The 65783-nt window shown below is 43.5% G+C and overlaps 1 protein-coding gene across 1 annotated transcript; it reads right to left on the bottom strand.

The window, feature by feature from the left end:
- Positions 1-32752: 32752 nt before the first annotated feature.
- Positions 32753-49461, bottom strand: LOC121863668 (uncharacterized protein DDB_G0290685-like). Its single transcript, XM_042362419.1, has 3 exons — positions 49315-49461; positions 47367-47571; positions 32753-33237 (listed from the first exon to the last, which is right to left on the bottom strand). The coding sequence occupies exons 1-3, from the start codon at positions 49459-49461 to the stop codon at positions 32753-32755; spliced, it is 837 nt and encodes a 278-aa protein (XP_042218353.1).
- Between the last annotated feature and the right edge of the window lie 16322 nt (positions 49462-65783).

A 65783-nucleotide genomic window follows, 5' to 3' on the forward strand; every position in this document is an offset into this window, starting at 1 on the left:
CTGTGGGAGGTGGGGAGGTGGAGGTGGAGGCAGAAGGGTGAGGGTGAGTAGGGAGAAATGGGAGGTACATCACATCCCTCCTACTCTATAAAAAAAATGGTTGTTATTTATTCCAGTTTAAGTTAGGGAGATGAATGACCAGTGGGGAGAGCTTGTATCCTTTTATCAGGTGGCAATATTTATAGTGGAGGTATAATTGTGCCTATCTGCTGTTTTATCAGGTGGCAATATTTATAGTGGAGGTATAATTGTGCCTATCTGCTGTTGGCTCCCTTGGTAACAGTGAACTAGAGGGAGGGGGGTGAGGGAGGGAGGGAGGGAGGGAAGAAAGGGTGAGAGAAGGAAGAGTGAGTAGGAGGGGTAGGGTGGAAGGGAGTGAGGAACGGAAGGGTGGAAAGTGATGAAGGAGGGAAGGAAGGGTGGGAGGGAGGGAGGATAGGTGAGGAAGGAAGGGAAGGAAGGAAGGAAGGGTGAGAGAAGGAAGAGGAGGGGAGGGGTAGGGGTGGGAAGGGAGGAGAGAAGGAATGGTGGAAGGAGGAGGAAGGGAAGGTGGAAAGTGGATAAAGTGAAGGAAGGAAGGGTGGGAGGGAGGATAGGTGAGGAAGGAAGGAAGGGTGGGAGTGAGTGAGAGAAGGAGGTAGCAAGGGAGAGAGAATGAAGAGAGATGGAAGAAATGAGGACAGGGAAAGGGAAAGAAAGGAAAGAGAAGGATTAAGGGAGAGGGTGATAAGAGGAGGATAAAGACAGAAAAACAGGCGAAAAAGAAGAGAATGGACAAAATAGAATCAGGAGAGAAAGAAAAAGAAAGAGAGAGAGAGAGAGAGAGAGAGAGAGAGAGAAAACAGAAAAGAAAATCAGATGAGGGAATGAATAAAACAAATCAACCAAAAAAAGACAGAAATACAGAGATAATACAGAGATAATACAAAAATAAAAAGAGAAACAACAAAAACTAAAGAGTAAAATAGAGAAATAAAAATAAAATAAAAATAAAAGAAATACGGCTAAAATAAAATGAAAAAAAAAGAGTAAGGGGAGTAAATTGAGAGAGAGAGAGAGAGAGAGAGAGAGAGAGAGAGAGAGAGAGAGAGAGAGAGAGAGAGAGAGAAACACGACTCGCTGTAAAATAAGTTAATATGTATTTCCCCTCCACAGATCAGAATGAACTAAGCTGTTAAATGACTCTCATATATCTAACAATTTTTTTTACAACAGAGAAAAAAGAAAGATTGAGTTTATAGCAATTTTATTTGTAGTCTAATTCCAAAATACATAAGAGGTGGTTTTTTTTTATGAATGAGTTTAGTTTGTGTGTATTTTTTAGTTATTATTATTATTATTATTGTTATTATTAGTTTTAGTTTTCATATTGTTTAGTCATTATAATGTTGACCCTTATTATTACTCCCTCTCTCTCCCCACCTCTCCCCACGTTCCCTCCTCTCGCAACGTTCCTCCCTCCCCCACCTACCCTCCTGCCACTTTTTCTCCCTGCCCTTCCTCTTCCCTCCTCCCACCTCCTCACCCCTACCCCTGCCCTCCTCCTCCCCCCCTCCCTCTGCTCCTCAACTTCCCCAAAACACAAAAATTTTCTTGCAATCGTGAGGAAAACAATTGAATTTCTCTCCCTCGTCCCCAGGCCTCTGTCACGTCCATCAGAGGAGCCTCCTGTCCAGCTGTCCATTCTCCCAGTTGTCCTTAGGGAGGCTACCGCTTGTCCCTCTCCTCATCCTCTTCTTCCTCTGATTCCTCTTCGTCTGCTTCCGCTTCGTTTGATTCTTCTTCGTTTTCTTCATCATAGGCTTTTTCTTCTTCTTTGTCCTCGTCTTTTTACTCCTTCTCCCCTTTTTCTTTTTCCTCCTCTTCGTCTTATTCCTCTTCGTCTGCTTCCCCCATCGTCATCCTTAACCTACCCCTCTTCCTACCTCTTGTCCAACTGTCCTTAGAGAGGCGACCGCTTGTCCTCCTCCTCCTCTTCCTCGTCTTCACCCTCTTCATTTTCTTCTTGCTTCCCCCCTTCGTTTCCTCCTTCTCCTCTTCCTCCTCACAATCGTTTCTCCATCTATACCATTACGTCACGGACTCAACCAAAGTAACACACCTGGTCTAAGTAACACACCTGGTCTAAGTAACACACTTGGTCTAAATAACACACCTGGTCTGCGTAACACACCTGGTCTACGTAACACACCTGGTCTACTTAACACACCTGGTCTAAGTAACACACCAGGAAGTAACAAACCTGGTCTAAGTAACACACCTGGTCTAAGTAACACACTTGGTCTAAATAACACACCTGGTCTCAGTAACACCCCTGGTCTACGTAACAGGTACCAACACTTATAAGATGAGTCAATTTTAAGATAATTTTTCGTTGTTCTTGGATTAAAAATTGACCTTTGAGTTTAAGGTAATATTTATATCATAAAGGCTGAAGGTTAATTACTGTTACAGGTATTTCTTTCAGGTAAGATAATGAAAACCAGGTAAAACGTTCTTAATTTCGACTACCTCCTTCCTGTCCACCAAGGGAAAGAGGTGGAAGAGGGTGTGGAAGGGTCGTGGGATGGGGGAATGGAAGGGAGATAGGTAAGGGGAGGGGGTGTTGGTGGAGGGGAAGGTATAGTGGAAAGGTGTGGGGGGCGTGATGGAAGAGGGGTGGAAGGGAGTGAACTAAGAAAGGATGGAACTGAAAGGAAGGCAAGTTGGAGAGGAGTGGTAGGAGGATAAATGGGGGGAAGGAGAGAGGAAATGGAGAGGAGGAAGGAAGGAAAGAAGGAAGGAAGGAAGGTGGGGGAGAGGAGAAGTACAGTAAGGTGGCGGCGGTGGTCAGCTAACTTCCCCCCTTGTAGCGTCGTTTTCTCCCCCGCCCGGAGGCCCCCAGAGGAACCAGCGGCCATCAGTCGGCTGTCTCGGTCCACTCTAGCCTCGTCAGTTTCCATTCCTTTTGTCTTAAATTCCAAAGCGTCTTGGGAGCTGCCCACCTCCACCAAGACGCCCGGGCTGATTGGTCTAGCACTCCACCTCCACTCTTCCTTTTCCCCTCTGTCTGCAAATAAATTTTTCCTCCTCCTATATTTTCCCCCACGTGTAACTCTCTGCTTCCAGTAACTCAACGAGAAATACATCGACAGTATGAGAACAGTATAAAAGTTCACAAAATCTTACACTGTACAAGAGACCTGAACACTTTGATGGTATATAAATAAGAAGAGTTTGTCCTAATAGGTCTGGCAGCATTTCAGGGGCGGAGTGGATACAGTACACTGTTGACTAGGTCTGAGGTACTGCTGTCAACCATCTTCATTTCCTCGACATCCATCAGAAAGGTCAGACACGAGGCTTACTAAAACATCTAAATAATAACAGACGCAGGTGAGTGTGAACCAGAGGTGTGGCCTCACTTGTATGGCCTCACAGTGTGGCCTCATGGTGTGGCCTTACTGTGGCTTCAGTGTGGTCGCACACACACACATCTATAATTAAGGCTACGCGTCCCTTGACACTTCTCGATCTTCTGGACGCTCAGTATTGACGATTATGGGAGCCACAGTGGTGTATCAGTGGCGTATAAACTGGCGTATTTAGTGGCATGCACAGTGGCGCATACAGTGGCACACACACAGTGGCATATACACAGTGGCGTTTTCCCAGGAGGACATGAAATGAATGACCTTTGACGATTCCACTGGCACCTCTCTCTCTCTCTCTCTCTCTCATGATTAATGTCTTTCTCCGTCAACATCTAAATAACTTACTAAATATCACACACACACACACACACACACACACACACACACACACACACACACACACACACACACACACACACACACACACACACACACACACACACACACTATCGCAAAATTGGTGAATCGATATTGATGAAACATGATGGGGTTGTGGAGGGTATGGGGGAGGGTGGAGGGGGGTGGGGGAGGGGAGGGGGGGAAGGGTGGAGGGGGGAAATGGAAGGTGAGAGAGGGAGGGAGAGGGAGGGAGGTTGGGGATAGAAGGGGAGAGAAGGAAGGGGGAGAGGGAGAGATGGGGATGGGGTTGAATGTTGACCAAGAAACAAAAATGTTCGCCATTATTGCAGCTCAAAGTCGAAGTTCTGGACAATGGAGACTGTATACACTGAGGAGTTACCAAGTACTATTATATTGATTACTATTACTAGCACTACTATTACGGTGGCTATTACGACTATTTCACCTATTTTGTTCACCATTTTTACAACTATTACTACTAGTACGGCTACTCCTACTGATGTTACTATTATTACTACACCCATCACTACTACTACCACTACCACTACCAGAATAACTATGCTTATATCTACCATACACTACCTTATTCTTTACCATACATTCCCACCTTCAAACAGTTACTCATATTTCCTGCCATCAAAATCCCTCTTGTTGTTGTTCAGGCAGTGTACTTTAAGACAACACCTCGCTAACAAGACCAGAAATGACAGCAACGAACGAGGAACAAGAGCGAGACAACAGCACAGTAGAGAGAGAGAAAGCTTCGGTAGGGTAAGGAGGTCGCTAGTTCGTCACAAGAGTCTAACCGACCTGAGATGTAAACAAAGAAGGGTGAGGGGCTATGTTTACAGTGGGAGTGTGGCGCCCTCACCATCACACACGGAGACAGGAGCCTTTATTGTGGTGTGGAGACGATTGATGTGGTGCTTTACCGTACACGTGAGACTGACTGTGTAAGTACCTGTGGTTTCTGAAGCAGGTTAATGAGGCAGGGACCACTCGTTTACCTCTTGTGTGTGGCTAATTAAAAAGGCCACGAAGACGATTTTTTTTTTCAGTGGGGGTTTTATTGTCTAATATTTGTCTTAAGCAATAATATAAGGTTAGGTTAGGTTAGGTTAGGCAGGGCAGTAGTTTTGACCAATAAAAACTAAGGGTCAATATTACAAAGGCTGAATTTCTCACACACATTTATGTTAAAAGAGAAACGCTTATCTTTGACAATAAAACAATAAAATAAAGTTTCATTTTACTGTGGATAAGAAATAAATAAAGTTTTAAGACAGTTTTATCTAAACTCATTGATCGTGAAAAAAAATCCTACACTACAATAGTTAGAAAAATGAATAAACTTAGAAATTATCTTGGGGATGCACATAGAAATTTGTTCTAAACTGGAAATACGAGAATTTTTCAAACTGGCTCACGTAACCAATCAGATAAGACAAGAAATCTAGAGGAAGTACAACCAGGTACTGATAGATCTTGGGAAAGTACACAACCACGGACACACACACACACACACACACACACACTAGCCGTGCCAGGCGCATATTCTCGGTACATTGCAGGTTTACGATCACTGAAGAATTATGTTACCTGAGGCCCTCTACCCAGGTATCAGTTTGATTACCTCGTGTCATTTACCATTCAAAATGTTAATTATCCCAACAAATACACCTTTTTTGGTTGATAAAAATACTAATATGGATAAGAAAGGTGATATAATAGGATAAAGATAAAGGAGACATAGGAAGGAAGATAGGATAGAAAATATAAAAAATAAAATCGTTCAGTTATCCAACATGAGCACTACCAGGGGCCCTCAGAACACCCTCGTGCATAATACTCCCAAGACAGACTTCTGGTGTTCGAGACCTTCCATATCTTAACAGTTCCATGTTCGCCCTCCTGGAGTTATGTAAATCCACAAGTGTCCCGAACCACAAGGGACCATTGGGGTATTTCTCCCTGAATGGAACTCTCCGTCTTCCTCGCGGTTCCTCTAAGGTCGACGAGAGACTGTGCTGGAATGCTGTCAGATAAGTCACGCTAGGAAGGCTTCCAGAACCCACCGGGACGTTCCAGGGGGTCGGCAGCTGTCATCGCCGCTGTTGGTCGTGGTTTATGACGCGTCCAGGGCCGTGGTTTGAGGGGCTGCTGCAGGACTGACTGCTAGAGTGGGCGTTGGTCTCTAGAAGAATGCTGGTCTGGTGGAGTGGTAGAGGAGTGGGGGGGTGAGTGGGGGAGGAGCGGGGGGAGCGGAGGGGGTGAGGGGGGGAGGGTGCGTGGAGGGGAGGGTGTATGGGGAGGTCCGGAAGGCTGGTTGACTGCTGCAAGGAATCACTCTGAGACTTAACTGCTAACTAGGATTTAGACTTTAGGCAGTTCAACAGCTGGAAGGAAATTTCGTAGTCTTGAGCACACGAAGAAACGCCTAAGAGACACAATTTGGCTCAAGAACGGTAACAAAAAAAAAATCTGGTGGTAAATTGGTCCCCTAAGACTGATAATCTACTGAAAAATACCCCAAGTCAGGTTAGATGCCCATGGTTGCCTGCTGGGGAGCTGTAGAGCAACGATAAAGCTACCAAGAAGCCAGCTGGGCCAGGTAGGTGTGGGAGGAGTTGATGTCACCGAGTACTGGAAGGTGATGGGGGAGGCTGGTGTGTAAATGGTGTTTTTGTTCGAGAAATAAGAACAGACGATAGGAGTATCTAGTAGAGAGTTGCTATAGTTAAATTTGTGTCTGGGATGTTAAGGAAATGTTGGAAATTCAGTGTGGGGTAAAAATAGAAAAAGACTGGGAGGCTGTTGGTCAAGACAGATATTGTACTGCTGGAGTCCTACCTGTAGCCGGACGGAGCCCGTCCTAAAGCCGGACGGAGCCCGTCCTGAACTGTTCAGAAGGTAGCGTTCAAAAGTAGTTAGACGGCAGAAAATGATGATACATACGGAAGTAATACAACAATGATCCGAACTGATGATGGAACAGGTAAACTGTGGGAGACAAGTGTGTGTGTTAAGGGTTTGTCTGAAGACACATACATGGGGGTACTACCTCTGGTTGGTTGTGTTCAGGAGACCCTGAACCTCAGAGAAGTCAATGAGAATCGTTCACGAAAAATTGGGATAATTTTCTCTCAACTAAGAAGATATTATGTTCTCTTACAACCCCCCTTTTATTTTTACACACACACACACACTAATATATATATATATATATATATATATATATATATATATATATATATATATATATATATATATATATATATATATATATATATATATATATTTGTCTTTAGTACCAAAATACAGCGCCAACTGACAGTCGTGGTTAGAAACTGAACAACAAGTTCTACGTCACACCACCTCACCATCCCGTGGCGCTGTTAACCATCCCATCTCTCGTCTCCTCACTGCCGCCTGCCGTCGGCCGAGCTCCGGGGGTGTCTCATCACGTCAAATTAATAATTCAACAGTTCGTACCCGGGCGAGGCTCGTCCGTGGGTTGTCATGTGACCAGGAGCCATACATAATGGGTGCGGCGAGATAGACAGTTTTTGACGCGACGCCTCGTTCATATCTCACGAGGCTGGGGATGGCGACCACTCACCCCCTCCTGCTGCTGCTGCTGCTGGGGATAGTGGTGGTGGTGGTGGGGGTGGGGATAGTGGTGGTGGTGGGGATAGTGGTGTGGGGGTGGGGACAGCAGTGGTGGGGGTGGGGGACAGTAGTGTGGGGGTGGGGACAGTAGTGGTGGTGGGGACAGTGGTGGTGGTGGTGGGGACAGTGGTGGTGGTGATAGTGGTGGTGGGGATAGTGGTGGTGGTGGGGATAGTGGTGGTGGTGGTGGGATAGTGGTGGTGGTGATGTGGTGGTGTTGTGATAGTGGTGGTGGGTAGTGGTGGTGGGGATAGTGGTGTTGGTGGTGGGGATAGTGGTGGTGGTGGGGATAGTGGTGGTGGTGGGGATAGTGGTTGTAGGTGGTGATAGTGGTGGTGATAGTGTGATAGTGGTGGTGGTGGTGTGGTGAGGATAGAGGAGGATAGTGGTGGTAGGTGAGGATAGTGGTGGTATGGTGAGGATAGTGGTGGTAGTGGTGAGGATAGTGGTGGTAGTGGTGAGGATAGTGGTGGTAGGTGGGAGGATAGGGGTGGTGGTAGGATAGGTGGTGGTAGTAGGATAGTGGTGAGTGTGGTAGTGGTGGAGGATAGTGATGGTAGTGGTGAGGATAGTGGTGGTGGTGGTGGGGAGGATAGTGGTGGGTAGTGGTGGGATGGTAGGATGGTATAGGAGGATAGTGGTGAGGATAGTGGTGGTAGTGGTGAGGATAGTGGTGTGGTGGTGAGGATAGGTAGTGGTGGGGATAGTGGTAGTGGTGAGGATAGTGGTGGTAGAGGAGACTACACCTCACTACACTGCATCTAGTGTTTAGTCACTTAGTATGTGTTTTTTTTCGGGTTTAACGAAACTATTTTAATTTTATTTTTCTACTTTTTTGGGTAAAGTTTGTATTTTTTTTCTTGCTTTTTTATACTCGAGTTCTCTTGTTTCCTTACACTTTTATGAGAGAGAGAGAGAGAGAGAGAGAGAGAGAGAGAGAGAGAGAGAGAGAGAGAGACCAGAACCATGGCCAACAAGTGCAGGTAAGGGGCCAGGAGTGGCCAACAAGTGCAGGTAAGGGGCCAGGAGTCTCTTTACACCTTTACGTGGCCGCCTCAGGTAAAACTGGGGTTGGCGTGGAGGACTGAACTATTTCCCCTCACCGCCGCCGGCAGCAGCACCCAGGACCCACCCTCAGATAAATTGGAGAGAAAGGCTTGGTGCGTCTTGACCACGATCCTCTATGCTGCACACGTATGGCACCGTCCGCCCAGCCACATCCCTGACACAGCCCTGACACAGACACACACACACACACACAGACACACACACAGACACACACACACACAGACACACACACACACTTCCTCTTTCAAAACACCAAATTCAGTTTCTTTCCACAGTATAATGGTCACCAATGCCAATGAAAAAACACACACACACATTAAGACCCTCTAACATTTCTTGTACTATTTTTTATACGGTCACTCTAAAGATTTACAGTGGTGTGTGTGTGTGTGTGGGTGTGTGTGTGTGTGTGTGTCTGGTCGGCCACGGTGAGAGCACTACTATACCAAGGAAGATCAAAGCCGAAGCCTGAGTCATCGCCCTGCATGGTTGGATGGGATCGGAATCTTTCTTATTAAGTTTGGATCCCTTCTACGTGGTGTCAGCGGACGTCGTTTTGCTTCCTTGTGTCTATGTCGAACTTTTATTTATTTATTTTATTTTTTTTTATTTTTGGGGGGTTATTTTTCTGTAAATTTTTTGACTGATGGTTATTAGTGAGTGTCGATTTCTGAAGGGGTGGTGGATGGTGGGGGTGAGGGTAGGGGTTAGTTGGGGTGGTGGTCGGGGTAGAAGTTATGAGGGTGGTGGTGGGGGTGGGGTGAGGGTAGAGGGGTTGGTTGGGGTGGTGGTGGGGTGAGAAGGGGGTTAGTTGGGGTGGTGGTCGGGGTAGTAGTTGATGAGGGTGGTGGTGGGGGTGGGGGTAGGGGTTGGTTGGGGTGGTGGTAGTGGTAATTATTATTATTTTTTAATTTTGCTGCTTACAACGGCTACTTTATTGTGCACCCCATACTCATCCTGTGAGCGGTAGCGCAAAAGGATTACAGAGGAGAGTTTACAAAGGGTCTGTAGTAACCCTCGTGGTCAGGATATTATGGCATTGAATATTACAGAGTATTTCAAATATATTCTTTGTTTAGTTCTATACATAAAGAGTAACTTATTCGCAACTGTGCGGGTACAGGAGTGTGAGGCACATTTGCGTGAGAGGTATTCAAGCACATCGTGTGTTTGGTTCTATACATGGGAACTGATATAGCTACTAAGTGCAAAAAAGTGGATACAATATTAATATGTCGGCTGATGGTGGTTAGTAGGGGTGAGGGTAATGGTAGGTGGTAGGGGTGAGGGTAATGGTGGGTGGTAGGGGTGAGGGTAATGGTAGGTGGTAGGGGTGAGGGTGATGGTGATTGGTAGTGGTGGAAGTGGTGAGCACGTTGGAAATTCTTTCTTTGAGGTGTTCGCGTCTTTGCTCTTCTTGTTGATCTCTCTCTCTCTCTCTCTCTCTCTCTCTCTCTCTCTCTCTCTCTCTCTCTCTCTCTTTCATGGGTGAAGATGGAAAAGACTTCTAGCTTCTCGGAATGTTATCCCGGATAGGCTTTACATGGGTTAGTTTTACCTCCGCGGGATAGCAAATAGCAGTACTTTAAAATCCACCATTTCACGATTGACTCTACGAACAATAATAAACGTATACTGTATATGAATATCCTATCCTATAACTAACCCATATACATACACAAATTAATCTCTAATCTACCTCCTTATATACATACAACTGCTCTACATAATATACAAACACTCATTTCATAGCCACCTTCATAACACGTAAATACTTCATCACTTTGTTTACAACGACGGTGGAAACCTCTAGCGGCGAGTGTGTGAACCTTCTCGCTGGCCCCACACGGGAACACTTTTAATTAGTTGTCAGTGAGAGAGTAAAGCCAATTGGAGCCGTAACAATATTGAATGGTTTCTGATCATTAAGAAACCCTCAAACAGTACATTTTATACGCCTAACACTCAACTGAATCTCAAGAATGGTGTTTGATGTGACCTGAAATTGAGACGGAGACTGAAATACTGACTGAATACTGTGGTCCTTAATCCAATGGTCACCTTTCCTGATTTGACTGATGGATGTTGTCTTATCGATCTTGAGGGATGTGAGACTAATTATTCTTTGTTTTATAGGAATAATTTGTACTGTGGAAATAATAATGAAGGAAATATGGTAGAATAGAAATCATAAACAGGTGTTGATTTTAATTAGTTTTACCTGCTTCCGTTACTTACAAGTCCCAGGTGAGATACTGACTTGACTGACACATTGACTAATTGATAAACTGACTGATTGACACCTAACCTTTGTCCTTAGAAATTATCGATCTATAAGTTTTCGAGGTGAGAGAACAGAAAAGAATCTCTCTCTCTCTCTCTCTCTCTCTCTCTCTCTCTCTCTCTCTCATCGTGTCATCACTTATCAATTATTGTTCATCATTGTTCCTTTATTGGTGATGCTGAGTGTGCGTCCTGCCGTGTCTGTGTGTGTGTGTGTGTGTGTGTGTGTGTGTGCGTCCTGCCGTGTGTGTGTCTATTGGTATGCCGAGAGGGAGAGACAAGAGGGAAGGGGGGGGATGTGTCAGGGAATTCACTGATTACTGAATTGGGTGACATTTACGTGGTGGACAAGGGAATAGTGGCTAACTGACATGAACCTCCCTCCCTGTCCCCCTCCCTCCCTTCCCTACCTCTCCCTCCCTTTGTTTTTTCCTCCCTATCACTAAAGCACCCTAATTCTTAAGCATTCTGGACCATACAAACAACAAACACCAAAAACCCTATTTAAAAAAAAACACTACCATAAAACACGAACAAAATAAACTGATAAAAAAACCACTAATAAACAAAATAAAAATCCAACACGACATCTTGGTATATATAAAAGGACATTGGGGTTTTTTATCTTCTTCTTCTTCCTCGGGTCTTCCTCTTCATCATCCTCCTCCTCCTCCTCCTCCACCCCAGCATCACGTTCGCTGAATAGACTAAAACCAGACAAGAAATAGCCTCCCGTCCGAGCCTCCTAAGACGCTACCAGCTTTGGAAATTAGGCTGGGAGGGGGGATAGATACCAGAGACCCTGCGACAAAGGCAATAATATCACCTTCCCACGTCTCTCAATTTCCCTGTCCCATCCCCCATCTCCTTCCATCACCTCCCCCCCCATCTCTTCCCGTCACCCCCATCTCCTTCCATCACCTCCCCCCATCTCTTCCTGTCACCCCCCATCTCTTCCCATCACCCTCCCACCCAAAAAAAAATCATACGTTAAAAGATAAGAGAAAAGGTTTAGAGATAAGATAAAACTTTGACATAAGATAAGATAAGATAAACAAACTAGTGAATAATTACTAAACTAATAAACCCATTAACAGCTCCATTAAATACCTCCCATTAGATTCCATTAAACCATAACCCATAAAACACCATAGCCAGCTCAATTAAATAACCCCATTAGATCCTCCCATTAAACTGTAAACTCATCCCCATTAAAGACATCTGAGAGCTCCATTAGCCTACCCATTACATAACATTGTGACATCATCATTCATCCACCCCATTGAAATACCTATGTAAACCTCCCCCCCTCCCATTCCCTCCTCTTCCCATGTCATTATCCCCATTAACTCCCATTATTCCTTTGGTTCTGGGTTCCTCCTTCGTTGTGTGGTTCGTCCTCCGTCATGTAGTTCCTCCTCCGTCGTGTAGTTCCTCCTCCGTCGTGTAGTTCCTCCTCCGTCGTATAGTTCCTCCTCCATTGTGTAGTTCCTCCTCCGTCGAATAGTTCCTCCTCCGTCGTGTAGTTCCTCCTCGGTCGTGTAGTTCCTCCTCGGTCGTGTAGTTCCTCCTTCGTAGTGTAGGTCCTCCTTGGTCGTGTAGTTCCTCCTCCATCGTGTAGGTCCTCAGTCTCCGCCTTCTAACCCTCATTCGTGAGTTACAAATAACTCCTTGTGTGTGTGTGTGTGTGTGTGTGTGTGTAAGATTTCCAGCCATTTTGTGAAGTATTCCAGTTTTGAAATTCGTTCTTTTTTATGTCATCTCTCGTAATTAATTCCATCTGTGTTGTCGATAAAGGCTAGAGGTGATGAATTTATCAAGATCTTCTCGTTGGTTGGTGTACGCAATCAACACGCCTCTTCCTCCTCGTCCTCCTCCTCTTCTTCCTTCCTCTTTCTCCGCTTCTTCTTTTTTCCAACTCCTCCTCTTCCTCTTCTTCTTCGTCCTCTTTCTCCTCTCTCCTCCTCCTCCTTTTCTTATTCTTTACTCTTTTCCTCCGCCTCCTGTTCTTCCTCTTTCTCCTCTTCTTCTTCTTCCCCCTTCTTCCTTCTTCTTCGTCCTCTTCTCTCTCCCCCCCTCCTCCTCTCCCTGTCCTTTCTCCTCCTCTTTCTCCTCCTCTTCTCCCTTCTCTCCTCTTCTTCTCTAGACATTCAGTAAGTCGTTCGTGCAATATTTGAGGTCGTTCATGTTCCGGGACTGCCAACTCTGCCGTCTTTAGGACCCCTCCATTAAAAATCCATTTCCAGGGCGTCATGGAAGAGGCGAGCGTTTTTACATCAGTCACGCCGGGTAGGACAAAGAGACGAGCTCCCTGCATTTCTCTCAGAGTTTTGTTCAGTTGGCAAATTCTATAGAAGGTGTTTTTATTAGTTTTATCAATATTTGGTACTTTTTTCTTTATTATTAGACTTTCCTAATGTTTTCGTCTGTATTTGGAATATAAAGTTTACATAATTGGAGATTTTCTGAATGATAGATAGAAATTAACGATGATTTTGACAACTGAGGAGAAACTGAACGAAAGATTTGGAAACTTTAAGAATGGTTCAGATCACACGTGTCGGCGATCCTTGTCCAAAGAGGAGCGTTATCAAATATGGAATAAATTCCCTTATATTTACCAAGAATCCTTCCAGCATCCAGCAAGAGGTAATCCATCACATAACGACCCAATAAATAACGCAACACTGGAGAAATTCTTACCCCCTTATCCCTCCCCCCCCCCTCACGAGTAGTCCAGAGAGATGTAAACAACAAGGCGAGAGTGTTCGAGGTGGAGGGGTGATAAGGGGGATAAGGAGGGGGATAAGGAGGGGGTAAGGAGGGGAGGGGGGTAAGGAGGGGAGGGGGGTAAGGAGGGAGAGAGACTACGGAAATATTACCATAAGGATGACATGATCGTTGAGCATTACTTTAGCCGGCCTGTCACGTCTCTGTTATGATGGACTGCCTGGCCTGACCCCCTCCCCTCCTTGATGCATGTATATTATCGATCATTCTTACCCCTCCTATGGTTGTCTATCTGTCTGTTTGTTTGTCTATCATGTGTTTAAATTTTCAAGACAATATTTCATATCGTATTTTTTTTTCTTTATATTGATAGGAAAATTCTTGTAATATTTTAGTGTTTCGTAGATAAGTACTTCAATACTAACTAGACACACACACACACACACACACACACACACACACACACACACACTATTCTAATCTACCTCCAAAAAATAACTCCACCTTAATCACAAAACTCTATAGTCTTCTCATGAGTAATAGTTTCTTTTTTCCCTCCATGATGACTTAGTGAGGTAATAAACATCTTATTTATAGAGTAGCTGTTACACCTGGACAGCTATCAAGGCAGCGACACCTGATAACCTGTCATTAGAGAAGGGAAAAAGTGTCTGTTTTTCCCTGACTTTGTTGTGATCGTCGTTAACAGACAGTGTAATGGATCTATACCTGACACAGTCTTAGTGGATGTTTGGGTGGTGTGATGGCCTGGGCTAATGGGGCACGCACGCACGCACGCACACATGCACGCACGCACACATGCACGCACAGTCCGGTTAAGTGGTGGTGCAGAAGTTACGCTTTAATGGTACACAGGCGAGACGCTTTATAATGGTACATCGACGCCAAAATATTTTTTTTTAAATAATGTAACTCGGCTATATAAATATTGACACGTGAAATAAAGCAAAATAAAGCCCTCAGAATTATCCTAGGATGTCCCATGAGCACTAAAGTACTTAATATGAGGAAAGAACTAGGTATACCCAGTGTTAAAGATAGAATAATTGAAGTCAACCTCATGATAGCCCTGAGGCTTTTGCGTGGTGATCCTGATAACATTGTTTCCTTAAAATTGCTAGAATATAAGAGTCATGAAACTGGTGACTACAACAAACTGAGAGGAACATCACACAGACCATCTACACTGACGGCTCTCTTAACACTGTCTGTGGGAGGGCTGGAAGTGCTGTCTTAGTGACTCAGCCTAACGGTAATACAATTATAGAAAAGATAATTAATAACTGGGAGCCCACTCTACAGCCTCACAGCCTTGAAACTTGTTGAAGACACTGCCACTGACAGTCTCATCCTCACTGACTCCTTATCCTCACTATTTACTCAGATTACCACACACACACATGTCTCTGAAGCTAAACACAAATGTACCTCAGTAAACATGACAAGAGTTGATGCTTCAGCTAAACTCGCGTCAAACAAAGACTCTGTTGAATATACAGTAACCTAAGCCTCAAACAGTAACCTAAAAACTGTAATTAGGAAAGAAGTTACTAATTTACTTGAAGCAGAGAGAGACACTAGTCATAATAATATATACACGGGGTACCACCTCTGGCAGTGTTCAGCAGACCCGTCCCCTCAGAGAAGACAACATGGATCATCCGGGTAAATTTGGATCATTTTCCCTGAACTGACCTCTTCTACGATCAAGGTATATTTTTGTCTAATTACCAATAAATGTATCCAGCAACAATAAAACTAATTACCTGATTATTTTCACCTGTAATTGTAATCATTTTACCTTTTATTCCTCACTAACACATCAGTAGTCTCTCTCTCGTGACTCTGAGCTACATGTATCAGCAGTACTAATAGTCATACAGTTATTAAAGAAAGATTAAGAGAACCGATCAAACCTTCAATCACTTCAACTCTTCCTCGTTAAAGCGATTGGATCTGACGTAATATAAAATAAATTAATAATAATAATTAGTATTTGCAATGGTGGAACAGACTTTAGGTGGACCAGCATCCGGCCAAGGTGGTGGAATAACTCTTTACTTAATGAATGTTAAGAATCAAGAGAGTAACTCCTGTCCCAACGCCTAGCCCAACACCTGTCCCAACACCTGTACCAACACCTGCCCCAACACCTGTCCCAACACCTGTACCATAACACAGAGAAATAATACATAAACGACAATAAAAATATACAAACCAACGTTGAGAAGTGAGGTTGTTGAAAGGACATTGAGAGACTAAGTACAGGGGAGGAATATGATTTAAAAAGTATTGATGAGGTGAATATTTACTGTAAGTAGAAAAAAGTATATAATAATGTCAATATAACAAGAACAATCTACATGGTTAATAATTACAGGTGCACAGGGACTTTTTGATCACCCGATACAAAATTTACTACACATTATCTACACAGTGTTGGTCTCTGTACAACAACAAAACGACCTCAACCTCGTAAAGTTCGCAGTATAGTTCCGGGTCACCTGAACGAGCACCTGTCCACCCTCTCCCAAAGTGGCGGAAGAGATAACAAAAAAAACCTATTATTTGTATCATTATCTTTCTATATCATTTATTATAATCTTCTACTGATCTTATTTCTCTCATGTCAGTTTCTTCTACTTTATTGTAGTTTTCTGTTCTATTAATATTTACACTCAAGGAAGAAATTTATAAAAGACGCCCTTAAGTTATGAGTACATAAGGAGGAAAATTGTTCTAAGATTGTATACAGTAACAGTTGACTAATATTTTTAGACACAAATGAAGGATTTCCATTATTTTTGGGGGGTAATATTTTTGAAAGTTTAATTTGTATCGATTTTTTTGTCTTTTTTTTACAAACTACAAGCAATCTTTATGTATTATTGTGTTTTATTATGGGTAAATATACACACACACACACACACACACACACACACACACACACACACACACACACACACACACACACACACACACACGAGTATAATGCACGACAGAACACACCAAATGACCCAGATCCTGAAATTAAAAAAATGCAAACAAGTTGAGTTAAGTGAAGATAATGAAACAGTCATTTTACCTGTCAAACTACTTTACGACCATTGACTGTATCATTACAACGAGCTCTTTAACTTATCTAAATGTAAAAAGCGCGAGTTAACTCCCTACCACATGTTACTTAACGATTAACTATTAAAAACAAAACTTATAAGTATTAATAAGTATGAATAATTACGATAATTTTAACCGTTTCAGAAGAAGTGATCTTAGTTTCCACGTCATAATTATATAATTTAACATTGATGGCTGATATGGATTTGTTTTTTCTCGTCATGTTAAGATAATTTCTATCATAGTTCATAAACAAATCGTCTCTATGGTATAAAAAGCGGTATAATAATAGTCTACTTCACCGTCTGTAAGAAACTGAGCTATAGAGTAATGGTCCTGACGTATATCAAGTGACCACAAAAGAGATCATAAACGCTAGAATCGACCACATAAACACGGACAGATTCAAATCCCTTTTACACGGATCCAACCATGTTAATTTCACGCACAAAACAAAAGAGCATTATCCACCAACACTTATAAGGGATTGTACCCACTTATCGTCTCCACAGTGTCATGGAACATATAAATATACGATTAATTTATGAGAGAAAAACACCTACTGTACATATATTCACGGATCTGAAACAAATAATAAAAAAAAAACGAATCGAATCCACACGTATCAAGGAGCCACTAAATCATCCCTGTCTTTTTTTTTCTTCCTTTTTTATGATTCATGAAACAAACGAACAAGAGGAGTGAGGACCTCGAACGCCTTCCTGTTAAGCCGCGAGATTCCCCGATCAGATAAGCTGAAACACTACAATACATCATCCGCAGCGCATCGTAAATTCGGCAGGTATCACTGTCATCAGGCGTTATAAGTCCGGCAGACTCCGGTTATCGGCGGACACAACTCCCGGCCGGTATCGGTGCCTGTGCTGCGGGCTTACTCAACCGTGGTGAAATATCTTTCCTCATCTCGTAAACTAAGTGACGCAGGAAGCCCCAGCTAACACTAGATTATACGCTGCATTGTGATACTACCGCCAGTGTGTGTGTGTGTGTGTGTGTGTGTGTGTGTGTGTGTGTGTGTGTGTGTGTGTGTGTGTGTGTGTGTGTGTGTGTGTGTGTGTGTGTGTGGGTGTGTGTGTGTGTGTGTGTGTGTGTGTGTGTGTGGTGTGTGTGTGTGTGTGTGTGTGTGTGTGTGTGTGGGTGTGTGTGTGTGTGTGTGTGTGTGTGTGTGTGTGTGTGTGTGTGTGGTGTGTGTGTGTGTGTGTGTGTGTGTGTGTGTGTGTGTGTGTGTGTGTGTGTGTGTGTGTGTGTGGGTGTGTGTGTGTGTGTGTGAATAAGGAAGAGATGGGTATAAAAAACTTTAGCCACTACCATACCCAAACACAGGTGAACTATTCCCTGCCCAGCCCACTACCTCGGCAGTCCCTGTGTATATCTCCACCCATGCTGTCCCTCCCCCTGCCTCTGCGGTGCACACACACACACACACACACACACACACACACACCCACACACACACACACCCACACCCACACCTGTATTAATTGGTGTGAGACAAACCTACCTGATTACCTACTTCCTTCCATTTTTATCTACGTATCAATCTACACTATTATTCTACCTACTTATTACCTAGTAACCGTCTTATCTACCCATCCACCTCCCTACGCATCTACCTACCTACATCAATCCTTATCTATCTATCCCATGATGTTCTGGTTCCCGTCTATATAGAGGAAAATCCGTTATATCGAAGGTCCGTTAGATGTGAAACCTTCATCTAACGGATTACATAGAGAGAATTCCGTTATATGGAGGTTTTACCGTGTTTTTTGAGATGCCGGAGGTACGATCACATGTTTTAATGGCAATCAGACAATATTGCTCTCGGTAAAAAAAAATAATATACGGTATTCAGAAACATATAATTGTGCTTAGAAATACACTAAATGGGTTTGAATGGAGGTTGTGGTGTTTTCTTATCATGTTAAAACGCTTAGAAGTAGTAGAGATGTGTGTTAGAAGTAGTAGATATGAGGTCTTGGTATGTGTGTGTGTGTGTGTGTGTGTGTGTGTGTGTGTGTGTGTGTGTAATTCTTGGTGCAATATACGTCACCAGTTCCCATTTTCTATGCGGTGTTTACAAGAGAAGCGGATGATAAGGATAACTTTAATAAAACTGTATCGCGATGTCTAGTTTCCGTTCGATGTGCTTATCATCCACCATTACCTCCTCATCCATATCATCCATACTACGTCCTCATCCAATCATCCACTACTACCTCCTCATCCAATCATCCATACTACGTCCTCATCCATATCACGTCCTCATCCAATCATTCACTACTACTTCCTCATCCAATCATCCACGTCCTCATCTTCATCATCCACTACTTTCTTCCCACCCCATCGAGTCACCCATCATCCACACTACCTCCCCACCTCAGCAAGTCACCCATCATCCACACTACCTCCCCATCCCATCATCCACACTACCTCCCCATCCCATCATCCACCCAGTCTACCCATCCCAATATTCCAGCTCAGCCATCATCCATCATCGTACAGGTAAGTGATACAGAGTTCATCCGCCTGAGGCCTCGAGTCAATCAGGTGTGTCACAGTCTCAAGTGCTGTAATAAGCTGACCAGGTGAGCTAATGACCTGAGAGTTATTGTCGTAAAATGGTACTTTAACAGGTAAGAGTGTTGGGATGGTGGTAGTGAGTAATGGTGGTAGCTGGGGGGTGGTGGTGGCTGGGGTGATAGTAGTGGTAGGTGGTGGTAGGCGGGGTGGGGATGATAGCTGGGGCGGTTGGAATGGTGGTTGTGAGTAGTGATGATGGTTGTGAATGGTGATAATGGTGGTGGTGGTAGCTGGGAAATGGTGGTTGGGAGAGTTGGTTGTAAATGCTGATGATGGTGGTATGGTGGTTGTGGCGAGTGTACGTACACACACACACACACACACACACTGCAGCAGCCCTTATTAACGGCAGGTAAGTACCTTCTCTCGGCAGACATAATTTATAACCCTATAATCTCTCAGCTTGGTCACCTGTCCTGGTCACCTGCCCTGGTCATTTCTCATTCCAGTTCATTTCATAATCTACCGAACATCATTCACAGGTACACAACACAGCACAGGCACAGTCCCCTTCACTAGTGCGTTTACAGGGGCTCGTCAGGTTTTGTGCAGTGTGGCAGCCCTGTGTTTGTTTACATTCCACAGAAGGGAAACTCGCAACAGTAAACATACTATGGAATCAAAGTAAAACAATATTAAAACAAATATATCAAAGATAATGATTTGTGGAATGTTTATATGACGAGCCCCTGTAAACGCACAAGTGAAGGGTACATAATATAAGAACAGGTATACAATGAGAGGTACAGTTGGCTCAAGAAGATCCCGTACCCTCTGTGGTGACCTCTACGTACAGTACACTATGTCAGCGTCACATTACTTGAGTAAACTTATGAACGAATGCGTAACAAAAGCACTGATTAGTAGAAAAAGATCCCTGGACATAATTTCACTTGGCAAATATGTCTTTCGTTGTAACTCTTCGCCATTATATCCCGCAAGGTGGCAGCAGCGGCGCTTTGGGCTCTATAATTTCCATCATGTGAGCTGTGAGCGCTGCCTTACCTACTCCTGCCTCAATGTTTAGTTTAACCTTATGATTATTTATGCCTATTAAAGTGACTTTTTTATTTATTTTTATCTTTTACCATTTTGTCTTTCTTGGTGTGTGTATGTGTGTGTGTGTGTGTGTGTGTGTGTGTGTGTGTGGGTATTAGTTTAGATGGGCGTTTGTTCCCCCCTCCCTCCCTCTCTCTCTTTCTCTCTCCTTCACATAACTCTCTCTCCCTCCCACCATTACATGAAGTCATTTAAAAACCTATTTGTTTCACCCTTGCTATTACATCAGAGATATTAGACACATATAGACACAGACAGACAGACAGAGATGAATGGATCTATAGTTAGGTATTAGGCAGCTATCAAACAGGGAGGTACTACCGCCTGGGAAGATATTGGAAGCATAATGTGTTGTCTAATGGTAGACCCTGCTGCCATATGGCATCACGAAAATTGTGACCAAGTCCCAGGTTGATGATCTGACTTTCTGCCTCATTTACACACAATTGCAGGGTCTCAATTGTTTCTCTTACCATTGACAACATAACGTATACATTGTTTCTCACTCTTGATTTGTTGAATTTTTTGCATATCTGTATTTATTTTTTATTAAACTTTATTTTTTTTACCCCCACCCCGATGTGGTTCAGTGACCTGTGCCCCGGTGGACTAATCCCCTTAAAAATGAAGAAATAAACAGACAGACGGACAGACAGACAGACACAAACACACACACTTTACGAAGGCACCCAACACCCTCATACCTGTGGCTAAACTGACAACATTTCAACTACATATAACACGCAAGGAAAGAGTCACCTCCCCCCCCCTCACCACCACCCAGTTTATCGCCTCTGTGGACGGTGTTGTGAGGGTAATTACTCTTAGTGTGAACGACATCCTAACAGTCTTAAGTGGGGAGGGGAGGGGAAGGGGGAGGGGAGGGAGGGAGGGGAGGGAGGAGGGGGAAGGGGAAGTGTCGGATGATGAGAGTAATAGTGATTCTTAATTGTCTAAAATAATATTAATCTACGTCTGGTTGTCTATCACGTGGTCTAAAACTGTCGGGGTTGGTGGAGATAATGAGGGAGAGTGTTGGTGATAGAAGAGAGTGTTGGTGATAGAAGAGAGTGTTGGTGATAGAAGGGAGTGTTGGTGATAGAAGGGAGTGTTGGTGATAGAAAGGATGTGTTGGCGATGAAGGGGAGTGTTGGTGATGGAGGGGAGTGTTGGTGATAGAAGGGAGTGTTGGTGATAGAAAGGAGTGTTGGTGATGAAGGGGGAGAATATAATAGCAGGAACCATCACCACCTCAACCAGCTGTCCGCCACTACGGAATTAAAAACACTAGTTATTACCGTAGTCAAGTGGTCGGACTCAAACCATAATTGTCTTGTAAATAGTCGTAAGTCCTGCATGGTTAGGTGGTTGACTGACTAAGCTAGAGTGAGGGGGGAGGGGGGTGGTTGATGGTGGTTGTCAGGAGTTGTTTGGTAGAGTGGTATTAGTGGTGGTGGTGGTGGTTGTCAGGAGTTGTTTGGAAGAGTGGTAATAGTGGTGGTGGTGGTTGTCAGGAGTTGTTTGGTAGAGTGGTAATAGTTGTTTGGTGAAGTGGTAATAGTGGTGGTGGTAATGGTTGTTGTTGTCAGTAGTTGTTTGTGATGTGTTAATAATGGTGGTGATAGTGGTTGTAGATAGTGGTAGTAGAGGTGGTTGCAGATAGTGGTGGTAATTGTAATGATATATAATGGTTAAAAATATATATATATTTTATATATATATATATATATATATATATATATATATATATATATATATATATATATATATATATATATATATATATATATATATATCGAATTTAACTTTCATCAACATAACACATTAAGTTTTCTTCATAAATTAACACAATAAAAAATTATCAATTTAAAAAAAAAATAAATTCAATCTATGTAGAAAAAAAAAAAAGAAAAAAATGTTACTTATCATAAAAGACCTAAAATTTTACTCACCCCTAATAAAAACACAAAAACCCCCCACTATTCATAAGACCTGATTCACTCTTCATTATCCTCCCCAGTTCACGATGCCAGAGTTTCAGTGTTGGATTAATACGAAGAATCAAAACAAACTTAATAATCCGTCTCTATTAAGAATAATCAAAGGAGTACCGTTACCTTACTAAGAAACTATAATAATGCTACCTGGTCTCCAACTTATGCCAAACACTGCTAATTGATCAAGAACGTCATTAGGAGGCGCCATTACTCAGACACCTCACTAACCAATAGAGATTAGCACATTTATAATTGGTCCATTTATATAAGAAGCGCACACGCGCACGCACACACACACACACACACACTTCTACACCATCCTCGACACCGGCTCCTACTACCACCTGAGATCCCTAGCCCGAGAATTGCTGTTCGACACCACAACCGTATCCAGCCCATACGTGCACGAACTAATCGCTATAAGAACAGCCCAGTCCCAACCATTGTAAAAATTATCAATAACTTGTAATAAACCAGTGTATTCACTCCCAGTAAATACTACTTCTTGCACTGTCACTATGTTGAAATGCACTGTACTATCTACTTACACTTACACATTCACACACACACACACACACACACACACACACACACACACACACACACACACACACACACACACACACACACACACACACACACACACACACACACACACACACACACACACACACACACACACACACACACACACACACACACACACACACACACACACACACACACACACACACACACACACACACACACACACACACACACACACACACACACACACACACACACACACACACACACACACACACACACACACACACACACACACACACACACACACACACACACACACACACACACACACACACACACACACACACACACACACACACACACACACACACACACACACACACACACACACACACACACACACACACACACACACACACACACACACACACACACACACACACACACACACACACACACACACACACACACACACACACACACACACACACACACACACACACACACACACACACACACACACACACACACACACACACACACACACACACACACACACACACACACACACACACACACACACACACACACACACACGCACACGCACGCACACACACACACACACACACACACACACACACACACACACACTCTTCCCGGTCTCCTAACCTCACGTATCAACGAGAGTCAACCAAGAACCATCTCCCCTGCTGCTGGGTGTGGGTGATATTATTTCAGCTGAAGGCATTAAGCTAGGAGAACGCCTCACTGACTACCAACAAAGGAGCTGACAGATGGGATACACAGTGAACGTAATATGTGGTTCTTAGTTGACGTCACTGTGGATAGTTCACAGGATTTAGTTTCAGTAGATATGAAAAAAAAATGCCATACAGGAAGTGACTCAAGACCCCATCGTCAACACCAAAGACCGGGTGAAGGAGAAGACGTGTCAAGACCTAGTGAGGCAGCCACGTACAGGGGGAGGAAGGACCGTCACAGCACACACCAACACCCACAATATACTGTAAACAAAACCACGAGAACACGGTGGAGTAGCCTCAAAAATGCTCCAATACGCATCAACCCATCTAGAGAGGAATTGCCTGCAGACTGTACAGTAAGTGGCCGTCATTCACTCGACTCCTTACTGATCAGACCAAACTACTACCAAGCGAAACATTATCATCAACACAACGTTTTCCTTCAGTGTTATTCAAGACAAACATTTAAGATTAAGAAACCTATGGAGACTCTGAACCATGGCACGTAAAGCATAGTGAAATTAACAACACCAACTACAAAAAAATAATAATAACACCTTAGGCTTCACAACTCTCAGGGAACCACAGAGATAACAACACTCACCCAGCCACCACAACCATGGGGAGATAGGAAACAGTTGTAGTGGGATTAAACATACACTCTCCCCCCTCCCCTTCCCTACCTCACCCAGAGCACACCCGGAGTGGGAGGGGGAGGGAGGGGGGAGCTCAAGGGAAACTAGGATGCAAAATACAGGAATCCTAAACTACGAATATTGTTTTGTGTTAATAGGATCAGAGACTCTAGGATCCGGGAATCTCAAAGCCCTGGATTTCCTGAATAAGTAGAGCCACCCCGAGACTCCAGTTATATACTCTAACGCCTTAGCTTAGCGATTCAGGAAGGGAATTGTCTGTTGGTCACTCGGCTTTGCATCCCTCATCCTATAGTAACGCGAGAGAGGTTCTAAATTGTTGAAGTTTAAATATTTACATTATTAACAAAGATCTATTGTTGTGGTAAATAGACAAATGCATTAAAAATAAATGTCTAAATATTCCATAACCATTATAGATCTTTCGTAATGGTTCAGGTAGATTAGTCTCGATTTTCAGTGAATATTTTGTAACTTGTTCACAGAGGCAAGAACCAATCATACGTGACTCTTCTTACACTGACACTAATAAATACTGTATTTTATCAATTACATTCTTACAAACACGAAATACATAACTCAGATGGTTTGTAAGATAATAAAATATAGTAAAGTAAAAAAAATCCCTTCCACTATAACCCAATTATCTAAAACATGACGGATAATTTATCATCAAAACAATAGAAAAAAAAACTGCTTCGAAAAAACAACCAGAAAGTGATCAATGTATCGCGAAAACACGAGGTAACGTGACGACGCCGACACACAAACACACAATCATCTTACAAGTTATTCAGACATACGGAAGACTCCCCCGAGATGCGTCACAGGTAACGATAATAATTAATTAACACTTACCTGGGCATACCTGAAGGTGTAGTGTTGTGTTATTGTTCCACGAGGAGCTGTGGAACTTTTATTTACCTGTAAAAAAGAAGAAAATCAATAAGACTACCTGTCATTTATCACACTAACACCTGGATTTTCTTTTCATCATTAAACCTAAACAAAAATAAATAAACACAATAGGTAGTGACTTATACATTAATTCTTTTGTTCAACAGGTTATAACTACACGTGTGTAATTAATACTCACCTTGTTTGATGAACGAGGAAAACCTGTGATGACCTTTGGTGACCTGGGATGACCTGATATGACTTGTGTGACGCTTGGACCATCTGAAACAAACACTATAAGGTTAAAAAAAAAATAAACAAAATCCACAAAACTACTTTCACTTTTCAATACACAAAACTTTTCAAATTAAAAATATAAAAAGTTTATATACATTATCCCCCACAAATCACTAACTCCGTCTACGTCTTCCTGTAGTAAATAATTAATTAATCACCTGAGCGACTTTGACACCAGCGCGACAGGTAAACTTTCTCTGTAGTTCACCTGAGTCTTTTACCTGTCCAAGAAAGGTTATTTGATAAAGGGTTAAGAAGCCGGTAGCCTCTGGACCTATTGTGGTCAATGGGATGGTCACTAATACTGTGTCTAAGTCATAGTGTAGGAGTGAGGAGTAAGGAGGAGGAGGAAGAATAAGGAGAAGGAGTAATAAGGAGGAGGAGTAAGGAGGAGGAATAATGAAGAAGGAGGGTGCAAGATATAAGGTATACCAATTAGTGTAGTCATGATGCAGATATAATGAGTCTTATTATCGGGTCATACAAACCCCGCCGGCTGCCATGACTACCACCATTACTGCTACCACCATTACTACCACCACCATTACTACTACCACTATTACCATCACTACCACCAGCACCACACTACTATTTGCTTTCCCAGTTACACACACACACACACACACACACACACACACACACACACACACACACACACACACACACACACACACACAGTATATTATTTGTGTATTTTTCTTCATATAACAAAAGTGTGTTTTTATATACCTGTAAGTAGGGGAATATATACCTGTGTGTGTTGGTTGTGTTTACTGGTGTTCTCATAAGACAGACAGACAGACAGACGGACAGATAGACAGACAGACCTCCGTAACTCCGTCTATTGTTCATTTTCTCCACCATCATCATCCATCATTCTCCTCCACCATCCTCCTTCATCATCATCCATCGTCATCATCCACCATCCTCCTCCATCATCCTCCACCACCATCATCTTCCTCCACCATCATTCTCCTCCACCATCCCCCTCCATCATCATCCACCATCATCCTCCTCCACCATCATTCTCCTCCACCATCATTCTCCTCCACCATCCCCCTCCATCATCATCCACCATCATCCTCCTCCACCATCAACCACCATCATCATTTCCTCCACCATCAACCACCAACATTCCTCCTCCATATAGCATCATTCTCTTCACCATCATTCTCCTCCACCATCATTCTCCTCCACCATCCTCCTCCACCATTATTCTCCACCATCCTCTCCACACTCATTATTCTCCACCATCCCTCCTCCACCACCATTCTCCTCTCACCTCATCCCTCCTCCATCATTCTCCTCCTCCATCATTCTCCTTCCACCATCCTCCTCCCACTATCCCTCCTCCACCATCATCCACCATCATTCCCCCTCCACCACAAAGGCTGTCGGTGAGGGAGAAGCTGTAGAATAAAGTCTACTTATCAATACAAGACTTTCTGTCAGAGGTAAGAATGATAGAGATCACAGGCGGGGGAAGGAGGTGAGGAGGGGGTGAGGGAGGAGGGGTGAGGGAGGGACACTCATCACATGTACATCTCCTTTCAGGGTTCTTGACGCCGCCCAATCTCCCTCCTCCTCCCTCTTCCTCACTCCCTTCCTCTACCCCTCACCTCTTCCCTCTATTTCCTCTACCTCTACCTCTTCTACCCCTACCTCTTCCTCTACCCCTCCCTCTTCCTCCCCCTCTACCTCTACCTCCTCTCTTCTTTCCCTTAGATTCCTCTACCTCTTCCTCTTCCTCCCCCTCTTCCTCTACCTCTTCCTCTACCTCCTCTCTTCCTCTCCCTCTTCCTCCACCACCAACCCAAAACAGGGAACCACAGAGTTACTGAAACATTAATTTTCTTCGTGTCTTCCTCTTGTCTTTTCTCTCTCCAACATTCCGTCGCCACTCACCACCACCAACCACCACCACAGCTTACTACTGGTAGGTGAAGGAGACTGGTTAACAGGGGTGTTCACTGCCTTGGTTCAGATTGTGTTCAAAGTTCAGCGTCAGGGAAAGAAGACAGGTGGAAGTGGGGGTGTGTGTGTGGGTAAGTAAACGGCAGTAAGAGTGGGTGGGTGCGTGTAAGATAGATAGATAGATTAATTGAACACGGTCATTAGCTCAAGGTAAGTTACCCCCTTCCCACTTCTGTACCAATAACAATTATAATAGTAATTCTCTGCTTGACTTTTTTTTTAACGTGGGAAATAATTCTTGAGAGAGAGAGAGAGAGAGAGAGAGAGAGAGAGAGAGAGAGAGAGAGAGAGAGAGAGAGAGAGAGAGAGAGAGAGAGAGTTTTCTTACAGGAGCTATCAACTTGACCAACATAAAGATATGACAGGAAGTCTTCATGTTGTTTACTACCAAGACCCACAATCACCATGGCAACATCTCTTAACGACGTGGTCCATCTATTGAACATCATCACCACAGGGAGTCTCTCAACACCTGTCTGTGAGCACCAACTGACCATTACACACACACACACACACACACACACACACACATACATATGAGAAGTCCTGTAAATTTTTCATAGTTATTAAGATTTCTTTGAGAGAGAGAGAGAGAGAGAGAGAGAGAGAGAGAGAGAGAGAGAGAGAGAGAGACTCTCATTGTCTCTTTGAAGGTATTGACTATTAAATATCTCCAAATTTCAACTAGACTGCCGCTCACCCACCCACCTCCCTCCTCCTCCTCCTCCTCGCCCTCCACTTCTTCCTCTTCCTCCTTCTCTCCGCCCTCCTCCTCCTCCTTCACTCCCCCCTCCTCTTCCTCCTGCCTGTGACGCTGGGTGACGGAGTGGTGGTAATACCGGCCGTCACACGCACATTAACGTCACGCGCACGTAACTGTCTGGTGATGGTTGCGTCACACTCTGTTGCTCCAGCTTAATATCTTCCGAGTACCAGATTGTTATTTACACAACTATAAGTATAACAGTGACAGATAGTTGTGTGTTTTGGGTAGCGTCTCTGTCTCTCTGTTTATCTGTCCATCTGTCTCTGTTTGGCTGTCTTTTTGTCCATATTTCTCTCTCTCTATCTTCTGTCTGTCTGTCTGTCTGTCTGTCTGTCTGTCTGTCTGTCTGTCTGTTTGTGACTGTCCATCTATCTCTGTCTAGTCTCTGTTTGACTGTCTGTTTTTGTTGTTATTGTTCATCATGGTCGACACCTGAGCCCTGAACATCCTCGTGTTACCTGTGAGAACGCGACCATCACCTGACGAAGATCTTGGTATAACCTGACCCTGAGTGTTTGTCCTTCATTATATGCAACTATGATGATGGTAGGTCCTGTTGCTGCTATTGTCACTACTGCTATTGCCACTGCTGTCGCTATTATTCTCAGTATCCCTGCTGTTCTGATGCTGCTGCTGCTGCTATTATTAACACTGCTGCTGTCCTGCTAGCGAACTCCTGCTCCTCATATTTTTCCCTCCTCTCTCCTCCTCCTCTCTTCTTCTCCTCCTCCTCCTGCCTCCTGCCTCCTCCGGGTGGATAATGGCAGCCAGAAACAACAACAACTAACAACACATTACAGCTACATCACTGAAGTTATGATAAAATGTTTCCTCACATTGGTTTTATTACGGTGGGGAGATACCTGAGTTAATGACGTCACGATAATAACAGGTATGGCCTTGATGAAGTTCCTAACACCTACATTAATCTTGTGATGGCGCTGTAGGGAGGTCTGTCTGCCTGTCTGTCTGTCTGTCTGTCTGTCTGTGTCTTCATTACGGTCTCTTCTTCTGTCTATCTCTGCCCCTGCCTGTCTCGTCCTTCCTCCTTCCTCCCCCTCCTTGTCCCCAACTACCATACCCATTCTCTATCTCCCTCTCCTACTCCTTCCCCCCTTCCTCCCCTCCCTCTTACCACCTCTTTCACTCACCCACCTTTACCTCCCTCTTATCTTCCCTACCTGCTTTCCCTTCCTCTCCTCGCCTTCCCCCTTCCTCCATCTCCATATCTTCCCCCCCCTCCCCCCTCTTCCCTTCGCCCACTCTTTGCCCCTCCTTATCCTCTCCTCGCTTTTCCCCCCTTCCTTCCCGTTCCTATCCTCTCACCTCCCTCCCTTCCCTCCCTCTCCCCCCTCCCTGTCACCTCCCACCACCCACCTCCACCTGCACCAATTTACTCCCAGTAATAGCTATGGTCGCCTCACACACTGCTAGTAATTACTCACTGATCGTTCTATAATCCTCGATGTGCCATCCTAATAATCCCTCAGAAAATAATATTATATATACGTCAAATTATTCGAGGCAATGAGGATAATTCGGTCTCGTACGTGATTACAAACAGTGGATTATATCAATGGTGGTTGGCTGTCAGTAATGGTTGACTCTTGTTGCTGCTATTATTATTATTGGTTTTATTTAGTGAGTACTCCTTTGTGTTACCAACTATTAATATATAAACAGTTGCGGTGACCTGATGAGTTGCGTATTAGTCTCCTGCTGAAACAGATTCCATTATAACGTTTAAGATGATACAAGTGAGGAAATGACTCCATAAGTGTTAAGTGAACTGATAACTTAAGGCACTTGTGGTGGTGTGGTAGTTTGTTAACGAGGGGGAGAGCTTCAGGTGGTTAGGTTATGGAGCTTAACTTACACACATAATGATAATAAATGTACAATTACTAACAAAACAACAACACCAATAATAATAATAATAATAATAATAATAATAATAATAATAATAAAATAATAACAAGAATAACTCTTTCCTATTCTCCCTTCCTTGCTTCTCTCCTCTCTCACACCTTCTCTCCATCTTTTACACACACTCTCTCTCTCTCTCTCTCTCTCTCTATCTCTCTCTCTCTCTCTCTCTCTCTCTCCACACCCCCCTCCCCCCTCTAGCATGACACGAGACCATCCATCTCCCAGACTAACTTCTTAAGTCGTGGAGAAGGGTCGGCGTGGCCCAAGTTGGTCCAGGGTGATACAAGTTACATACTTACATACCCCTGTGGCTGGCCTGGCTGAAGGGGGGAAGGGGAGGGAGGAGAGAGGGAAGGGTAGGGGGAGGGAGGGAAGGGGAGGGAGGGGAAGGGTAGGGGAAGGGTAGGGGAAGGTAGGGGGAGGGGGAAGGGGAAGGGTAGGGAGGGAGGGGAAGGGTAAGGGAGGGGAAGGAGGGGAGGGGGGGAGGGGAGGGTAGGGGAGGGAGGGGAAGGGAGGGGGGAGGGGGGAGGGAAGAGGAGACGAGAGGAGGAAGGGGGAGAAGGAGGAAAAGGGGGTGGAGGATGGGGGAAGAGGAGATGAAAGGGAAGAGGAAGAATTGAGGAGAGTGGGGAAGGGCGAGTGGGGAGGGGGAAGAGCGGAGGTGGAAGGAGAAGGGTTGGGGAAGAGGAGAGGAGGAAGAGGAAGGATAGAGGTGGGTGGGTGGGGGAAAGGAAAGGGGAGAGAGGGGAAGGGAAGGAGGAAGGAAGGGGATTTTGTCTTCGTTATTTTTAATTTGTTTGTTTATTTCATATTTGATCAATGTGAAGACTTAAGACAACCTAACTTTAATTTACCTGATGATTAAACGCCAAATGCTAGACCTAACCTAACCTAATCTAAGCTAACCTAACCTAACATAATCTAATCCAACCTAATCTAACCTAACCTAACCTAACCTAACCTAACCTAACATAATCTAACCTAACCTAACCTCACCTAACCTAATCTAACCTAACCTAACCTTAGTGTATGCGGAGGAACAACTGAATATTGTTGTGATGACGCCCATTCGTGTTACCATAAAATTCAAATTACCATAATTAGGTCACCTAAAGGAGTGTGGTGAAGGGGTGTGGTGAGGGGGTGTGGTGAGGGACTGTGGTGAGGGAGTGTGGTGAGGGAGTGTGGTGAGGGAGTGTGGTAAGGAGGTGTGGTGTGATGGGGTGTGGTGAAGGGGTGTGGTGAGGGGATGTGGTGAGGGAGTGTGGTGAGGGAGGTGGTGAGGGTGTGGTGGAGGTGTGGTGTGATGGGGTGTGGTGTGATGGGGTGTGGTGGGGGTGTGTGGTGAGGGTGTGGTGAGGGATGTGGTGAGGGAGTGTGGTGAAGGGGTGGTGAGGGGATGTGGTGGGGAGTGTGGTGAGTGTGGTAGGGAGGTGGTGGAGGTGTGGTGTGATGGGGTGTGGTGAGGGTGTGTGGTGAGGGAGTGTGGTGAGGGAGTATGGTGTGGGGGTGTGGTAGGGATGTGGTGTGATGGGGTGTGGTGTGATGGGGTGTGGTGAGGGGGTGTGGTGAGGGACTGTGGTGAGGGGTGTGGGTGGTGAGGGGGTGTGGCGAGGAAGTGTGGTGAGGGGGGTGTGGAGAAGTGTGGGTGAGGGGTGTGGTGAGGGGTGGTGGAGTGAGGTGGTGAGGGATATAAAAGAGAGAGAGAGAGAGAGTGAGAGAGAGAGAGGGGTGAACCCTAACCATTCTTTCATCCACGCTCAATATATGCAAATTGGTGCCATCGCTTGCCTGGTGCCGACAGCATGTAATAATACGAGACTCAGACCCAGGGATGAGCAGTAGTGTCACTCTAAATGTAGATAGATCATTTTTATAATCCCGCGTCCCGATCCCTGCCTTAGATTACCGGTCCAGTTCAAAAATTCCAAAAGACCTAAACTAGATTATGATGGTAGGTAAACACTTTGTAGAAATATATTTATACTGTTAAATTACGTAGGAATTATTGTATTTGTTCATAATTCATTAGTTTTTTTTATTTGGTAATGTGGGAGAGGAATATTTTCAGTCACAGTTTCGAACGCGTGGCGACGATTAACTCGGATGTCAATATGTAAAACCATCAGAAACTATGAGTTATGGCGTCTCGTCGTCGCCTGAATACTTAACAAAAAATATATATCTAATATCCATTTATCTCTCTACGTGTTACTCTATCTTTAAAGGGAACAAATTCTGTCAAATATTTCCCTCATTTTTGTAAGAATTATCGAGATCCAACAGCGTCAAACTCACATTTATGGCAGAAACTAAATATCCTGAAAAATCGTATGACCCAAAAAGAAAACGCGACCACCCCCTGCTATCATTCCTGTGAAAATAAGGGGATCATGTCACCCCGTTATCCTCACCGCGGGGATTTAAAAATGAAAGATGGTTTCACCGTAATGGATTTGTCAACTGAGGCCTTAAAAATGGCTCTTTGAGAAGTTTTTAATAGAAATTGGTGGCAGGGAGGGGATACAGACGCCCCAGCTGTCTAAAGTTGTCTTGCTAGGATAAACCGACCACAGACACAGCGCCAGGCAGGGAGTGTCCACTGTCTTTTGTTTTTTCAGCGTCCGATTCTCTTTTGTTTCTCCAGCGTCTGATTCTCTTTTGTTTCTCCCGTGTCCGATTCTCTTTTGTTTCTCCAGCGTCTGATTCTCTTTTGTTTCTCCCGTGTCCGATTCTCTTTTGTTTCTCCAGCGTCCGATTCTCTTTTGTTTCTCCAGCGTCCGATTCTCTTTTGTTTCTCCAACGTCCGATTCTCTTTTGTTTCTCCAGCGTCCGATTCTCTTTTGTTTCTCCAACGTCCGATTATCTTTTGTTTCTCTAGCGTCCGATTCTCTTTTGTTTCTCTAGCGTCCGATTCTCTTTTGTTTCTCCAGCGTCCGATTCTCTTTTGTTTCTCCAGCGTCTGATTCTCTTTTGTTTCTCCAACGTGTCCGATTCTCTTTTGTTTCTCCAGCGTCCGATTCTCTTTTGTTTCTCCAGCGTCCGATTCTCTTTTGTTTCTCCAACGTCCGATTCTCTTTTGTTTCTCCAGCGTCCGATTCTCTTTTGTTTCTCCAACGTCCGATTATCTTTTGTTTCTCTAGCGTCCGATTCTCTTTTGTTTCTCTAGCGTCCGATTCTCTTTTGTTTCTCCAGCGTCCGATTCTCTTTTGTTTCTCCAACGTCTGATTCTCTTTTGTTTCTCCAACGTCCGATTCTCTTTTTTTCCCGACTTTTATTGTTTTTGTCTTATGTACGTAATATATCAGATCTCTTTATCACAAATTCGTAAAACATATCAAAATAGATTATTTCTTTCGTGTAGGTAAAACATTTGAGTTATATTTTTATAAGAGGAATCAATTTTCTCTTTCAATTTTGCCAACTCATTTTGTCATTAAGTTGTCGCCTGTCAATTCATCTTCCGTCGCCTATTTATTTTGGCTGTCTATCTCTGTCTATTAATCTTCTTCTGTCGTCTTAGTTTGGTGAAAAGATTATCAAACTTTTAAATAGAGTAAAATAACACTAAATAAAGATAACAAAATATTGGTCGTGTTATTATTATTATTATTATTATTATTTGATTTTCTTGTGTAGTGTGAGTGAGTGAGTGAGTGAGTGAGTGAGTGAGTGAGAGAGTGTGTGAGTGAGTGAGTGAGTGAGTGAGTGATGAGTATAGAAGTTCACCAAAATACACAAAATTAGAGAAAAAAACCCATTCATCTCCATCACTCATTCAACATATTAACTTAGCTATGTTAACTGTTAATATTTCCCTCACTAGCTAATAACACTATGATAATGTGTATTGCTACTTGCTCTAGTGTCAAGTGCAATGACCTCTCTCTCTCTCTCTCTCTCTCTCTCTCTCTCTCTCTCTCTCTCTCTCTCCCCTAAATGTCGTCGTCTCGTGGGAGTTGAGAGCCATAACGAAAGGGTTAATGCAAAGATTGGACGGCACCAGTTACCCGTAAAGCGGTCCCTTCCCTCTCCTCTCCCCTCCTCTCTCCTCGCCTCCTCTTCCTCTCTCCTCGCCTACCCTCCCCTATCCTCGTTTCCCCTCCCCCCTCACCACCTCTTCCTCTATCCTCACTTTCCCTCACCCCGCAACTCCACTCCACTTCCCTTCCCTCACTCCAATGATACCCTCTTCCTCTTGTTATCCTTCCCACTTCACTACCGTCATTCCCCTCCCTTTAACCCCTTCCTCCCAGTACCTCTCCCTCTCCCTTCCCCTCCCCACTCGTCCCCTACCACACCTTTCCTCCTCACCCCCTCCCCTCCAGAGAGCTTTCTTTTAATTTCGGGAGATCGTATTGTTTCGTTCTAACTCTGGACGATAATTTTCCAACACTTTTCGTCCTGGATGTTGAAAATATTACTTTTATTTTATTTTCGTCCTGATTGTCCAGTTATTTTAATATTTTACACCAAAAACACGTAAATTTCTTTTCTTTTCGTCTTTATGAATTTTGTTCATTTTTGTTTATAATTTGGTTCGAGTTTTCACTGATTTTTCATTTCAATTTTTCATAACTTTCTGATGATCTGAATATTTTCTTATAATTTCGATATATTTTTTTTTGTCATCCGTAAAAAAAAAAATCTAGATTTCGGAATGAGAATAAATTTTAGTGGTCGTAATAAAGTAAACATATAATATATTTCTAATACAGTTTCTTACATGTTTTTATTTACCAATTTACTCCTGAAATTCAGTCATGTTAAAAATCCTTAAGTCTGAATTTCATTAATATTAAACTTCACTGAAATCTGAATAATGCATTTTATTTTTGTATTGAAGTTAAGTTATATATCACTTCTCTCTCTCTTCCTCATTAGTTTCTCTCCATCTTTCCTTCTCTGTCACTATTCTCCTCTACACCACTCCTCTTCTTCTTCGCCCTTCTCTTATATACCAAACCACTTCCACCTCCTTATCCTCATCCCATATCATTTCACCTTCTCCTCCTCTTCTTCCTACTCTTTCTCCTTTTACCTTACTCTCCCTCCTCCTCCTCTCCTATCTCACATCCTACTCCTCCACTGATCCGTTTTCACACCCTTCCTCACTCCCCCTTTCCTTAACTCCTCTCCACTACTCCTATCCCATACTCCTCCTTGTCTTCCTCTTTCTCCTCTCTCCTTTTACCTAACTCTTCCTCCTCTTCCTCACCAATCCCACACCTCTCCTCCTCCTCCTCTCTTTCCCTAACTCCTCCTTCTCCTCCTCCTCTCTTTTTCCCCCTCAACGCTAAATAGCAACTAACTAACAAACACAATTTAGAACAACCCGAATTTGGCCCAAAAATGCAGAAGTTCGTCACAAGGCCCAACGACCCCCAAATTGAATGGCACCTAAACGACTCTCAGGGGGGCGGTAAATGCGACCAATTTGAATATATTAAGCATGGATTTTAAAAAGCTGTGAAAATTTTTACACCAGGGCATAGGGAGGGTCTTCCCAAGTGCCGGTCTTGTTAGATAAGGTTTTTCAGGGTAGGGGGAGAGGGGAAGAGAGGGAGGTGAGATGGAAAGAGGAGGGGACAGAGGGAGGGGAGAGGGGAAAGGAAGGGGAAGGGTGTAGGAGAGAAAGGGGAAGGGTGTAGGAGTGAAAGAGGAAAGGGGAAAGGAAGGGGAGGGAAAAGAGGGGAGGAGAGAGATAGAGGGAGGGGGGGAAGTTGGTTGGTAGTGGAAGGTTGTAAAACGTTTGTTAAGGCAGTGACGTTCCTGAGTGGGGAGGGGTAGATTGGTTGGTAGGGGAGGGGCTGGTTGGTAGGGGAGGGGCTGGTTGGAAGGTAGGGGAGGGGCTGGTTGGTAGGTACGGGAGGGATTGGTTGGTTGATAAGGGAGGGATTGGTTGGTAGGGGAAAGGGGTTGGTTGGTAGGGGGAGAGGGACTGTAGCTGCCAACGTTTCATTGACTGGAAACGTTTAATGCAACGTTCAGGAGGCGGCAGAGTGTTATGCATTTGTTAGGTTAATTAATTTTCTGATATATATATACCGTATAACTTATGTGTGTTTTGGTAATATTATTATTTTGAATGTTTGTAAATTTCGAATGGCATAAAAACGTCAGTAGAAAATTTTATTCTTATTGTTTTTAGTATTTTTTAGTTTCTATTGATATTCCTGAAGGTTTCAAACTTGTAGATATTAGACGAGGAATACATACGTCATAGCAGAGGTAATTAGTTTAAGATACGTTTACAAAGACGTTTACAGACGTTTTTATTACCCGTGACGTCGTTAAACACATCATCATACTAATGCTTTCACCTTTATTATTATTATTATTATTATTATTATTATTATTATTATCATTAAAGTTTATAGCAGCTAGCGAGATCCCTTTTGATACGATCTGGTTCTGATTCAACACTGCCGAGCTGAGAGGGGCAGGAGGAGGGAGAAGGGAAGGAAGGGGCAGGAGAGGGGAAAGGGAAGGAAGATGGAAGGGGAGAAAGGGGGGAAGGTAAAGCAGGAAAAACAGGAGAGAGAGAGAGAGAGAGAGAGAGAGAGAGAGAGAGAGAGAGAGAGAGAGAGAGAGAGAGAGTATGTGTGTGTGTGTGTGACTGGCAGGGTCGGCCGTAAAGGGAACATCTTTAGGTGCAGACGAAATGAAAAGTGGCGTAATTTGTCTCTTTTTAGGTGTAAAATGCTTTTATGGCCATACAGGAAGAGGAGGAGGAGGGAAGAGGAGGGGGAAGAGGAGGAGGGAAGAGGAGGGGAAGGAGGAGGAGGGAAGAGGGAAGGAGGAGGAGGGAAGGAAGGGAGGAGGATACATGACACACGCTTCCCTCTCTAAAAACTTTATTACGGGGACCTGTGTTTACATCTGCTCGTGTTGTTATGGTGATGGCGAGGAGGTGAGAGGGAGGAGGAGAGGGGAGGTGGAGAGGGGAGGTGGAGAGGGGATGGAAAGGGGAGAGGAAGAGGGAGAGAAGAGGGGATGGAGGAGAAGGAGAGGAGGGGAGGGGAAGTAGAAGAGAAAAGGAGAAAGGAGAGAGAGGAGGAAAGTAGTAGAAATGGGGGAGGAAGTAGCTCAATAAGACCTAGGTAGTGCCATACGACGAGCGAAAGTGACGAAGGAAAGTAATATTAAGTGGAATAAAGGAAGGGAAGTACAATTCCTCAACCATAATAAAAATAGGCAAGTACACCTATCTTCTTATCGAATAAAATACTGTAAGAAAAACGAAAACAAAAAACAATATAAATCGTTTATATAAATCAGGTAAATAAATCTCTAATTTGATCTAATATTAATAGTGAAAATAAAAAAAAAATTTCCCCTTTTCACTATAAATAAAAACTTTCTCAATATAAATAAAATACTTTCACTATATATCGTAACTTTCTCTTATTCACTAAATCAAACAACTTCTCTTAAACAATATAAATCAAGATAAAGTAACAAGAAAAAAAACATTAAAGAAAAATTATCTTGTTTGGATACAGAGATACAAAGAGACGATGGCAGTACAGTACAGGTGTTTACCGCCACCTGAGGCCTAGGACCATACCTCACCCCCTCACCCCATCCACCTGTGCTAATTTAATTAAACTGATAAACAAATGCAGATTTATGTAAGAGTCAAGAATTACACACCTGTTTTTATACACACTTTATAGTACTTGTAAACACCGAGAGACTTTACAACTTAAAGATGAAACATAAAGTAAATGGGGAAGAAAATAATGAACTAAAGTTGATTTATTTACAATGATAAAAAATGGAAAACGTAAAAAAAAAAATCAATTATAATATATTTTGTTTTGTTTTAGATTGAAAATTATAATAAAAAACAGTAAATAATTTGGGCTGAAGAGTTTGACTGAGTTATGTACAGGTATATATTCAGGTAAATAGATGTAGGAATAGTCAAATACAAGTACACGACAGGTACGAGTATAGGTAATTACAGGTACATATGTGGGTACAGGTACAAGTAGAACTTTTAATACAGGTACAGATAAAAAAATTTACTTATTTATTAACTTGTAATTCCATTTTCCATTAATACATTATACTGCATTTAATAATTACAGTGACTCACACAACAACCACATCACTGTATCCAGGTATGACTGTATCCTCTCATTAAACACACCTCATAATCATTATTTCCAGGTGATGTAAATTGGCAAAAACATGTAATAATAATAGCTTGAGAAAGGAAGAGGGAAACTCATCACTTCTTCCTGTTTTCTGAGATGCTTGTGGGATGATATGTGTGTGTCTCAGTCTTGGTCAGCGGTGAGAGATATTTTATTGACTGGATGAATGTATGTCTGTAAGTCGTGGTTGATAATAATAATAATAATAATAATAATAATAATAATAATAATAATAATAATAATAATAATAATAATAATAATAATAATAATAATAATAATAATAATAATAATAATAATAATAATAATAATAATAATAATAATAATCCAATCATAAGTTCTGCATCACAATACAACTAATCAAGGTGAGTGAAATACAACAAGACTACTGTAGTACCTTGTGTAATTATGAACCTCTCTCTCTCTCTCTCTCTCTCTCTCCCAAAACACACCAGGCCAGCGAGCACCGAGACCAGTAGTGAAGCTTCCTATTGCTCTACTAAATTGCTGGTGAGGGCAATTAGTGTTAGTGCAGTAGTTATTGAGCCAATTATCATCCCAGTAAGTATTTAGAAGGCCGGATCTTTAATGGCTAGCCTAAAGAGACGGACACACACACACACACACACACACACACACGTATATATCTAAACTTATATACACACACATACACACACAGACACATTATACATACATAAATTTAAATAGAATTATACCGATAAGTAGAAAATATTACATCAATGTTATCACCTCTTTCTTTTATCTCTCTCTTTCTCTACTCACTTTCATTCTGCTCTCTTTATTCACTCTCTTTCGCCTTTTTCCTGTTTCATCCTCTTGTACTTTCTCTTTCCCTCCCACACTCTCTCTCTCTCTCTCTCTCTCCCTTTCTCTGTCATTCCTTACTCTCACTTCACCTATTCCATGTTTATCTCTCTGTGCCTCTCACTATCTTCCCCTTCTATCTTCCTCTGTTTTGGTAATGATTCTCTCTCTCTCTCCCTCTCACCCCTCATTCTCTTCATCTCTCTCTCACCCTTCTCTCTTCCCTCATTCTCCTTATCTCTCTCTTACCCTTCTCTCCTCCCTCATTCTCTTCATCTCTCTCCCTGTCTCTCACACCCTCTCCCCTCCCCCGGTAAGTAATGTCCACCAGGCGACCGGCCACAGCCCAGCCAATTCTGCCGGACAAGCGTCATTTCTCCAGTGCCAAATTACCAGCTCGGGCGGCGCTGTTCAATCAAGCTTCCGAGTCCCAGGGCGGCCATCACAGTTCAATAGGTCATGTCCCGTGGCCGGCAGGGACACTAAATAACAACGACAGTCAATTTGTGTCTGGTGCCTGTACAATTCCTCCTCTCCCTCTCTCTCTCTCTCTCTCTCTCTCCTCCTGCCCCCCTCTCCTCCCCTGCCCCATTTCCTTCCCTCTCTCTCTCTCTCTCTAACGTGTGTCTAGATGACCTACCCTCTTTTCTCACTCTCTCTCCCTCCGTTCCTCCCCTACCATTTCCCTGAACGTCATCCCCTCCTTCCTCCTCCTCTCCTCTTTCCCCTCTACACTCTCCCTCTCTTCTTCTACCATGTCCCTAGACGACTTCCCTTCCCTTCCCCTCCTTACCTAGATTCCTCCTCTCCTTTTCCCTCCCTTCGTTGTCCTCTCTCCCTACTCACATTTTCACACATTATCCCTCTTTTTTGTCTCTTGGATTCCTAGGATACCCCCCCCTTGTAGGACACCACGCTACCTCCTAGGACGCCACCTGTTGCCCCTCTTTCCCAGGACGTATTCCCCTCTTGGACGCGACCTGCTAGAACGTCCCCCTCCCGAACCATCCCTCCTAAGACTTGCCCCTCATCCTAGCTATCGATCCTAGGATATCCCCTACCCTCCTAGGACTCTCTCTCCCTCCCTCACTCATGGCAACCCTCCCTCCTTTCCCACAGGAGCCACCCTCTCTCCCTTCCCACAGGAGGCGCCCCTTCAAAGTTTGATGTCCAGTGACTACTCAAGGGGGAGCGAGGAAGACTGTCCTCTATTTACCATTATGTGGAGTTGTTTAGTAGGGGAACAGGGAGGGAGGGAGGCTGCTTAGGTAGGTAGGTGGGTGGGTGGGTGGGTGGGTGGGTAGGCAGGCAGGCAGGTAGGTAAGAGGGATAGGCTGGGGAATGTTGAAGCTGATGGTGTCTCAACTCTCAAGGGTGTAGAGAGAGAGAGAGAGAGAGAGAGAGAGAGAGAGAGAGAGAGAGAGAGAGAGAGAGAGAGAGAGAGAGAGAGAAGAAAAAAAATACAAGGAAGAAATGGCCCAAAATACACCAAAATACAGTCGTCATACAAATTCTATTATTATCATACTTACGAACAATAAAAAACAATATATAATAAACATTTGAAAATATATATGAAATCGTAATAACAAAATACTCGGAATAGTTAACAAGTGATATTGTGTTATGTATTAAATTATAGGTGGGGTCATTTTAACTTCTGTAATTTATAGGATATTTTCTCATTTTCCTTAACTACATAATAGTGAAATAAATACGTATGAATAAAACCGTACGCCGTTTTCTTTCGAGTTCGACTGAAGGGACGAGGGGGATAGGGGGGTATATTTTTATTTTTTATTTTTTATTTATTTGTTATTATTTTTTGCAGATCTCTTAACGATGAATTACTTTTTTTTAATAATTATTATATTAATATCATTTGTGTTATAGAAATATAATATCTTGAGGTCGCGTTTGATATTTAAACATGATTGATCTTGATACATATTACCGATTCACATTAATTCACATTTTGATATCGTGTTTGTCAGTTATCTTTGTTATCTTGATGTTATTGACCATGTTATTGTTATCTTGATGTTATTGGTTATGTTATTGTATCAGGGTATTAGTCGTCTGATATCGTGGTTGATATCTGTTGGGTATAATGTTATGGTAATGTTATGCATAACGGCGTTTATACTCGTTGATTTTAAGAACATGTGTAAGGTTAACTTTCCTGTTACTGGATGTCTTGTCGTCACCCATTGTCACTCGCCTTCGTTACTCACTGTCCTTTGGTCACTCTCTCTCACCTTCCTCCACTGTCACTCACCCCTGTCACTCACTCTCACTTGTTCTTGTCATTCACCGTCATTCGCCTTTGTCACTAACCGTCACTTACCATCGTCACTTACCATCGTCACTCACTTTCGTCACATCCACATCCCCGTCACTCACCACCGTCACACACATACACCCCGTCACTCACCATCGGCACACACACACACACACCCGTCACTCACCACCGTCACACACACCCTCGTCACTCACCATCGTCACACACACACACACACACACACCGTCACTCACCATCGTCACACATACACCCCGTCACTCACCATCGTCACACACACCCGTCACTCACCATCTTCACACACACCCACACCCGTCACTCCACCATCATCCACACACACCCCGTTACTCATCACCATCCACACACACCACCGTCACACACACGCACACACCCGTCACTCACCACCGTCACACACACACCCCCGTCACACACACGCACACACCCCGTCACTCACTGTCACTCGCCCTCGCCATGGTTCGCCGTCGCTCGCCGCCCACAAGCTCGTAAAGCGGGGAATAACTATGCTTTTGGCTGTCATTGTAACCACTTAAAGCATCATAACGCCAGGGAGGGACAGGAAACTCATCACTAGGTCTTATCACCACTGTTTTTACTGCTCCCCTCAAGGATGAGAACCAGCCAGTGTTGGAGGGTGGTGGGGAGTGAGTGTGGTGGGGGTGTTGGAGGAGTGTTGGAGGGGTGTGTTGGAGGGGGGTGTTGGAGGGGAGGTGTTGGAGGGGGTGTTGGAGGGTGTTGGAGGGTAGGGAGAGTGTTGGAGTGTTGGAGAGTGTGTTGGAGAGTGTTGGAGAGGTGTTGGATTGGGAGTGTTGGAGAGGTTGGAGGAGGGGTTGTTGGAGGGGAGGAGAGTGTTGGAGGGTGTTGGAGGGTGTTGGAGGGTGTTGGAGGTGTTGGAGGTGTTGGAGGTTGGAGGTGTTGGTGGGGGGGTGTTGGTGGGGGGTGTTGGAGGGGTGTTGGAGAGTGTTGGAGGTGTTGGAGTGTTGGTGGGGAGTGTTGGTGGCGGGAGGTGTTGGTGGTAATTGTGATACTGGTGGGGGAGGGGTGGAGGAATGGTGGTTGGTAAGTTGGTGGTGTGGTTTGATGGTGGTGAGGGATAGGGGTGGTGTTGGTGGTGGTTGTGGTGGTGATGGTTGCTAAGTTTTTGGTGTTGGTGCGAGGCTGGTAACGATGATTGTGGTGGTAGTTGTGATTGTCGTGGGGAGTGACTGTAGTGGTGGAAATACTGTGGTGGTGATGGTGGCGGAACGGGCTGTGATAATTGGTAGAGATAATATAGTAGTAGCAGTAGTGATTATGGTGGGAGACGAACTGATAACTCTCTCTCTCTCTCTCTCTCTCTCTCTCTCTCTCTCTCTCTCTTAGTCATGAGCTGTGATTCTTAAAACAATGACAACAAAAACAACACTAACAACAACATCAAGAAGAACAACAGCAACAAGTAATAATGGAACAAAAACTTATTGGTTCCATCAACAACTATTATCTGAAATGTATAACTATCATCACTACCACAACTACTAGCATCAATACTAGTATCACAAGTATTACTATTATCACCACCAGCGCCATACACACATACATCATACATTACCATAACTACCATTACCATACAACCACCCCATACCATTACCACCACCACCACTACTACTACTACTACAAAAAAAATCCACTAGCAACTACCACCATTCCACCATAACTAACACATCACCATAACCACCACCATTACCACCACTATATACCACCACCTCATTACCACCGTTACCATAACTACCACCACAGCACTACCACCAGCATCATCAATCACCACCAACTTATGGCTGACACTAAATTGTGGTTAATAGTCGTTCAACCACCACCACTACTACCACTACAACCAGGATGAAATAAAATAAATAACTGCAAAAATATTAAATAAATGAATAAAATGCAAATCCCAGTAAAAACAAGAAAAGAAAATTAAATAATATATACAAAAAAAGTAAATCAAGTAATATTTTTCTCTATTAAAAACCGAACAAGAAATATATCAAGAGGAAATAAATAAAATAGGGTAAATTTATTCTTTTGTTTTGAACCGTTTTTTTTTAATTGGTTCCTTTAGTAAGATAATTTTTTTCCAGTTTCCTCTCTCTCTCTCTCTCTCTCTCTCTCTCTCTCTCTCTCTCTCTCTCAGGACGCTGTAAGACGTCAGGTAAGGACAGGTAAGGCGGCTGTCACCCCTAATAGCAGAGAGGAACACCTGGGTCTACTGTTTCACGTAGACGTTCCCTGAGTGTGTCTAGGAATATACTGTAGTGTTAAAGTGAGGTGTGGGGGGGTGTGTGGGGGGTGTGGGGGTGGAGTGGTGGCAGTGGCTGGTCAGGGGTGATAGATGTTGGTCAGGGGATAGTGGTCAGGGGATGGTGGTCGGGGAGGTGGTAGTGGTCAGGGGGTGGTAGTGGTCGGGGAGGTGAGTGGTGGTGAGTGGTCAGGGAGGTGGTGGTGGTCAGGAGGTGGTCAGAGGTGGTGTAGGTGGTAGTGGTCAGGGAGGTGGTGGGTGGGGAGGTGGTAGTGGTCGGGGAGGTGGTAGTGGTCAGGGGGAGGTAGTGGTCAGGAGGTGGTAGAGGTGGTAGTGGTCAGGAGAGTGGTCAGGTGGTAGTGGTCAGGGGAGGTGGTAGTGGTCAGGAGGTGGTAGTGGTCAGGAGGTGGTAGGTGGTCAGGGGAGGTGGTGGGTGGTCAGGGAGGTGGTAGGTGGTCGGGGTGGGGTCGGCTACTAGCTGAGGCCGACTATGACGTTAATTGCTCTATAAACTATGAGTTACGTGGGTAAATTACAGCACTCGGTGAAGCTCTTCTTGTGAGATTGAAATTGTCCACCACTGAGGGTAAGAGTTCAGAGCCCCGTACTGTCATAACCAACAGCTTTACTGAACACTGTCACACACACACACACACACACACACACACACACACACACACACACACACACACACACAGAAAAAAGTATATAAAAATCTCTTAAAAAAAAAGCCAAAACCTCTTCTCTTTCCCCATAAGACAAATAAAATATATAAAAAACCGTCACAAAGATGGTGTTTTACGGACCCCCCCCCTCCTCCAACAGGTAACCTCAGGTAGATAAAAAGACCGCCCAACACCACTAATTAATTCGCACTATTTTACACCATTAAGTCAGTTGACACATCAGGCCTCGACACAAACCATCTACGTGTGCTAACAAGTTCCTCAAATGCGGGGAATAAAAAAAAAATTAACAAAAAAACTACAATAATTCCAACACCATTACGACGCTTCCCAATTTATTTCGTCCAATCAGGAACTTGCCAAAGACACCTTATACACAGCAAATTACTACACCCCAATATATACCACCAACAATCATAAGAAACTATTATATTTGTCAAAGTAATTTCTACCAGTTAAAGATTGAATATTATTATGTAGAAAGTAATATTTTTGAAAGTTTTTATCACAGGAGGAAAGACCAGGTTGACCAGGAAGTGAATGAGGGGGAGTTTAGGGTGGTGAAGGCCGAGTCATAAAGCTGTGTGTCACCTGTGAGGTATAAGAGTGTGTGTGTCATCTCGAGAGAGGGAATGAGATATTGACACGCGGAAGAGAGATAGAGACAGACAGACAGACACGAGAAAGAGACAGAGATACCAATTCAAGAACCCACACCTCATCCCCACCAGGTAACCACAACGACACGAATCATTATTTTTAAACCCACCGTGAAATCGAACCTGAACCTCTAAGGGATACTAATGGGGGGTCCTTTAAGTTAACATTTGATGGGAAGATTTACACGGAGCCAAGGTCGATTAATTATCACAAGACTCAACACAAACCAATTCGTAAACACTTCTTATATTTGGGTGGAAATTGAGGTGGCTTCAATTTCCTGTGATATGATACTAATTTCAAGTTGCTTCTTTTTCTTCTTTTTTTTATTAACCCATTATGTGGGATTGGAATAACCCTCTCTTGGCCACTAAAACAGGTGTTGTTGTCGGTGTGGAGTGGGGGTAGGGAGGGGGAGATAGGTGGGAGGAAAGGGGGGGGAGGGAGGAGGAGGGAGGGGAGGTGGAGAGGGGGGGAAAGATGAAACAATGGTGATGGGCCAAGTGGGAGTGGGTGGGTAGAGAGTGTATGGAGGGAGGGTAAGAAAGGAGAGAAGGGGGGAGAGGGAGAGAGGGAAGAAAGGAGGGAGAAGGGAGGAGAGGGACGGAGAGAGGAGGGAAGAAGGGAGGGAGGGAGGTGTGTGTGGACGAGGAAGGTATGGCAGATGGTCGGGTAATAAACACACGCTAATAAAACGCACCAAATGGCAATCTCTTTAGTCAACAAGCGGTGAGCGGAGTGAACTGTGGCGTGGACGGACCAGCCAACACACCTCTTGTCAGTCTAGGTAAAGCTTATTAACTCTTCATCCTTCCTCAAGACATTACCCAAGCAGATTCGGTGCCTTTGGGGATGGGGGTGGAGGGGTGGGTTGATGGAGACAGTATTTCTTCGTTCTGCCGGTGCTGTCAGAAATCGGGAGGATGTTCGTTTAGTGTGTCTTGGAGAAAAATGCCAGGTACTTGAAGTTCTCGTGTTGGTGTTAAGTTCATTGTACTGATTCCTAGTTTAGAGGTCGCCTGTAGGGTCCTACACTTTCTTGGTTAATTAAGTGAAGTCCAGTCAACATCGCCAGTATAAGAACTCAACATCTCCAGTACAAGAACTCAACATCACCAGGCACTTCCATCCATCTTTTACATGTGCAATGGTGATGTTTTATGGCGTCAACGGCCTCAATCCTCCGCGTGACCTAGTACTACAAGGCATCGAGTACCTGGACCTTGTGGGCTCTACCGGTAATTGTAGCCAAGGTTCAGGTGATCATCCGACCCGAGAGGAAGTAGTGATGATGAGATTCCATGTATACTAACACTAAGGGGAGGAGGGAGGGGGAGAGAAGGGAGGGAAGGGGTGGGAGTGAAGGGGTGGGAGTGTGGAAGTGGGTGGAGAGAGGGAAGAGAAGGGGGGAGGAGAAAGGAAAATGAGAGAGGGAAGAGAGGAACGTGAAGGAGAAATGGAAATGAGAGGGGGTTAGAGAGGGGGGAGGGGGGAAAGGGAAAGGAAAAAGGGGGAGGGAGAAAGGAAGGAGGGGTAGGGAGGAGATGGAGGAAGAGGGGATGGGAAGAGGAAGAAAGAAGAGGAAGGAACAAAGGGTAAAAGTAAAAATATATATTGACTGCTCTTACAACAGCTTGCAATCAAAGGTGTTAAAATCACCCAAATCACGAGAAAACTGATATACCAAGTGTGTTTGATTCAGCTCCAGATAAAACAACTCAAATCACCAATGGTTATAGTGAACAGTGAATAACGTTACAGTGTTATATGGAGAAGATTAGATTTATATATATATATATGAATGGGATGAAAGATGTAAACATGAATCACTTATTCTCTCTCTCTCTCTCTCTCTCATATTACTAGGTAGGTAAATTAACTAAAAAAAACCCAGAATATCTATTTGTTGTTATTGATCAAATTTCAACTAAATTATCTAAATACTTATAATAATTCCATATAACTTAACAATATATTTATCAACAGATTATTCTAAAAAAACAACTCCTATATACGTTAATAAAACCACAAAAATGCAAATTCCTTAAGATCCAATAATGTATATATATATAAATTTTGTCATGTGGGCTACAGCGTGTAAGAGGTGAGGCAGATGAGGGAGGAAGTGATTATTTTGGTGAGATAGTGAGGAAATACCTACTTCCCGGCGGCGGTAGCAGAAAGTAACAACGTCACCCACAAACCGGTTTTCTACTTTCCTGGCGTCACTCTCCTTGTATAGCCTACTGCTCCCTCTAGCTATTGTCCACGTTACTGTCTTTTGTATTCGTTATCATCGTCACTGTCCTGGTTATCATTGTCACTGTCCTGGTTATCATTGTTACTGTCCTGGTTATCATTGTCACTGTCCTGGTTATCATTGTCACTGTCCTGGTTTTCATTGTCACTGTCCTGGTTATCATTGTCACTGTCCTGGTTATCATTGTCACTGTCCTGGTTATCATAGTCACTGTCTTCGTTATCATTGTCATTGTCATAGTCACTGTCCTATCATAGTCACTGTCCTCCTCAACACAGATAAAAAAAAAATCAACAAAACGAAAAGAAAGAAATTAAAAAAAAAGCGAAAACACTAAAAAGTAAAGCAAAAACAAAGTAAAAAAGCAAAAATAATAAACGGCGAAAAGATAAAAGAATGAAGACAGACAGACAGACAGACAGACAGACAGACAGACAGACAGGAAGGAAGAAATAAAATAGCACAAAAAACAGTCATAAAAGATGAACACAATGTACCGTGTGGGAAGCAGTTGTCACCCCGACCTACTACTTTTACTATCACCGCTACCACTATTACTACCACCACCATTATTACTACTACTACTACTACTACTACCATCATTACTAATACTACCACTACCACTATACTACCATTACTACTACCACCACTACAACTATCACCATACCCACTTTCACTAATACTACTACTTCTACCATATCACCACAACCACTACAATCACCACCACCACGTCACCACCTCACCATCACCACGTCACCACCTCACCATCACCACCCCCCCCCCTTAACATGCTACTTATAATAATCACCATAAAAACACATTTACATAACACGTACAATAACCAACTGGTAATACTTGAGAATAAAACTTCGAGGCTCAGCTGGTGGTATCGAACCCCCCGTACTTGCAAAACCCATCCCAAGTTATTCATAATTGTTTGATTCTCGTTTTCTATCGGTCCTTTATCCCATTTTCTTTATTCTGATGTTAGGGAACACTGCAGCATTAACTTTTATTGGGGTCTGTATCTGTCTGTCTGTGTCTGTCTGTCTGTGGCTGTCTGTCTGTGGCTGTCTGTCTTACTTTTCCCTGTCTGTGTCTGTCTGTGGCTGTCTGTCTGTCTGTCTGTCTGTCTCCTAACTGGTGCTATGTTACGATAGTCTCTCAGTATAATTTGATATCTTAATTAGTGCTAAATCACCTTATTTTATTTAAGCAGAGTGTCTGTGTCTTTACAAAACAAGACAGACAGACACAGACATACAAACACAGAGAAAAGACATAAAGACAGACAGACACAGACAGACAGACACAGACATACAAACACAGAGAAAACACTAGAAATAGACAGACAGAGAATAACAAAGATAAATACTCAAAGAAAGAGAAAGAGAAAAAGAGAGAAAGACAGAGAAAGAGAGAGACAGAAAGAGAGAGAGAAAAAGAGAGAAAGACAGAGAAAGAGACAGAAAGAGAAAGAGAAAAAGAGAGAAAGACAGAGAAAGAGAGACAGAAAGAGAAAGAGAAAAAGAGAGAAAGACAGAGAAAGAGAGAGACAGAGAGAGAAAAAGAGAGAAAGACAGAGAAAGAGAGACAAAGAGAGAGAAAGAAAGAAAGGAAGAGGCAGACAGACAGACATTTATTCTAGGCATTTAACTTTTGTATAATTTATTACACGAATTATCCTTTATTATTTCCCTAAAATGTTAAAAAAATGTTAATTAACACATAAATATTACCTTCTATTCGTGATGTTGAGTACAGTGACTTAATTCCATGAGTACGATAGTTCAATCTCCTTGAGTACAATTTCACTACACTTTGGGGGAACAGGTTAATGTATTCAAAGGGTTAAGACCGTACTCGAGGGGTTAAGACACTGTACTCAAGGGGTTAAGGCATCGTACTCACTGGGCTAAACCTTTGTATTTAGGAGGCTTGCATCGTACTCAAGTTGAAGGCATCGTACTCTCAAGGCTAAATTATTGTACTCTGAAAGCTGACCATGTACTCAGAAGGCTAACATCGTACTCAATCATTGTACTCAGAAGGCTGACATCGTACTCAATCATTGTACTCAGAAGGCTGACATCGTACTCAATCATTGTACTCAGAAGGCTAACATCGTACTCAATCATTGTACTCAGAAGGCTGACATCGTACTCAAAAGCCGAAAATAATAAACATGGAGGCAACATGTCCAGTACTGCATACGACCGCCAACACTCTCATCTGGTATCGAACTAGCGACTCTTTGGCCAGGAGGCGAGCGGTGTACCCACTTCACCACCGCACAATTAACTTCACATTATCTACCATTAAAGTAAAAGACTAACTAGACTTAACCACCGCTAAGAAACTAACTACCTCTAACAACCATTAACTAATGATAAACTAACTACCATGAACCACAATCACTAAAAAAAAAAAAATGCCAATACTTACAGCTAGTTAATTAACACAATCAACTAACGACCTAGTACACCAATTAGCACATACGCCACTAACAGACAATTGTCCTTGTTACGTGTCTTTGTTACAACACACAAATAAACAGACAATGAAACTCCTCTTTATGAATTTACAAACACACAAGCGACTCCCTGATTTAAGAGAGCACATTGAATTTTATATACGAGAGAGCGTGGATAATGACTTCATGCTCCGCCCCCTGCCTCACCCCTCCCCCCTCCTACCCTCACCCCGCCCCCCCCCCTATCCTCCAGATAACCACCAAATTACATACACAAATTATAATTAGATGTTAACAGTGCCACAAACTCGGTAACTACTTTATTATATAATGACTAACAAGGTATTATAATAACCCCCCTCCTCCTCCTCACCCCCCTCACATACCCCCTCCCTTACCTCCACCTCCTACCCCCCACCCCTACCTCAACCCTTTCGTAGTTAAATAAAAAAAAAAGTAAAAACAAAATAAAAGTTAAAAAAAAACCCGAATCATTTTATAATGTTTAATGACTCGGGTTCGGGAAAACACAGTATAAAGGCGGAGTCAAGCAAGACCAAACAAATGGTACAACAGTGAAGCCCTTCCTGTCAGCCACCTGCTTCTTTTTAACGACCTTAAATGACACACATTCTAACGACGCTCATATTTCTAACCTCTGTACCTACTGCCACCCCCCCACCACCCCCACCCCCCCCCCGACCGCCCTGCATTGATATGAGTCATTCTCTCTTAGTCCATTTATAGTTTGAGAGTAATATTATTCTTAGGAAAGGGGAGGAGGGGGTGAAGAGGTGGTAGAGAGTGAAAGAAATAAGGTAAGAGTAGTAGGTGGTGGAAGTAAAATAAAAAATAAAAGTAAATAAAATGGTAAGGTAAAAGATAGTAAAGGTAAGTAAATAAAGTAAGGTAAAGTAAAGATAAAGGAAAAGAATTAAATAGGATTAGGGTTGAATTAGGTTAGAAGTAGGTAAATGGGTGAAAAAAAATAAAAAAGGTAAAAGGTAAGGTAAAGGTAAGGTGGGTAAAGGTAAAATTGGGGGTTAGGTTAGGTTAGGTTAGGTTAGGTTAGGTTAGGTTAGGTTAGGTTAGGTTAGGTTAGGTTGGGTTGGGTAAGGTAAGGTAAGGTAAGGTAAGGTAAGGTAAGGTAAGGTAAGGTAAGGTAAGGTAAGGTAAGGTAAGGTTAGGTTAGGTTAGGTTAGGTTAGGTTAGGTTAGGTTAGGTAAGGTAAGGTTAGGTTAGGTTAAAGAAAGAACACTCCATTGTTTCATTTATCATAATTAAAATATTTCACAGCTCGCTCATACACACTTAATAGCTCCAAGGACCCAGAACAACATTAATCATCTTCAGAATTATAACTCATGATCATGTTGTGAAAATTAGAGTACCTGTATCTTGTATAATAATTCAGAAACAACTTTTTTTTTCTTAATTTATCGTCTCAATTATATAATGTAAATTGAATTATTACTGAATGAAAGTTTAAGAATTAGTGTGTCAAATTTATATTTTGTTATTATGGTAATTATCGAGTAAGTTGTTAAATTATTTGGTCTTGTGAGGGAATATATTTAATGAGTCCTTTGCTTCAGGGCCACCAAAGACAACTCTCTACACAACTTCAAAAACACTAAAAAACGACATTGGTGAAAATCTTCTAATCTCTCAAATTTATTTTACCTAAACACTCGACTTCCATCACACAAACAAAATATACAAAGTGTCTCAAAAAAATGTATACACACAGCCATACAAATTACCATAGTGATTCACGCGATCTCTACCGTAACCCGTGAGGCACTGTGCATACATTATTTTGAGACACTTTGTATAATAAAAGTTTATTCACGTAATTATTGTGGTCTGAGAATAACACTGTAGGTCCTTGATAGTGGTGGGAAAATTCACAGTTTTATGTCCGTACTGTGTATTTATCAGAGGGAAAGATAGTTATTATGTGGTGTTATTGAAGATAATTTGGGGGGATAACAATGGCCAAGTTGGTAACACTCTATAAGATGGCGGCTTTTTACTGTAAATAACTAGTGCTGATGGAGTCATTATTATTATTATTATCTCTCTCTCTCTCTCTCTCTCTCTCTCTCTCTCTCTCTCTCTCTCTCTCTCGTATTTTTTCCAAAATTTTCTTTATTGTTTTCTCTGTCTCTTTCTCTATTTCCTTTTCCGTTATTGTTCCTTTCACGATTTATCTGTCTGTCTGTCTGTCTGTCTATCACTGCCTCCTCCCCCTCACCCTCCATTCTCCCCTCCCCCTCACCCCCCATTCTCCCCTCCCCCTCACCCCCCATTCTCCCCTCCCCCCTATATTCTAAAGAGTTTCTCCCCAGCGGAAAATTTTGTCCTCCCAGCCATCTGAGGAATAAGTATCCTAGATCTGGCCTCCCCCTCACCATCCCCCCTTCAAGTAGGAGGAGGAGGAGGAGGAAGAGTAGGAGGAGGGTGGAAGAGGGTGGAAGAGGGGAAGGAGGGCGGAGGAGAAGGTGAATTAACATCTATTTTTCATCGCGGATTAAATTGGGCGTCTGGTGAAGAAGGAGGAGGAGGGAGGAGGAGGGGGAGGAGGAGGAAGAGGAGGTGGGAGGAGGAAGAGGAGGAGGGAGTGGGGACGGCCGCGACAGATGTGCCCACCACCGCCTCCTCTTAACCCAAGCCCACACAACATTTTCCAAAACTAATGGATTCCAAACACATAAACGCGGGTCAAATTTGCAATTTTAAACAGTTTACATAAAGGATCAGGCCCGTCCCTCGAACCCCGATTAGCCAAACAAAACTCGAGATCTCCGCCTTAACCAAGACTAATACCTTCACTGAGGAAGATTCACACATGTAAATATTGATAGATATCGCTCATTCAACAGACCCAAGTGGAGTAGTGGTGGAGTGGTGGAGTGATTGTGGTTGAGGAGGGTATCGTTAAGACTTGCTACCCTAGATTTTGATATCAACCAAATGGCCACCCAACCTGTTTTCCCCCCACCCACGTCCGCTGGTGCTGCCTCTTCCTATAATAATATTTGCCCTGGGGTATTTTTCCCTGATTTTTACTCCCCCTCCCTCCCCCCCCTCCCTCCTACTACTTACCCCCCCCCTACCTCAATCCTACACGAGGGTGGTAATAGTTGTTGCCGCTGGTGTGGTAGATAATGGTGGTAATCATCTGACAAAACAACGTGGCACAAAATCTGGGCGACTGATGTATATATTTTGTTTGTCAATTCTTTAAAAAAAAATTATAATATGAATGATTTATTTTTTATTTCCGTGACTAATTTAATCGTAATAAAGATAAACGTTAAAGATTTATTTGTTATTGTTAAAAAAAATCACATTTCTTAGTGATTTTTTTTATTTACAGAGAATAATGAACTATTTAATTAAGTCAATTATATAAACATAAAGTAAAAAATAAATTCTTAACGTAAAATTTTTTATATAATAATTCATAAATAAATAAATCATTCAACAATAAAACACAAGTTCCTTTCGCACTCAAATAATATCTCTCACAGAAACCTTTAAAACGACCTTTCCTAAAACACATCTTTGGAAATTCACCTGACATTTGTTTCAATAAAATCACAAAACACAAAAATAAAATCCCTCACAGCTCCTTGTAAGTCTTGGAGGATATATATTATTTTTTATCTGATATTAATTAACAAAATACCAATGTTTACAGGTAAGAATGTCACACCTGGTCTTGGGAGAGAAAGGGTGGTGGGGTAAAGAGGATTATGGCCTTTATTTAGTGGGATGATAGAGGTTGTTTTTGATTGGTAATACTTTACCTGGACATTATCACGCTTTGTTAATATAAGAAAGAAAATAATAATAAGTAAATAAATAAATAAATAAAAATAAATAAAATAATAATAATAATAATAATAATAATAATAATAATAATAATAATAATAATAATAATAATAATAATAATAATAATAATAATAATAATAATAATAATAATAATAATAATAATAATAATAATATTAATAATAATATTAATATTAATATAATAATAATAATAATAATAATAATAATAATAATAATAATAATAATAATAATAATAATAATAATAATAAATAAATAAATAAATAAAAATAATTGGAATGATGAATAATGATGATGACGCAACAGTAGTAACAGATGTATCCCAGCTTATAACAGTATACTCATTTAAACAGATACAACAGTAAAAATGGTAACAGCAACAGTAATAATTGCTTTGTCATCCACCTCCCCGCCCCTCCACCGTAAGAGAGCCTTGGTCATTGTCACACCTGGCAGCCTGGACCCCCCACCTCCTCTCCTCCTTTCCTCCTCCTCCACCTCCTCCTCCCCTCTCTCCTCCTCTTCGAGTAAGTCTCTTACCCTCTTCCTCCTGCTCCTCGTGTATATATTCTTGTGATGCTCCTACACCTCCTCCTTCACCACCTCCTCCTCCCCCACCACCTCCCTCCTCCTCTCACCACCTCCTCCTTCACCACCACCTCCTCCCTCCTTCACTCACCTCCTCCTTCACCACCACCTCCTCCTCCTTCACTACCTCCTCCTCCTCCTCACCACCCTCCTCCTCCTTCATACCTCCTCCTCCTCCTTCACCACCTCCTCCCTCCTCTCCTTCACCCCTCACCTCCCTCTCCCCCCTCCTCCCACCACCACCCTCTCACCCCTCCTTCACCACCTCCTCCTCCTCACCACACCTCCTCCTCACCACCTCCTCCTCACCTACCCTCCCTCCTTCACTACCTCCTCCTCCCCACCACACCTCCCTCCTCCTTCACCACCTCCTCCTCCTCCTTCACCACCCTCCTCCTCACCACCTCCTCCCTCCTTCACACCTCCTCCTCCTTCACTCACCACCTCTCCTCCTCCTTCACCACCTCCTCCTCCTTCACCACCTCCTCCTCCACCACACCACCTCCTCCTCCTTCACCCCACCACCTCCTCCTCTCTCACTCACCACCTCCTCCTCCTTCACTACCTCCTCCCTCCTTCACCACCACCTCCTCCTCCTTCACCACCTCCTCCTCCTTCACCACCTCCTCCTCCTTCACACTACCTCCCTCCTCACCACCCTCCTCCTTCACCACCACCCTCCTCCTCCTCCTTCACCTCCTCCTCCACTCACCTCCACCTCCTCCCCTTCACCCCACCACCTCCTCCTTCACTCACCTCCTCCACCACCTCCTCCTCCTCCTCACCTCCTCCTCCTCACCACTCACCTCCTCCTCCTCCTCCTCCTCCTCACACCTCCTCCTCACACCTCCTCCTCCTCTCTCCACCACCTCATCCATCTCCACCTCTTTTTCCATCTCCCTTTCCACCTCCTCCTCCCATCAACACTTATAATGATTAATTTTCGATTAATTGGATTAGATATATAGGTGAGAGAAGGAGAAGGAGGAGGGAGGAGGAGGAGGGGGAGGGAGGAGGAGGAGGGGAGGAGGGAGGAGGGAGGAGGAGGGAGGGGAGGAGGAGGAGGAGGAGGAGGAGGAGGAGGGGAGGAGGAGAGGAGGAGGAGGGAGGAGGAGGAGAGAGAAAGGAGGAAGGGAGGAGGCTTAAAAGGAAGGAAGGGAGGAGGCCTAGAAGGAAGGAGGGAGGAGCCTAGAAGGAAGGAGGGAGGAGGGAAGAGGGAGGGACGTACACAAGGATAAGAAAGAGGAAGAGGGAGGAGGAGAAAGAAAAGAAGAGAGAGAGAGAGAGAGATAAGAGGCAGTGCGTGAGAACTTTCTTGATTAATCTCACTACCTGATGGGCTTACAACTTAAGACTCTATTGCGTATTTACACACGCTCACGACGCAAAGGTGAGAGAGAGAGAGAGAGAGAGAGAGAGAAGGAGGGAGAGAGATAACTATATCAGATATATCCACCTCAGGTTACTTGAATTACTTTAACACACACACAGTTTATTGGTCAATACATTACACTTTAAGACTAACTCTATAGGGAGAGTCATTCTACAAAGGGTAAGTGACTCAGAGGAGGACTACAACAAGTCTACGGACATAAATCATAAAATATCAAGACTCTATTGAAATAAACTTATACATTGGTGATATAATACAAAATGTTCCAATATTTTCTGCTGTGATAACTGAGAACTAATTACTTGTCAACATTAGTACGATACATTAACTTTCAAACACATTTTTATTACACTCTATAACTTTCTTGATGTAAACACAGAAGACCTCCTCCTTCCCTCCCTCCCTTCTATATATGACCCTGACCTCTGACCCTGACCTCCCCCACCCTACCCCCACTTATCCCTATCGTGGTCAATGTGCCGATGTTATTTTCTTTCAGTGCCAACATTGACCACACAACACAACCGATCGATGTTGATAATTGGAAAGCTGGTGGACCCGTGTAGTGTGTTGTCACGCCACGACAAACAAGCGAACCAACCAACACAAAATACACGACCTTGATTTAATTCGGGATATGTCAGGTTTGTATTGTGTGCATGTAAACAAAGGAGAAGGGATGGTTTGTAAATAAAAAAAAATATTGTGTATGGTTTGTGTCTGTGATTTTGGGGCTATGGTGTGTATGATGGGATGTATATGATGCGGTTTGTATAGATGTGTATATTTTGTGGTGTGTCTGTCTGTCTGTCTGTCTCTATAACATATCTATCTATCCTTCTGTCTGTTTGTTTGTCTATAGTTCTGTCTCTCCGCCTATCACTCTTCACCTTCGCCGCTCTCGTAAGCATGACTCAGACGTCCTGATTAATGTCAACAATTACCTATATTCCGGCAGGTGGGAGGATCCGTCACAACTCACATCTTTATAAAACAACTAAGTCCTCGTCACAACAACAACAACTATAACCAACAACTTTTATAGAACTCGGTGAATTTATATAGTAATATGTATATAAACTGTTAATATTAAGGGTATTTTGAGAGAGAGAGAGAGAGAGAGAGAGACTAGCAGGTAAACAAACAAAATCAACTGATCAACCTGGAAAAAAACCCAAAAATATATAAGAATAATATCAATAGTAAGTCAAATATGTGGAATATATATATATATATGTTTAACGAAGCTTGAACAGATCGTCCTGGGAAAGAAACAGAGGGGGAGGAGTCTCATGCATATGGAAGACCAACTTGTGAATAAATTTGATACGGGAATTATTGTGGTAGTTTGTTGTAGTGGTAGTGGTAGTGGTAGTGGTAGTGGTAGATTAGTGTAGTGGTAGAGGTAGTGTCAGAAGCTCGTGTATTTGGAGTATCTATTTAATCTCTGTCTGTCTGTCTGTCTGTCTGTGTCTGTCTGTCTGTCTGTCTGTCTGTTGTCTCTCTCTCTCTCTCTCTCTCTCTCTGTCCATTTATATGCTTGTCATTCCTGTCTCAACGCTACTGGAGTTTGGACGTGATGGAGGGGTAGAAGGAAGGGGGAAAACACAGGGAAGGAGGATTAAAGGAGAGAGAAGGAAGAAATGAGGAAGGAAATGATGAATGACATGCGAACAGAGGAGGAAATCAGGAGGAAGAAGAGAGGGGGAGGAGGAAGAGAGGGAGAAAGAAGAGAGGGGAGGAGGAGGGAGAAGAAGGGGAGGGGGGGAAAAGAAGAAGGGGGGAGAAGGGGAGAAAGAAGAGAGGGAGGAGGAAGAGAGGGAGAAGAGAGATAAAAAGAGAACGACAGAAAGATAGAGAGAGAATGAAAGAGAAAGAAGAACAGAAAATGAAAGAAAAAAAGAGATAAAAAGAAAAGGAGAAAGAGAGAGATAAAGAAAAAGGGAAGACAGACAGACGAAAAAACCAAACACACGCCCGGAACCCCCCAAATGCAGGCCTATGACACACAGAACAAGAAAAAGGCCGTGTAGAAAATGTACGGAGGGAGACCTTACACTATACACCATCAAGCCAAGAAAGTGCTATACCACCATACCCCCAGAGAGACGTCCCTCCCATACCACCGAGATGGAAAATTCACCCTAATGTACCTCCTCTCACCTAAGTTAGTAATGCTCCATGAGTCTAGCACAGGGAGTTGGGGGTAATTGATAAATGAACAGGGAGTGGGGGAGAGGGGGGCGTGGGGGAGGGAGGGAAGAAGGGAGAGAGGGAGGGGAGGGAGTGTAAGATGGATGAACCAAGTGGTTATGACAAAAATGCAAAAATTTGGGATGTTGAAGGAAATAACTTACATTTTAGGGATCTTATGCGCGAAATTGGAACAATCCCTCTACTTCTCTCCCTCCTTTCTCCCTCCCTCACTCCCTTCTTCCCCCCTACTTAACCCCTCTCTCCCTTCTTTCTCCCTCCTTATCGCTTTCTCTCCCTCTCTTCCCCTTAGTAACATCCCTCACTACATCCCCTTACTTCCCTCCCTCCCCCTCCCCCTCCCTTCACCTTACACCCCCAACCTTAAGTACATCATCATCTACTTATCATTATAGTTAAGTAAGACTCTCTAAGTTCGTTTTCTATTGATCATCACTACATCATCACTACATCAACACTACATCACTACAACTTCACTTACAACCTCAAGTTTAATATTTCATTTGTAAAAACATTCTTATATAACAAACATTACAAATTACACTCGATATTATAATCCAAATAACACCCTTGACCTATATCATTACATTAACACTGTATATCATCAGTAATTACAGTAACTATGTATGTTAATATTATAATTAATCTCTACATTAATACAAACAGTAAATAAAAAAAAATAACACCAACATTAAAAAATTATAACACAACTTTTTACACTAACAATTATTATCCATATTTACTTCTTCTTCTTTGTTTATTCCCATTTTTTTCTAATACGACAGCTAAAGAAGGAAGGTAGGTAGGGAGGGAGGGAAGGAGGAAAGGGAAGATGGTACAAAGAGAGGTGGAGAGCAAAGAAGAGAGGAAAAGGAGGGAAGGAGAGATGGGAAGGCAGAAGAGGTAGGAAGGTAGAGAGGGGGTTGGGATAGAGGAGGTGGTAAAGGAAGGAAGGAAGGAAAGGAAGGTGGAAGGGAGGAGGGGAGGAAGTGAGGTAGATTTTTTTTCCCAGTACGACACGACGCTGTTATTTAATTCATGATATTTGATTTTAGTTAAGAGATATATAGACTCCGGGTGATGAGGAGAGAGAGAGAGAGAGAGAGGAGAGAGAGAGAGAGTGGTACTTCAATGGATTTAGATCTGTTCACTGACTGGGATAATTTCGGTCAACCTTCTTTAACTGTTTATCCTGATCTTTATTCCCCACTGTTCATCATCTTTATTACATATTTTACTTTCTTTTATATGTTTTCTTGCCATTGTATTCCTCTCTTCCTTCCTTCTCTCACCCACTGTTCCCTCTTCATCCTTTACCCTCTACCCTCTCTCACTTTCTACCCCTCTCATCTCCTCTTTCCCTCTTACACCCGTTATTTCCCTTCTCACATCTCTTATCCCTCCTCCTACTCCCTCTTCTTCTCACTCCCTCCCCCACTCATCCCACCTACCACTCACTTTCCCCATCTACACCTCCCTCCTTTACAGTGCCCCCTTTTTTCTCACTCCCGCATCAATTTCCCACATTGTCACTCTTCTTCCACTCCCTCCTACCTCTCTAACCTCTTTCCCATTCATCTCATCCCTCTCCCTCATTTCCACTTCCCTCTCACTCATCTCCACTTCCCTCTCACCATTTCCTATCCTTCTATCACCCGTTTCCATTCCCTTTCACCTCTATCTTCCTTACTCTCACCCCTACCACCCTTACTCACCCCCCTACCCTCTCTCTCATCCCTCTCACCCCACTCAGGCTCCCCCTAGGCAGTGTTTCCGGCTGGGTGGGCGTCATGTCAACCCTTGCTTCGGGTAAACACGGGCTGGGAGACGGGATGAATGAATGGTATTATATCCAGTCTCCCTCATAATTGATAAAACAAACGGAAATGCCGCCGCCAGCTCTAGTGGGAGGGAGAGAGTGAGAGGGAGGGAGTGGGAGGGAGTGGGAGGGAGAGAGGGAGGGGGGGGAAAAGGTGGAATATAGGAGGAAAAGAGGGAAGGTGGAATAAAGGAGAGAGAGAGGGAGGAGGAGAGGGAAATGGGGAAGGAGGGTGAGGAGAAAGAGAGAGGGGAGGGGGAGGAGAAGAAGGATTAAAGAAGGAGAGAGGGGTGGAGGAGGAATAGAGGAGGGAAGGAAGGAGGAGGAAGAGTGAGGGATAGAGGGTGAGAAAGAGAAGAGAGGGAAGGGGAGGAGAAGGAAGGATGAGGAGAAGTGAGAGAGAAAAGATGGGGAGGAGAAGGAAGGATGAGCAGAAGTGAGGAAGAAAGGTTGGGGAGAGGAAGAGGGATGAAGATAAGTGAGGGAGGAAAGAGAGAATGGAGGTAACGAAGGAAAGAGAGAGAGAGTATGGTTAATTAACGTATACAGAACCACACAGACTTATAAACCTGAAGATTCGATTCCCAAGGTTAAACCTGAAGATTCGATTCCCAAGGTTATTTCACTTGATGTTTCGCCTGAATTTTACACACACACACACACACACACACACACACACACACACACTAACTCTGAACCCTTTGATATGAACCCATTTGCTCTCCTCAGGGTTCAATTAAACGTTATCCTTTCCATTGACTCGGGTGGAAGTGTAAACAAGAGCCAATATTATATGAATATTTATCAACCACAGACATTGAACCAAAAAAAAAGATAATAGTCCCCCCACCCCCACCCCACCCCACCCCACTCCCACTCCACCCCACCCCCAACCCCCCCCAACCATGTTTTCTTTGTTTAACGCTGCAGGAATGTAGTATAACCGACCACCCAAAATATAAGCAAAGATTTGAAGGTCTCAGCTGATATAAACCTCCCCTCCCCCCCAAAAGTACTATGGATCTGTTATGCTAAACCAATCTACTAAGTTTGGTTTTAGATTTGTTTTATAATCGTTATATATCGTATAATTGTTACGATAATAGTATGATTGTTCCAAGTGGTATATGTTTACTAAATACCTCCAGTGAGATAAAATTAAGAGTCTGTTTTTTAATTGGTTCGTCTTATAGTTATATCACAGCCAATCAGAAACATGGGAGGAGAGATCTAGGTTCTACTGATGGGCACCACCACGAGAGAGAGAGACTAGTGTTTAATGTTGTCACTGGTTGGTAGGTTTAAGGGTTTGGACAGTTAATTAACTTTGTTTGACTCGAGGGGGTCTGCTCCCCTCCCCCTCCCCCCGCTTCCTCCTCCTATCACCTTCCTCCCTCTCCTCCACTACCCCTTCTTCCCCCCTACCCCTCTCTCCCTCTCTTCCTCCCTCCCTCACTACATCCATAATATATCTGCCCATTCCCATCCATCCATCTACCTATCCACCTACTCACCCACCTACTCACCCATCCATTCACCCATCTAATCACCCATGTACTCATCCAACCTTAAACACAGCCACACGTTACCTATCACCTGTAAATGTTCACCTTCCTGCCCAGGTGTTCTCTTCATCCTCGTGTTCTGATTCTGTTTACATGTCTGTCTGTCTCTGTCTGTCTGTCTACTTGTCTGTCTGTCCCTTTATTTACCTCTTCCTTTGCTTCTCTCTCCATTACTCACCTTTCCTATTCTATCTCCTCCATCTCAATCCCTCTATCTCCATCCACCCCACCCTCTCTTTTCCATCTCTTCCACCCTTCCCTCCCCCACCCCTTCACACCCTCTACCTCCACCCCTTTCCTAAGTCCACCCCCCACCCAACCTCAAACCTTCCCCTCCCACCTCCTTTCCAGTCCTTCCTTTCCCATTCCCCATCATCTTACCTCCTCTCCCCTTCCATTCTACCCATCCACCCACCCCAACCCCAGCTCTTGGTGACGGGGCTGCTGAAAGAAGAGAGAGAGAAGAGCCAATCCGTACAGGTGGCTAATCAGTGTTTTATCAGTGGGTTATCCTCAAACAGACTGAAATATGAAGCGTGTCAATGTTTGCACTGTCATCCTCCGACATTTTACCGGAGCCAAAACTAACTCTTTAAACCCCAGAGAACCCTCGTCAGTAAATGGAAAACACACACACACACACACACACACACACACACACACACTGACACACACACACACACACACACACACACACACACACACACACACACACACACACACACACACATATGGAATTGCTACTGAGGACTGGAATGGAGAGAGGGAGGAACGTGAGAATTGTGGTAGGGAGGGAGTGAGGGAAGGTTGTACCCATCACCATAACTATCACCATCACTACTACCACCATAACAACTATTAACCCTCCTTACCGCTACTAACCATTTTTCTCTTCCTTCCTTATTATTTGATCTATCTTTCTATCTCTCTCCCTTCCTCTCCCTCACCCTTTCTTCCCTCCCTCACTCCTCCCTCACTCCTCCCTCACCCCTCACTCCCTCCCTCACCCCTCCCTCATCACCACCAGTAGTAATCCCGGGAATGTGTCGTTGTGGTAATCGTGGCCACATTACTACACTGGCGCTCACTTCCTCAGAGTCGTCTCCTCGTTATCGCCAATGGGTTCAGCCGGGGGTCTAATGGGTCAGTTGGCGTCTCCCCCATTCATATGTGTTTGGGGATGAGGGGGAGAGAGTAGGGGGAGAGAGTAGGGGGGAGAGAGTAGGGGGGAGGATGACGGGGTGAGGGTGTGGTGGGTGGATATGAGTGACTGCAAATGGGCAAACAGTTCTAATAGACCCCAGTTCTAATAGACCCCAGTTCTAATAGACCCCAGTTCTATTTGTGCTAATCGACCCCAGTTCTAATATACCCCAGTTCTAATACCCCAGTTCTAATAGACCCCCAGTTCTAACAGACCCAGATTCCTAATAGACCCCAGTTCTAATAGACCCCAAATCCATACCTTTGAGAACTTTTAATCATGCCTCTGTATACTCTCTCTCTCTCTCTCTCTCTCTCTCTCTCTCTCTCTCTCTCTCTCTCTCTCTCTCTCTCTCTCTCTCTCTCTCTCATCATCCTTTCTCTTTCACTTCTCTAATATCTGGGATTGGGATTAGGATTAGGACTGAAAAGTAGGCAAGAGAGAGAAAAACCTAAGGAACCTCGATTAGTATGTGAGAGAGACTCGTATATAGCGACGTGTAGGTGGGTAGATGAGGGGGATGAGAGGGACCACTAGAATGAGAGGGGGAGTGGGGTTAGGGAAAGAAGTGAGAGAAAAAGATAGAGAGAGCGAGAGAGATTAAGTAGAGAGAGAAATAAAAGAGAAAAAAGAAAATACACTGACATAAAAACAGAAAAAAAGATAATTAAACAATAACAGACAGAGACAGACAGAGAGACAGACACAGACAAACAGACAGACAGACAGACAGAAAGACAGACAGACAGTATTTTTCCTTTAACTTACCTTCTCTCCCATCCTTCATAATATCTACCTGCTCTTACCTTAATTAACCTAAATCACTTTTCATACTTACATTAATTAACTACACTAAGGTATTTTATCGCATCAGAGGCTAAGAAATTTATTATTAAGAGAATTTAATTGCCATATTATTAACATAAGCTTTGCCAAGTTGCCATCCTCTTATTGCTTTGTATCTCTCTATTGAAATTAGTTCTCATGGAGTCATTTATTTTTTTTGTATGTTTTATTATTTTGGTTTTGTTTATATTATATTATTTTTATTGGAGTTGCCAGGTGGCCATAGTCTATTATTTCAGAGTTACCAGGTGGCCATAGTCTATTATTTCAGAGTTACCAGGTGGCCATAGTCTATTATTTCAGAGTTACCAGGTGGCCATAGTCTATTATTTCAGAGTTGCCAGGTGGCCATAGTCTATTATTTCAGAGTTACCAGGTGGCCATAGTCTATTATTTCAGAGTTACCAGGTGGCCATAGTCTATTATTTCAGAGTTGCCAGGTGGCCATAGTCTATTATTTCAGAGTTGCCAGGTGGCCATAGTCCAACAGTACCACACTTGCCTATGACCATAATCCAATATTGTCAAGAGTTACTAAATGGACATAATCCAACATTGCCAGCAGTGCCAGCGTTGCCAGGTGGCCTCGGGTGCCATAATCTTCCGCCTGGCGACCCTGGGACGGCCGCCCGCCCACATCTGATGTGAACCACACAAATATTCCTAAGTGGTTTGTGCCATTAAATCTTACAGTGGACTGCCTAGCTCTTCGCCCCCTCTCTCCTCCCTCTCTTGTCTCCCCTCTCCTTCCCTCTCTCCTGTCTTCTCGCCTCCCTTTCCTCTCCTCCTTTATACTCCCTTGCCTCCCTTCTTTTCTCGTCTCCTCCCCCTCTCTCCTCTTCTCTCCTCCCTCCCCTCTACTTTCCTCTTCTCCTTCCCTCGTCTCCCGTATGCTTCTCCTCCTCCCTACCTTGGAGAGAAGAAGAGGGTAGGGAGGAGGGAGTGGGCAGGAGGCGGGGGTTAGATTAGGTTAGATTAGGTTAGGTTAGGTTAGGTCAGGTTAGGTTAGGTCAGATTAGTGCCAAGAATATGCTGGGGTGCCTAATCTTCACGTGATCACATTAACCCATCACCACATCGTGAACAAGATGTGACCGGCTGCCGACACTTGTTTATATTTTTCTTACGAGGGAGAAACTGTTTTGGTTCTGGTTAGTGATAAACAACTTTGTTTACATCGTGGCTGACCCGAGTCTCCTCCTCCTCCTCTTCTCCTCCCCATTCTTTCTCCTCCTCCTCTTGTCCTCTTTCTCTTCCTTTTGATTTCTCCTCCTTCTCATCCTCTTTTCCTCTTCTTCCTCTTTTTGGTTTCTCCTCCTCCTCCTCCTCCTCCTCATTTCCGACATATTCCCTCTTATCTTCCTTCCCCTCTCCTTCATTTCCTCCTTGTCTTCTTCTTCTCTTTCATCCCTTCCCTTCCCTTCCTCCTTCATTCTCTTCCTCCTCCTTTATATTTCCTCCTACTCCTTTCACCCTTCCTTCCTCCTCCGTCATAAGCTCAATAAATAAACCCAAACCTAACCTACACACCGCACCTTTTACTTCTCTTATTTGTTAGATAAATAAACATGACTCGACAAAACTCACCATTGTCAACATTCTTCTCTCGTTATAAACAAAGAGAAATTATTGGGCACTCTTATCATAAGTCATCGGTGACGTCATCCTCTGTATCAACAATTTACCGGAGACCACCAATTGTCCCTGAGCAGTAGGGGAGGGGGGAGGGGGGGGGGGGGATGGGGAGGTGGGGAGAAGAACTATAGAGAAAAGGCATTGTGGGGTGACAAGCAAAAGGTATGTATGCAAGGTATGTAAGGTATGTAAAGTATGTATGCAAGTGAAAGTACAGGGTTAGGTTAGTATGTAAGTAAAAGTAAAGTAAGGTAAGGTATGTAAGGTAAGGTAAAGTATGTATGTATGTAAAAGTAAGGTAAGGTAAGGTAAGGTAAGGTAAGGTAAGGTTAGGTTAGGTTAGGTTAGGTTAGGTTAGGTTAGGTAAGGTAAGGTAAGGTTAGGTTAGTAGGGTGTCTAATCTACAGGTGATCCCAAACTTTCAATAACAAAGGAATTTAAATCGTCGAAAACAATACGGAGAAATTACCTTTAAATTGTGAGACCAAGAACACAACTCGACCGAAAGATCTTGAAAACAAAACAAAAGACGATTAATAATGACGATAACAGGTGGGGGGAGAAGAGGAAGAGGGGGGAGGTGAGGAGGGGTTAAGAAGGAGGAGGGGGTGGAAGAGGAAGAAGAGGATGGGTGGAAGAGGAAGAAGAGGAGGGGTGGAAGAGGAAGAGGAGGAGGGGAGGAAGAAGAAAACGAGGAGAGCAAGGAAGGAAGGAAAGAGGAGGAGGTTGGAAGGAGGGGGAAGAGAAGTGACAGGGGGAGAGGGGGATCGAACCATGGACCACCTACAGAGCTGAAACAAGCTGTGAGACCACTTACCCACGACACCCTCATTACCCTCCCCCCCCTCACACACACATTTACCTAACT

The sequence above is a fragment of the Homarus americanus genome, unplaced genomic scaffold, assembly GCF_018991925.1.
Source record: "Homarus americanus isolate GMGI-L3 unplaced genomic scaffold, GMGI_Hamer_2.0 scaffold43308, whole genome shotgun sequence".
In the NCBI taxonomy this organism is placed as follows: Eukaryota; Metazoa; Arthropoda; class Malacostraca; order Decapoda; family Nephropidae; genus Homarus; species Homarus americanus.

Bases quoted from the DNA above. Each gene is read 5' to 3' on its own strand.
- LOC121863668 (XM_042362419.1), bottom strand. From the start codon at position 49,461: ATGATTGAGTACGATGTTAGCCTTCTGAGTACAATGATTGAGTACGAT. The intron at 47,572-49,314 runs GTACAATAATTT...TGACTATGATAG, and splicing joins GTACATGGTCAGCTTTCAGA to GACAGTGACTATGACAATGA. The intron at 33,238-47,366 runs GTGACGATGATA...GAGAAACAAAAG, and splicing joins TGACAATGATAACCAGGACA to AGAATCGGACGCTGGAGAAA.